The sequence below is a fragment of the Pleurodeles waltl genome, chromosome 7, assembly GCF_031143425.1.
Source record: "Pleurodeles waltl isolate 20211129_DDA chromosome 7, aPleWal1.hap1.20221129, whole genome shotgun sequence".
Classification (NCBI taxonomy): domain Eukaryota; kingdom Metazoa; phylum Chordata; class Amphibia; order Caudata; family Salamandridae; genus Pleurodeles; species Pleurodeles waltl.
The window spans coordinates 27,007,568-27,079,656 of record NC_090446.1 but is presented as its reverse complement, the minus strand read 5'-3'; positions in this window follow the sequence as shown (position 1 = coordinate 27,079,656).

Sequence of the window (72,089 nt, the reverse complement as noted above, 5' to 3'; positions counted from 1 at the left end):
TGCTTCGCTCCGGCTCAGCTATGTGTCGGCCCAGTGGGCTGTACATCAAAGTTCCGGTCACAATGCTGGTGCTGCGTCGATCTCCTCTGGGGGAGCCAGGCTGCATTGTTCCAGTTCGGCATGCAGTGATTTTCTCACTGCAACGCAGGCTGTGCGTTGTTTCTGGCAGGCTGTGAATAGAATTTTCGCTGCACAAGGAGTTCTTTACAGGAGGAAGTCTTTTTGGTCCTGAGACTTCAAGGAACAGCAGCCAAGCTCTATCCAAGCCCTTGGACAGCACTCAGCAGAGCCAGATGGCAGCAAGGCAGCAGGGCAGCAGGCCAACAGCAGGGCAGCAGCCCTTTGCAGAAAAGCAGTCAGGTGAGTCATTTGAGCAGCCAGGCAGTTCCTCTTGGCAGGTTGCAGGGTCTGGTTCAGAGTTTCTTCACCAGTGGTATCTTGTTCAGACGTGTCTCAGTTGGTAGGGTTAGAGACCCTGCTTAAATACTCAAATGTGCATTTGAAGTGGGGGAGACTTCAAAGAGTGACTTAGAAGTGCACAAGGTCCTCTTTCAGTTCCATCCGGTCTGCCAGGGTCCCAGTAGGGGGTTTGGCAGACCATTGTGTGAGGGCAGGCAAATATCCTTTGACATGTAAGTGTCAGGCCCTCCACCCTCCCAGCCCATTCAGTATGCAGATATGTGCAGGTGTGACTGAGCACCCTGTGTTTGGGGTTGTCTGTGTGAAATGCACAAGGGAGCTGTCAAGTAACCCAGACAGAAGTGGATTGTAAGGCACAAAAGGATTTAAGTGCAGAGAAATGCTCACTTTCTAGAAGTGGCATTTCTAAAATAGCACTGTTAAATCCAACTTCACCAGTCAGTAGGATTTTGTGTTACCATTCTGGCCTTACTAAATATGACTTTGTTACTCCTTTCAGATCAGAATCTACCACTCAAACAGTATATGAGGGTAGCCCTAACGTTAGCCTATGAAAGGAGCAGGCCTCACAGCGGTGTAAAATAAGTTAGGAGTTCTACACTACCAGGACATATAAACTACATAGGTATATGTCCTGCCTTTTACCTACATAGCTCCCTGCCCTAGGAGTTACCTATGGCCTACCTCAGGGGTGATTTATATGTAGAAAAAGAGGAGTTTAAGGCTTGGCAAGTACTTTTAAATGCCAAGTCACAGTGGCAGTGAAACTGCGCACACAGGCCTTGCAATGGCAGGCCTGAGGCACGGGTAAGGGGCTACTTATGTGGGTGGCACAATCAATGCTGCAGGCCCACTAGTAGCATTTAATCTACAGGCCATGTAGTGTACTTTACTGGGGACTTACAAGTAGATTAAATAAGCCAATTGGGTATGAACCAATGTTACCATGTTTTAAGGGAGAGAGCATATGCACTTTAGCACTGGTTTGCAGTGGTAAAGTGTGCAGAGTCCTAAAACCAGCAAAAACAGTAGCCAGAAAGTGGAGGAAGGCAGGCAAAAAGTTAGGGGTGACCCCCTTAAGGCTGTCAGGTCAGTGACTAAAAACCCAAATTTACAGTTAAAAAGGCTTTTGTATTCAAATTTCTCAGACATCAATTTTGACTTTTCTACCGGCTCACAATCACATTTTTTCAGTTATTAAATGCAATACGGTAACCCAGTGTTATCCTCTGAGAGAGGTGGACATCACAGTAGTGACAAATTAATTTGCAAGTTGTTCACTACCAAGACATGTAAACTTAAAAGAATATGTCCAACGTTTTAATAACAGTGCACCCTGCAGTGTAGGATGTTTAGGGCATACCTTTTCGGTGACTTAGTTATATGTAACAAAAAGAGAATTTTAGACTTGGCAAGGTCTAGTTGGAACTGATCAGCTGAGGAATTCCTGGAAAGGCATCTTGCAGATTGCTGTGAGCATGCAGCCACACAGGAGGTCAGTCAGTTAGACTTTCAAGTCTACTTCTTTGTCGAAGGTACAAGAGGGAGTTGGTCCAGTTATGGGTGACTCTTCTGAGTCCCAGTTAGTGGGTGCAGTCTCTTCTGATCTTCCAGAGGTCTCAAAAGTGTTCTGAGGAGGGATCTATGGAGATGCAATAGTAATAGTGTGCACTAGTCAGTGGGTGTGGTCAACTTCCTAACACTTCCTAACTAATGAAGAAAATGTTCCAGGGGCAACCACTCCAATTTTGCAGCACGTTCTTTTGCCCACATCGCAGATTTCTAAAGGAAAACCAAGATGACACAAACCCCCGTCTTAAAGAGAAATTTTGTGCCAGTCAGGTGATTTTGGGAAAAGAAACGTATGTTCCCCTGTGTCCACACAAACGGGTTCTGGGATAGCTTCCCATCAACTGGATTTGGAGTCTGCCTCATTAGTGTGGACCTGGGGAACAAAGGCTTTCTCTTTTTCAGATCTACCTATACACTTATCTATTAATGGGTAGACTTCACTGCTTTCCTTGTTCCTGGGCCCACCCCACTGCCTTTCTGGAGCTGATAGGAATCACATGAATCACATGACCCACAATAAGTCCCACATGTCACCAGACCTTAGCCATTGTTCTGTTTTTGGAGGGATTATCACACCTCATTAAGGTCAAGTACTGGTCTGTCAGCTGCTGAAAGGTGAATAAAAATGAGCAATTAGAAGGTTCAGGAAGTTAAAAAATAGCTTTGTAAAAGTTACTTTCCTAAATATTTATTGAAAATCTGAAGTAAACCATTAATTGCACGTTTAGACTTTGAATGACTATTTTAGCCATTTCATATAAAAGATTATCGATTGGAATTTATAATGCATACTTTCACCTTTTCTAAGAAGCAGTAACAGTCCTACCAGTGAAAATAGCTTTTGGGGTCTAGTCACAGGAGGAACATGTCTACTTTATGTTGCACATGCTCCACTTTGAGATATTAGGCACCCTACTTTGTGGGTAAAAAGGTGACTTAGACATAAGTTTTCTAAATGTAAAATGTCAACAAGGGTTATTTGATAGGTTCAACAGCAGAATTTTAGGCTTTTGATGTCAGGCTACACATGGTAGACCTAACGCCAAGATTAACAGGCCAACTTTTTGGATCGCTCAATAGGTGCTGTAGTCTACAGATGGCATTTAACTTACAGGCCAGAGGGCACATTAGAATCTAAGGTCCCATATATGCATGGTAAATATTTAAATAAGGGTTATTCAATATAACCATGTTAAAACGGAAAAGAATACCCACTTAACTTCTGTTTAGAAGGGAGAAAGTGCACAGAGTTTTAATGCTACGAAAAAGAGGCTTTAGAAAATGGCAAAATATCTTTGGTGACGAGGCAGCAGAGGTGGATTTGCTACACTGAAGAACCAGGTGCTCCCAGCAAACCAAGGTAAGCCCAAAAGGCTAACCAAGAGACAGCTAGCACCAAGTATGTCCAGCTGCCAATTCTCCACTGAGAGAGAAAGAAAAAAAAAAGACCATTGCTACCTTTCCAAGCTGGATGAAAAAAAACAGCCAAAGGTTCCCTAGCACGATCACCAGGGCACAAGAGCAGCCTGACATCTTCTACAACACCAGATGTAAGAAACCTCACAGCAGCAACCTACATTCAGCAGAGGACAGGATGTAGGACAGGTCAAGCCAAGGAGCTGTGAACAACACATCAGTAATTCAATGGTGCTCTGTCCAGATCATATGAAAGCAGGGACTTATTCCCCACCCCGAGTATGGGACGAGAGAGAGAACCCACTATTGTAAAGATCTCTCTCTCCCAGAACCAGCAGCCAATCATGAGTCAAAGATAGGAAAGGGCAATCTTCCCAAGAACATAATTCAACTCCAGATGCAATTTTAACGTCCAGCAAGTTCTAGCCCACAGGCAGGAAAACACCTGCAGGGCAGCCTATACCAAGGCTGCAGCATGAAAAACAAAGGCAACAGGGCTGTTGCATACAGTACCATGCTTACTACTGAAAGCAGGCTCTGGAATCATGGGCAACCTCCCCATAAGAAGCACAAATCCACCAGCTCCTGACAAAAGCCCAGAAAGAGCCTACTTCAACGGTCTAAGGAAGAGCCCCTCACCATTCCCCCATGAGTAGGATATCAAGCATGGAAACCAGTAACCATGACCCTATGATGCCTTGGAGGCTGAGCATAGCTGTAGAACAGCCACTGAACATTTGCAAAGGCAAAAGCACAAAACACTACCAAGAGGAGGCCTAGTTTAAACAAATAAAAATGTACCCATTCTCCTGACTTGCCCAAATAGTCTCCCCATGATTCTCCCCAGAATTCTTTTCCAAGATTTTTTCCTGTTCCTGGATCTACTGGTAGACCCACCCCAGGCATGATCAATACCCTCCAATGGGCTTTATACCATTTTATGTGGGTAGATAAACTCCCATGGATGCATCACATGCAGAGCTGTTGATCCCTAAGGGAGGGAGGGCTGATAATCCCAAATCTTAAATTATACTTCCAAATCACACAATTTCGTCACTTAATTTAATAGTCGAGTTTAGAGTCTGAAAAGCTGTGGCTTTTCATGGATAGGGCAATTGCTGGTACTACCTATGGAATGTGCCCTCCCCAGTCATGAAGTCACTGCTCCAAGTGTGGGACGAAGTGGTTGTAATGGCAGGCCTCACTACCCTTTCATCACCCCTAACTCCTATACTCGATAACCCAGACTCTGTGCCTGAGCAAGATCAGACAGCATTCCACTGCTGGCAGGAGAATGGATGTTGCTCTATTAGCCACTTTTTTGGGGGCCTTTTGAATAACTGCGGGAGAACTTTACTCTGCCGGTGTCTGAACGTCTCCGCTACCTGCAAGTCAGGCACTGGGTAACGTATCCCATGATGAAACCAGGAGCCATAGGCTGCTGTCACATTTGAAAAGTGGCTGCTCACAAATCGTACAGATAAAGGCATGAAATCCGACCTCTACTGCCTACTACTCGTGACACTTTCATTCCTGAAAGCTTCAGGACAGTAATGATGGGAGTGAGAAATAGGTAAGGAACTGAGTTCAAAGGACTGGGAGAAGATCTACTACAGAGCTAGAAACACTGCCCGCAATGTAGGGGGCATTGAAACCGCTGTGAAGATAACCACATATTGGTACCACACACCCCATCGCCTGCAAAAATGCTACCCTACACGTTCAGCTGAATGCTGGAGGCAGTGTGGCCAAAAGGGCACCATGCTCCACATACTCTGGGAATGCCCCAAGCTTTTTCACTTTTGGGACCAGGTACTTCTAGACATCTATACACATCTGGAGACACAACTACCTTGTTTCCCAGGCTACACAATACTGGGTCTGCCCATTCCACTCACATTTCTGCTCAAATCCTGCAAGGGTCGCTTCATTGGATTAGCTTTGGGAGCAGCGCATCAAGTGATCCTAGCTCACTAGGGCACAGCCACACTGCCCACCCACTTGGCCTGGCTACACAGACTTTGGCACATTTTATGCAACATGAAACTCTACTTGGTCCTAGCATTGCATAGAGACTCATACTAAGAAATCTGGAAACCATTTATCTTACTCATATCCCAGGAGTTCCAGAAGCTCACATGCCCCAAATATTCAAGGCTACTGTAACTCTTCGAAACAAAACCATTGAATAGAGCCCATCATGCCTAGACTGCATAAACACCATTCCTCTCTCTCAATCATATGCTTCAGTGTCCCTTGGGGTGGGAGAGGGAGGGAGGGTGGTGAGGTTTATTTCTCAATTTCTGTTGCTTTATGGTTTGCCTGCATTCTATTGATGTGGCTGATCTTTTGTTGGAATGTCATCCATTTTCTTCTAATAAAAAGATTGAAAGCTTAAACAAAATGAAATTATGTGTTAAGAAATGCCCTGTCTAAGAGCCTCCTGGCTTCTGACAATTTGAGTCACTGCCCTGGGGAGACCACCATTTCCAGTAATGTCCAACCTCCTGGGAACATGCTCGCAGGTCCTGTCTGAGGCAGTTTGTGTTTCCTTTCTTGCCTATTGCCAGCAAAGTTAATGAGGTCAAACCCCAAGAAAAGATACTGTGGCAGTGCCTACTACTTTCCAATTCTTTACAAATGGTTAAAATTATCATTGAATAATCCTCTTCACTGGCAGTTGGTAGTGCTATTTATGATCGTCTAATTAACCATTTTGAAAATGATGAGTGTGCTCAAACAGTTCTCTGCTGTAGGAGAGTGGATTATTGGTCAGTGGAGGTATTCACCTTCAGCTAATAATAATAGAACAATCATAAATAGGTCCAGTCAAGTCTCAATAAATTAGTCCTTGGTCAACCCTTGGATGCTTGGCAAATGAGCAGTCAGGATTAATTTAAGAGACAGGTATGTGTGAAGCATTTAATATCACCAAAACAGTAAAGAAGGCAAAGACACAACACAATAAAAATGTAACACCTATTTATAAATATAGACAATATTTTTATCTCCAAAACAAACCAAAACAACACAAATCCTATGTAGGGAACTGGCGATAAGTATTTCTTAAATGTTAATTCATGCATTCTAGCACCAAGAAGACTAAAGCTTGCAGTCATTAGAAGCAATTTAGTAATGCTGGACTAGGACAAAGTCAAAGTTTTAGGCCGAACGTGATGGAACAGAGAGTGGATAGTAGAGAGCTAGGTCCCAGTTGCAAAGTTGACAAATAGCCGTCCGCAAAATATAAATCCCATTATATCCTATAGGATTTATATTTCAGCAGACGGGTTATTCGTCACCGTTGTGATAGTGTACCGCTCTGCTGAAATCTAATCAGGCCCTTAGCCTACTGCTTGGAGTTTTTCTCTCGTTGACGGGCTCATTAGTGGGTGCTCAGGTTTGCGGAGCCGTAGTTCAACTCGACGATGGCAGCCTACTACATCAGGATGCCTCAGTGAGACTCTGGAAGTTTTTGCTTTGGTGTCGACGGAAATGAGCTCCAGAGTTTTCAGCATGACAAACCAGCATGGTCAGGCCAATTCGCGATTTGTTCGTGGTGGCTTGACACTTGAGGTTGAGTCGGTCTCCTCCTGGAACATTTCTCAAATCCTTTGTAGAAAGTTCCGAAACTTTGACATCAAGCTGTTTCTGAGTTCCTTCGGGGGAAAATAAGGGTCCAGTAGCTCCAGCCAAGCGTTCGGAGAATCTGGATTGGCACCTGGATTGGCTAAAATGCACCTGCTGATTTCATCCAGCTCTGTTGTATCTGTTGCTGTTCAGATAGTCTTTTTCTTTTCTTTTTGGTGAGGTACACTCATTTGATTGTGAAACCTTGAGAGTGGAGCAGGTACATTCCTTCTGAGTGCAAGCCTTCTATGGTGCAGCTCATGGGTCCAGCAGAGCCTTTTGTTCCAGGAAGTGTTCTGAGGAGCTCCTGCTGCTCTTCTACATTTATTCTCCGCTCAGGACTGGTAAGTAGTAGGGACATTCCAACCAATAGGGGTAGAATTACCTCCATCTTCTATGACCATTTTCTACAAATTGTGGCATATTTTTAACCCAGGCTACATGGTTTTGCCAAAAATCAGAAAGGAGAACATTTTGCCTTTGTGTATGTGTCTATGTATACCAAAGGTGTGGCTCCCATTGGACTACACTCCCCTTCCAGCCCTTTTCCTAATATAATTAGTGAGCTAACATCTGTCTGGGGATCTAGGAAGAGGGGGCTGGCCTGGGTCATGTGACATCTGTTCTCCTGCCTTTGAAGTCTAAATGATCTCCCCAGCCCCTTCCTCTCTCTGGCCTCACCAGGAAGCAAATCTATACCACCAAATGGTTTGACCCCAACCTCTTCACACCTACTCAGTGAGCAACTTAGCTCAAGCTATCAAAGGCTGACCAAACAGAGGTGGCTGGTACAGCGCTGTTTTAGGCCACTCTAGAATAGTAAGTTCTAAAACTATTTTACTGTAATAGGTACATTAAATCCAACTTCAGAAAATTTATGGATTTAAAGTGACCATTAATTTCACACTTTACTTGATATTGCTAGCTAGGTCGAATCAAAAGTTAGACTTTATTAATCACTACAATAGGAAAAACAACTTTGGCTCCTTTTCCTTACCAGGGCATATAAAACATATTTTATACTGTCCTTTCTTGTTATGACAATGCATCCTACCCTTGGGTAAACTAGGGTAGGCCTTAGGGATGACATACGTTTTAAAAAGCTAGTTTGGGGCTTTGGAAGTACTTTTAATTTCAAAGTCAAATTTGAACATGTATTTCCCCGAAATCATCTGCCCTTGCTTTTAAATGCCAGGTTGAGGCAGGGGAGTAAGTGGTGGAGCCATAACCTACATCAGATATCCACTCTAACCCAAATGAAGAAAACATGCTATCCAATGCCTACCACTTTCCTTGTCTTTCTTCCCCTTCTTCGGTGATCCTTCCTCTTTCAAGCAAAGCAGACAAGCATTGCTCTGCACTGACATGCTTTTATAGAGCCCTGTCAGCCTGGAGTGTTTAAGATAGCAATAGTGAGTTTCGTTATCTTTCTTTTTCATAGCAGTGAGTTACCATATTTAGAATTAGATGTAAATGAAACAAGCTTCCTACAGATGACATGCATTACAGAAATAAAACCTTTACATTTATTTTCATGCTTTAAAAGTGTGTACCATATCACATCTAAAATGGCCACTATAAATCAAGGCAATGCTTGTTCATAGATTTTGATACAGTCTAAGATTTACTAAGGTTAGTAAACCTAGGATTGCATCAAAATGGTATGTCTTCCCAACAGGAGCATAATGAGGAGAAATGCCTTCATTTCTCTTTGTTATTTCCTCTTTCTACATGTGCTGCATTCGACAGCACACAGAGAAAGAAAGAAATACCTCAAATGATTGTATTTGTGCTGGACGGGTCCCTTTCTGCTGCACAAAAACAATCCTGCATCTAACACAATCACCCTTGCATCATGGCACATGGGAAACAGGTGGCAACTCTTGTATAGTGCTTAAACAAAAAGAAAAAAGTAGCACCTGCAAAATAAACAGTATAAGGACATTCATGCCCCAACGGAGGGACACATAAAATAAGAGTAAGGAAAGATTATGGAAGTTGATGAATAAGAGGCAAGCAAATGAGAGTGACAAAAAGGCCAGCCAATAGTAAGCAAAGGACCAAAAGAAAGACTAACCTGACATTGTAAACCTTTTTACTAAATCCAGCTGTAACTGAGGATCTTTTCTTTGTCAATCACCCCAACTCCGGGGGTCAGATGTATGAAACACTAGTCACAAACCACTAGTCAAATATTGGGACCAGTTTATTTATGACCAGCGTGGAATTTTTCAAACCTACATCACTCTACATACTAATAGTTTGATTCACAAAATTCCAAATCATAGTGGGTCACAATGCAACTTACATCATCAATATTTATGAGGTAGGTTACAAATTGTGTTTCACTATGATTGGATGCTATCACAGAGATCAAGGTATGTAAAGGTCATGAGTCCACCTTGTCTGTGATCACATTTAAATAACACAACATTTTTTTAATGCAGTCAATGTTCATTGAAGGAAACCTGTCTTTGTTTAGAAGGAACAGTATATTTATTTATTTTTTAACTTTGTTTGAGAGTTTACAGTGATTATAATAGTGACTGTCTAATTCACAATAAATACTTTTTTTAACATTAACAAAGAAAAATTGGTCGCCCTGGGGGACCAATTCTCATTTTGCAAATGGGTTACCACCCCAACTTGGGATAAGAAGCGCTATTGGAAAGAAATTGCTTTTTAGAAAGGATGCCTCAACATGCCCATTCTGAACAGTGAATCCCTATCCATTTCTAAACCCATTTGAGCAGTAGGTAAGAAGTTACAGTCCCATAAAATGGGTGTAACGCATCACTAAAATCAGTATTTTATTGCAAACTCTCCATTCACAAGTGTTCAATCAAAAGAATGCATTTTCCATCTGAACACTAGCCTTGAGAGTGGTGTACATGGAGTCATACAGTTTCTACCCTACCTACCCTACCACCTGGTATTCAATCTTAAATAAAACTAGCATAGATTATGTTTTTTATTTTTTATTCTGATTACCTCAGTATGGTAACCAGAACACTATCTGATCTTGCTCTATCTCCCTTTTCTTAATAATTCCTGTTTGTTTACCTTTGTGGCTTCAGGTGAGGCACAGAACTGTTGCTCTGCTCACTCCAGTGCCAGATAGACATATTGTGACTCATCTACTGCCCCTCCACTGGCTGCCGATAACTAAGTGTGCAATGTTTAATGTCTTCTTTTGCTGGGCAGAGGTTGAATGATGGCCACAGTTTTTTCCATCACCGGTATGTAAAGTGATCCACAAGTCACACTTACTGCTCTTAAGATTCTCATCTGTGATAAACCATAAAGTCAGAAATGATAGAACTGTCTCCCACTGGCTCTCTATTCTGGAAAAAAACGTATTTTCCTGAAAGGATCTTAACTCCAGTTTATTTACGTCACCTGCAATAGGCTAACTGGACAATATTTCTTCTGCTTCTAAATTAGAATATATGATGCAAGCCACCCTGATATCTGGTATCAGCAGCGAGCTATTAAATAATTCATTATCATCATGGTCACCACGAATAGCCTCTCTTTCCAAAAATCAAATGATTCTCAATAAAATGAAGCTGTTGGCCTAGCAGTTAAGAGTTACAGATTTCCACAGGTTCAACATCAGCTCTAAACTGCCGACCACCTCTGCCAGCAATGTTTAAAGCTCCATGTTCATCTAGCTAACATGCTGCACTTTAAATAACTGTGTAACATCTCCAGTTAAATTGTGTTTTCTTATGTCCCTAAAATTCTTTTTTTTTTGCTCTGTTAATTGATTTGTACTGTGCCAACAACATACATCTCTTTAACAAATGGTTGTCAGAAACAAATAAATACAGATGGAATGGGGAATTCAGATGTGTCTAATACTAAATTATAGGGTGCACCATCTATGATAATGAGGATATTTAACAAAATATACCAGTGGACATACAGTTAGCATAAAATGCTGAATTTTGCTGTTAGATCTGTTTCACACTCTTTCTGATCACTGCTCATATATGTGAGCTGCTACACCCCTGCCCTAAATTAAACGTTGCCATACTTTCTATTTTAGTACAATTATAATAGTTTGCGAATGGGAATGCCATTGAACCAATATGAACATAGATTTCCATTCATGTCATCAATTTGTCTCTTTAGGACCTGTTAGAGTGAGGATATTTTTTAACTCTTTGTTTTTCAAACTGTAAATAAAGGGGTTGCAAAAAGGAACCAATGCAATATACAGCAAAGAATATATCTTGTTGTAATTCATAGAATAAGTAGATGTTGGTCGCACGTACATAATACAGATTGCACCATAAAGCAAAAGAACCACAGTGAGGTGAGATGCGCATGTGGAGAAGGTCTTACGTCTACCTTCAGAAGACCTTATTTTAAGTATAGCAGAAATAATGTAGATACATGATGTTAGGGTAAGTACAAACATGTTCATAACTACTGCAGCAGCAATGACATAGGTAAGGGTTTCAGTGCTTTGTGTACTGGAGCAAGAGAGCCTGAGCATGGAAGTGATGTCACAGAAGAAGTGGTTGATATCATTAGACCCACAAAAAGAGAGGTGAGATAATAGCACGGTGTGTGCTCTTGGGTCCAAGAATCCAACTATCCAAGCACCAGCCGACAATTGAAGACAGATAGCTATGTTCATAATGACCATATAGCGTAAGCGATTGCAAACTGCAATGTACCGATCATAAGCCATAGCTGTGAGACGAGTGAATTCAACACATGCCAAAGACATAAAGAAGTATAACTGTACCAGACAGGCAGTGAGAGTTATAGGAGTTTTGACAAGAAAAAAGTGGACTAACATTTGGTGAAATGTGGTTGAGGTATAAGTTATATCTAAAAATGACAGATTCACCAGAAAGAAATACATAGGGGAATGTAAACAAGAGTTGTAGCAGATCGCTGCTAAGATGACAATGTTTCCTATCAGGGATGTCAAGTAAATCAGCAGACATGTAACAAAACGTGGCTTTTGCAGCTGAGGAAAATCAGAAAAACCCACTATCAGGAATGTTATTTCAGACGTCTGGTTGATCATTTTCATTTCTCCTGATGTGTTCTGATGTAACTTCTGGCAAGCTGAAATGAAAAAGACAGTTTAAGGATGGTAATTAGTGAAGAGTCTTCACATTACCTAAAGTCTTGACTTAAAACAAAATGCATGAATTCAAATGTTGAATGATGTGTTATGTTTCAATGTGTCTTGAAATTGAGATCTATTACAGCTTCTTCAGTTTTAGATATCTGATGTGTCTTTTATAGTTGATTTATAATCATGCATTATAAATTCATGATCATAACCACTGGTTTACATTTGAAGGCCAAAAATGGCGTGACATTTGGTTTATTATAATACATGTCCTTCTTCTCTGCATTTACAAACTTCCTGTGATTAAAACCGTAACCCACTTGTGTGGCAGGGCCTATCACCTGCGAGAGGCAATGTGGAGATACCAAAATGTTTTGTCTTGCTAATTGAACCATTGTGGAGATGTGGGTCATGCTTAACTATAATATATAGTTTCCATAACAGTGGCCTTTCCTTGACAAATTGTGGGTTCATGATACATTTATTGCTACAACATTTTTCCTGGCCCAGCAGAGTTGCCATTATCAAAATGACCAAACATCCTCTGCTTCTTTCAACACTGCTGACTAAACTAGCTTGGGTGACTCTAAATCAATTACATGTCCTGGTAAATAAGTGAATTTGCTTAAACACAAACCCATTAATATTGCACATACAGGTTGGTGTCAGCAAATGGATCAGTTGTCCCACATTTACACTTACTATTAACCTTCATTGTTGCAGTATTTTGTAAACAGTGTGAAAAAACAAAAATCCCATAACATGGTGAGGCATAGAACATGCATAGTGAGCATCCTCTTTCACTAGTTCAGTGGCTCCCTAGATCTCACAGAAGCTGAGGTTTGTCCTCTTCTCCATTACGTGATCCACCATGGTGATGTGGGATAGAGTAGTAGTCAAAAAGAGATTCATGACAGTTCCCATTCCTTTACACAGCTTACTGCCTTAAAAAATTGTTACAAGAGTATCACACAGGATAAACACACTATTTCACCTTAGTGTAAGCATTTATTAGACACAGAGGCCACATATAAAACACCAGTTTATACAAGAGGCGAGCTGGAAGAGACAAACACTCTCACAGATAAGGAATGGGACAGAGTTCACAACACTGCTGAACTAAAATATTAAATTCTGACACACTAATACAGAATACCACAAAATATGGCAGAATGAGACAGGACAAAACACAAAGACTGTTGAAATGGGTGAAGGGGAAAAATGGTGGAGGAAGTTTAGTAAAGAATGTGCAGGGGATGGATTAACAAAAGAAAATGTTCACAGGGCAAGAAATCTGCTTTTCCATATTGAGGAGTGAGTCAAGTTTAGTCTAAACAAACTTGTGTGTAGAAATAGGAGGCAATGTATTTCTGTGTTTTGTATGCAGGGAGTTACAAAATAAGGAGGCAGCTCCAGAGAATGATGAGTGAAGACCATATGATGTTTGGAGTTTGGTGACTTCTAGGTAAATGTTGCTCTTGCTTCTAACTTCATTGGAGCCTTTTGATATCTTAAGCAGATTGGTCAAATACAGAGGAATTGTAGAACGTTGTTGATGTTTATTTCCCCGGATCTGGGTGTTATTTTCTAAGGCTTGTCAATTCTGAAAGGGAGATCACACAAACCGATAACAGGTACATGGCCATCAGCAGTACTCAGAGCTGAGTCAACATGGGGCAAATAGACTCCTCCTTACATCTCCAATTGGATTAACAGATTGTGGGACACCATTGTTTCATACATTTGAATTTTAGATTGCATATTGAAAGAATTAGACCAAAAAAGATCATTTAGAATTGTCCAGCTTATACCAGAAAGTTCTTCACAAATCTTATCATGATAAACTAACAATGTGCAATCTGTGTAAAATTAGCTTCTTGGTGTACAGTTACAGGGATTAAAAACTGAAAAAATATATATTGATATTAAATGTTGTCTACTGGGGTATGCATTTGCTTTTGAGCCTCAGCAGCCCTTGGGTGCAAGAAATATATTTATTTTTTATATATTTATGAGTATTGTAATGTGCACAGCTACCCAGCAGGGTTTCTGGGTGCAGGGCAGACAAAGGGTACTGTGTCCAAGTGCATTAGATTAAAGCAGCCAGGTCATCAGATCTTTCCAAAAGGTCAATGATGAATTGCAGCTTCCCAGAGCATCAGGAAGAGTTCCAAAGCTTTAGACCTACAAACACAAAAGAGCGATCTTTCATGTGAGTTAGACGGATCCTCGGAACCATGAACAGAGCTGGATTCAAAGGTCTCAAAGAGTAAATAGGCTAGTAGGGTACCACCATCCCTTGACTGTAGCATGACCTAAGCCCGCTTTGGCTTTAAACATGTAGCACAACGCTTTAAACTCAATACGCTTAGTGATCCTGAGCCAATGCAGTTCCTGTAATGTATAACAAACTGAGGCAGATTTGGTAAGCAGAAGAGCACCCTGGCAGCAGCATTTTGGCCTATCTGTAAACAAATGACCATAGACTTATCGGTGCCCAGGTAATGCACATTGCTATAGTCCAATCTGTATATGACTAGAGCCTGAATTACAGTCCTCTGAGCCACTAAGGGAATTAGGCAAATGATCTTTAAGTGGAAGTTAAGTTAGTCACCTGCAACTTCATAGAGAGTTTTTCTTCGAGAAGGAAGCCCAGGTTTTTCTCCTCAGGAGACAGCATGGGCAGGATCCCTAAGAATTCAGGCCAGTGTCTGGAACCCCAAAGAGAGGCATTCTTACCCAGGACCATGACCTCAGCTTTTTCACCATTAAGATGGAGTGAGTTTTTATTCATCCATAAGGAAATTCTACTCAAGCCCAGGTCCAGAACAGACAGGTCATGGTTCTGTGCCAATGACAGAGAAAGGATGATTTGTGTGTCATCAGCATATGAATAGAGGGTCAGACTGCAACTCTCTATTGAGTCTGCTAGCGGGCAGACATAGATGTCAAATAGCAGGTGGCTCAGGACAGAACCTTGCAGAACTTCTTGGGACTGAGCTTGTGACTTAGATTTTGCATTAACTGAAAAGACCTGAAACAAGCAGTCTTTTAGCAAGGAAACACGGCATCCTACAGCTGGGCCTTTAAGGGTAATGCCTCCAGTCTTTCCAACAGGTTGGAGTGGGACACCATATTGAAAGCCGCACTGAAATCCATCACAAAGAGTACAAAAGTGCCACCCTCATCCAAGTTTTGCCTTAGGTGTTCAGTAACGCCCAAAGGACTCAATGCTGTGTCCAGCCCTAAAGCCCAACTGCGACTGATGGAAGAAATATTAGGCCTCAACAAATGCTATGAGCTGTGCATCAGCATGTTTTCCAAAGACTTTGGAGAACCCAGGTAGCAGGAAAATCGGATGGATGTTCGACAAGTTACAAGGATCCAGATTAACTTTTTAGGTATGAACACTCCCATCAAAGATGAATTGTGGAGCTCCATTAACACTAGTTAGAAAGGTCATGTCCAGTAACTAAGCTTGCCAGATGATTGGGTATCCCGCTGAGATCCCGATTTAATATATTGTAGGATGGCTAGAAAGGTTGAAAAATCCAGAAGAGGCCACTCACTCAATTTGGTGGCACACCCCACTTTTGTTGCTGGGTAATTAACCCCCACTAAGGGCAGATTCAGAGTGTTCTTGACTAAGTTGGAATTTGCATTCGAAAGGTATTTAACCAGCTGTGAGTGAATATTTTCCACCTTATGAATAAAAAAGAGAGCTAACTCATCACCTTGGCTCAGGGAAAGAAGGGGATCAGGAAAAACAATGCTAGTGAGAGATTGTAGCTTATATAATTTATACTAACATGAAGTGTTTATGAATTAATGTGTGATTATGCCGCATAAAAACTGTATTATTAGGTTTTGCTTAAATATGCACTTGAAATGTGACCACGGGGAGTGGCCACCAGTGTATACGTGGACTAATAATAATGACTAAAATGTTTATAAAATGTTACACTGAATAGGTTTTATACTAATTTTTAAAAATGTTGTTATTGACTATTGTGCTGAAATCCTTGTAGGCCTTAAGTTAGCATGAGCCAAAGCTTAGCTACTCGGCTCTCATATTAAATTTATTTTTCCTATCTTGCAGTGTGCTGACTCGCAAAAGGACATGACCCCTTGTTTTCTCCAATCTAGAAGCTGAATGTAACCATAGTAGATATTAGACAAAATGCAACAGTGTTGATTAACGTAATGTAGAAGGTCATTCAAACCGGTGAAGACAATGGAGCTACTGACCAAAAGATGTGCAAAGAATTACAGAAAGATGAAATCATACCGGACGTGCTACCTTTGAAGACATCGAACATAAGAACCAATGGGAAGCTTGTGAAATAATATGGGGTGAAAGATTAATGACCTAATGCATTTTCCACTTGGATAAAGATAGTGGGGTATAACCAACGACCAATGACATTTTAGATGATTGTACAACGGAAAAGGGATGAAAACCCATGACACGGGGAGCCATTTGGTGGGTTAGGGAATGCTATTGATTTTATCCAGAAACTTTGTCACTTTGTTTGGTGACTTATTTGTTTGCTTAGAACCATCCTCGTCCTTAGATATGCCCATTTTATACTTTACCTCCTTATGAGGGAAGTGCCCATTTTGCCCTGGAGCTGAGCTCTGACTGATGGCGATTTGACTGATGTCCTGAAGACTGAACCTGTGCGCTGACCAAAACTTTGGAGGGTAATTATGACAATGAATTTTGTGATTTGTCTGTTTGCTTTTCCTTTCTAGGTACCAACTGCTTATTTTTGACAGAGACCATAGCTAGATATTTTCCAAATTGGTGTTCTAAATTGTTTTGCATGAAGCCCAACAAGCCAATGCTAATCAGTGGTTAGGACAGGCGTTCACTAACTGACGCAAATAGACAAACGACTAGATCTATGCTTTGTTGAACTGACGCTTTTATTGACACTCCGCTAAGTTGATCTATGTTCACACCGTGTTATGTTCTGATGTTTGTGATTCTCGCCTTGATGAAATCTTACCAAAGTTGCCATATCGTGACAATGCTATTATGTTTCTTGGTTTTGAGATTAACGCATCTGCTTTTAGAATTGTAATCAATAGGGAATAAAACTTCATAAAATTCTGCTAAACTGGTGTGGTTATTCATGACTGCAAGGTCATGGTAGAGTCTTGAATTAATTTATGACTTTAACTAAAGTGAAATGTATTGTTATGATAAATATTGATGACATTATTGACGTATTGATTGACATATTGATTAGTTATCTCGTCCTAAGGTGTCTCTCAACTGGGTCAAAAGAGTCATTGGCCTAAAACGAGTCCTGATGTGTAATAACTTAACATAAAGGGACGCGTTATCACTAGCATCCCATAATTCTTTAACCACCTTAAAATGTGTCTTTGGGAAGTTCTGAACATTAGTCATTTTTTATGTGTAATATGTAGCACAAGCAGACTTACAGAGGGTGTGATACCCATTTCATGATTCCCTATACTTGGCCTTGGCCTCTTCAGCATGCAACTTCCTCCAGAGTCTTTCTAACGTTTTCCAGTGTTTCTTTTCTAGTTTAATCGCTACAGTGACGCGGGGAGCTGGAGGGTGATTTCTACCCATGCATTTAGCAGTGGGTTGGAAGAGTAAAATCACTAGCCTCAGTGGTCAAAAACCTAAAAAGCCATTTCTTGTAAAATAGGCCTAGTACTAATCACCTGCTCATTCAGTGCCGGGATGTTGAGTTTGGACCAATTACTATATTCCAAATTAGAGTTAGACCATGCTATGGGAAGATAGGAAGACACCTTGACATTAAAAGGCACATTGAAGGGGTAATCTTCAAAACAGAATAGGAGGATCTATCATCAGATCTTTTTCATTAAAAAAAAATGGGGTCCAGGAGATGCCCAGCAACATAAGTGGGCAAAGAATTACAAAGTGTCAAATTGAGTACACCTAAGTCCTCAATAAAAGAAGCATTCTGGTTGCTTTCAAGTCATCTACATGGAGATGAATATCCCCAAGTAGGGTTTTTTGTGGATCTCAAAATTTGAGGCGCCAATAAGTCAGGAAGGGAGATACACCTTTTCCAGCATACTTAGGAGGAGGATAAATCGATTCTGGTATGCTTGGACTCGAACAATTGTATGTGTATGTGGATAAATAAAAAAAAAAATCAGAAGCAAAAATGTACTTGTTGATTACTCACTACTCTGCACACTTTTGTTTATAATAAAGTATCTATGGAAAAAAGGGCAGCTCCTCTACTAAACAACTGGTCATTATCAGTGGCCCTCAGCAGCAGAGTGAAACTAGTCATGGTGCCAGAAGGAGCAGCTGGGAGCACAGCTGCACGAGCCCCCTAAGCTGGGTAATTTCCTTTTCCTTTGCAATACCATGACTGGTCCTGTCCTACCTCTTGCCCCTGCCACCTAGTACTCACCAAGTCACACCTTGCTCAGCTCCATCTTTCTTTCTGCCATAACCCGCATAGTCCTTGACTCCCTTCCCACATTTAAGAGTGTTAACATGAGGACGCTCGCCTTGTGTTCACCATTTCCTGTTTCACCATGATGTCCAATACAGGGATATCTTTGAGCGACAAATGCAGGAGGGGTTATATATTTTTTTCTATATATCATGTAATTAGCAAACTAGGAAGGCCTTAGCCAACTACCAACACACATTATAAAAAGTGGGTCCACATCTGCTGTAGCAGAGCGATATCACCACATCTCACAACTGTCTTGTTATGATCACCTACAACGTGGGTAGGCGAATTAGTAAAAGGTGAAAGGACTGTATAAGGACATGTGCCTCTCTCAGTGAAAGAAGTGAAAAGTCTACAACAGTGGGACTACAGGCGGTTATTTCACTAGATCTCTCCCTACTTCTCTTTGAGCCAAGATTGTCCTATTTGTGTTTACCTGCCATTGGGACTGGGTGCACCATGCAGGGTTGCAGCTAATGTGAGGGATAGAAAACATATGTTAAGCTGTCAATATAGTGAATCTAGGAAGCATTGTAGTTTATCCGTTTCTGTCAATATAACGAATCTTGGAAGCATTGTACGTTCCCCATTTTACCATTGTAATTAGAATAATATGATGTCAATCAGCTTAAGAGCATTGCTATTCTCTCAAAGATACACCACAACATTCCTAGATGTTCTATCAATCACATTTTAGTGTCCTTCTTTGTGAAAAAGATCATATATGAACTAAATGATGGGGACAGTGGTAAATTCATTGATGGTGAATTTTGGTTTGGAAGCATACTTGAAAAATGCCCCTTGAAATCTCTCATTAATTTTAGGACTTCATTCCAAAATAGCAGACCATGGAAATCATATAAGTCTACTCCTTTCTGCCGTATATGGCTATACATCCTGTGACCACATGTAAAGGTTTTGTTTCAATTAGTCACCATTACAGCACAATAAGCAACTGTGTTATGATCTATTTTTATTCACTAGTAACATGACCTTACCATACCAAAATAGCTCATATGGTAAACATCTGCCACCCTTCATTGAACACATTTACATTGAAGTAGTCTGAGCCAATTGGGTGACAATGTGCCACCAAAAGCTCATTTCCAGCCTAAATGTACATATCATACTTGTCCAGTACATACTGTAGAATAGTGCTATTTTACAAGCCAATAAACAGTGCTAAGACATTATGGCCCAGATTTACAAAGTTGTCATGCAATGCACTCCAGCATCCTAAGGTGGTGCACTGCATTGTGGGAGAGGGAGAGAGCAGCAAGGCACCATATCTACTAAAATATGGCACTATCCTGCTCTCTTTCTAAAGCTGGCGGAAAATCAGACTAGAAAGGTCACATTTAGTGAAAAATACTATGCCTAGACAAACATTTTGCACTTTGGATTAGTACAGTTGCAGCACACAGTGAATGTAAGAAAGGTTTGCAGAAATAGAAACATTTCGCCTTTTTACACCTGTCTCAAAAAGGCATTTCATTTTGGAGCAAAAACAAGTCTGCTAATTTTAGTAGATAAGGTTTTGTATCACAATCCATGGGTGGTTGCATTTGAATGCCCATGTGCCACCCACAGATTGGTCCATTGAGGCACAGTAACAGATAGAGCATGAGATATGTTTGTGCTAGTAAGTTAATCCAAAATAAACACAATAATTATAAGTAATTCTGCATTAATATGCTCACATATGTTCTCTACATTATAGGTGTGGCCTAAAGACAGCTTTAGCTCTCTTGACAGCCTCATATTTTCCAAAAATAAATCATCACAAAATTACATACATGTGTATGTACATGGAAGGACTTTGGTCAGCCCTCCTCATCCACTAGTCTGTTCAAGGGTCATTTACATTTTGCTCTGCCCATGGAATTTACCGCATGTGACAATGAGTCAGCCAACTTAAGATAGTGGTTGTCTTCAATATGGGTGAGGCCATTTAATTATTGCACATGTGCACAACGACCTAAAAAAATTCCACTTTAACGTCAGGGCTCTCAGGGCAATTTCAGCTTTCATTGCAAGATTTTTCTTATTTTTTGCTCTCAAAATGTGTCATTTTTCCCTTACTTTTACAATTGTAATGTTTATTGCAAAGGCTTGCAAATAAAATATATGTTATTAAAATGATGAAACAAATCACAGGTTTGCCAAGGCCTGGTCTATTGGCTCTGTGATGCCTGTTCACACATATCGTTGGTGTTTAGCTTGTCCTCTACTCACTGGTGACTTTGCAAACTGATGGCAGCACCTCTGGTTGTTAGCATCACATACTGATGACCCCTTTTTCAAGCAGCTCATCTGTTTATGCTGGGTCAGTCCATGTAGTGTTGACACAACTGATTGTAGCTCCTGTCCATGCACAGGAGGGGTTCATGCAGGGACCTTGGTCTGCCAGCTCCAGTACATGCAAAAGAGTGGAACAGGAGGTTGTCGGCTTCGTCTGCACACCACCCCGACCATTCAGGTGCTGCAAGAAAAACCTCCCATGCACAAAGGAAGCTGGCGTGAAGCAAAATATGGAATGTGCTAATCCGAGATATCACAACCCTACCTCTGATGATCTATGATACCTTCAAACGTCTAAAAACCTGTATTTCATCAACAATTTTATGGAAAAACAAATAACACAAAGCAGAGGGGTTCTAGCCTCAACATTTATGTTTTCTTCTTATATATATATTCTTTAATGGATATATGTATGGATGCATGTACGTATGTTATTTAAAGCGAAAGTGACCAGAAAGCCATTGTTGTCTTTCAGTTGTACAGTGACACTGTTGAAAATCACACTGCTGCTTTGCAGAAGCCAACAAGAGCCTCAGGGACCCAGGGTTAGCAAGGAAAATGCACCCTCTGTCCACTTGTTGGATAGAAAATATATGTTGACATGGAGCCACTGCACCTGCTGCAAAATAAATACATTATCATTTTTTTTATTTGTGAATTTGAAGGTTTCTTCCAGGAGACAGGTTTGATTTTACAGATTATCATGTATCTCCCCATCTAAATGGATAAAAAAATACTGCAATTCACATTCAAATCATGCTGATAAATTTGTAGCATTTCCTGGCGGGCCTCAGTCTTATTGATGCTGCCAAACCCCAGTCCTACAAACGTTCCTGACCTCATTCTTATGGTCTACCAGTGAGCAGCAGAATTATCTGCCACCAGCTCCTGCATTCTCTTGGGTGAGTGTAGTGTGCAAGTATTGGCCTCTGTTGTGCCCTCCAGGAGTACACAGTACACAACACACCCTCCCGACAAATTAACCTGGCACAAAGTTTTGATCATAGTTCATTTTGGAGGTTCTTTTGGGACTTTGCTTTGAATCCTGCAAGGAACTCAAGCACATAGTAAAACCACAGCTTGGTAATCCCTAGGTTTGCAAGAATAGTGTACACATATCCTGGTTCCTCTCCCCCAGTTCATCCACATTGTTATAAGATGCTTTTTGTACCAGTATCCTAGCTGACAAATCAGGCCCAATAAGATCTAGTGTCACCCAACAGATTGCCTACATCAGGAAGAATTAAAAAATATTTGACTATTTTATATTGCCTTATGTCTCAAACAAATATGTGGGACCCAATTCACCAAGGTATTTTTTAGCCATAAGCATGTTTAACAGTCGTGAAGTCTTTGATTTACTCCTGCACAGAATCCACAAAAGGATTCCTCCAAGGGTAAAGGGTTTTTACTGATGGTTAATTCTGTGTCGCAAGTGCAGAGAATCTGCAGTAGTAAAGTCCACGAAAGCAGTGGGAAGTGGTTATTCCAAGGCGCAGTTTGCCCTGTAAGTTCCGGACATCTCCCCCATTTAAACAATTGAGGGTATTCCCAGATTCCGATCTCACCTCTTCCCACCCTGGACAGGATATGGTCGAAAATGATTTGAAGTTCCAGGACGTAGAGGAGAACAGGTCCCCTAGGTTCGGTTTGGATGATGGGGAAGGTTTTTCTACAGGGAAAAAAATACTTTTGCACATTTACCTGCCCTTCCCTCTGCTCTGGCAAAGGTGGGCACCATTTAAACATGTACCTGGCGCGTGCGGCAGTGAGCGTGCACACCTGTCCGAGGGGCCCTTTCCAAGAGGATCATCACACCTGTTGTCTGATCCGTGAAAAAGCGTTAAAGTTAGTGATCTTCGTAAACGGTTGCTCATCGAGACAGAAAGTACACGTTTGAATAGTCTCACAAAAACATTTTGAAAAAGCTGAGATAGAAATGGCCATAGCAACCCTGAAAGGGAGAAGTCGACCTTATAGACACCGAGATAAGTGTCTCCTTAGAGTCCGAAAGGAAACTGACAGGGGAGGAGTCTGGCTGCCGTCTGAAATGGCCGCCTCAACGTAGAGCTCCGAGGCTCCAGGGGAGAAGGATTACCCAAACAGCTGTCAAAAAGCCTCCTTGGAGTCAGAATGAAAGGAAATATACATGTGATAACAGCGACATAACTTTGAAGTTATTTTTGAAGTAAGGGATGCCAGCTAAAACTGAGTTCTTAATTGAAGCCCTGAAGCCTGGCTACAAATCACCTGAACACGGCCCCTCAGCTGAGCAAAGAACAACACTTTCTGTCAGGACACAGAGTCAGGTGCTGAAGAGATAAGGGGCTTTCTTTGTGTTTAAACTGGGAGGCTGCACCAGGGGAATTAAATTACTGTTGACTTTTGGTTGAACTCTCCGCACAGCACAGGGAAGCCTCTGACAAGTCTCAACTCTGAGGTATTTTCTCTTGATGTAACTGTTCAGACTCCATTACCTGAATGTGTGAGCACAGGATTTTCTTGTCAGCCGAGAAATGCAGTTCGGAAAGTGAGTGTTGTACACCATTTCTGCAGCTGAGAGAGTATGTGAAAGTTACTTATTATGTCAAGAAATACAGCCAGTTTCTTAACAGATAAGTGGAATTCCCTTTCTTGAAAGTTGAAAGGCTGCTGTAGGGCAAACATATGGACTTTCACTTCTGAGGTATTTCTCTTCATTTGACAGTTTAGAGTCTGCTACGCAATTAAGTAAATGCTGGAATTCCTATCAGCAGAGGGTGTAAAGCGAATTTGGATAGGCAGGCAAAACATATGAGCTATTTCTGATGCACTGATTCTCAGGGACACCTGTCTGAAAGCATTCAGTCATTATTTTTTAAAATTATAGAAGTCTGTGGCAAAGACTAATTCTGTCAGGAAACACAGCCAGCTGCTGGTGAGATAAGTGAAAAGGCTGCTGTAAAAGAAGCCTCTGACAACTCTCAACTCTGAGGTATTTCTCTTCACTTAACTGTTCAGGACCCATTACGAGATTATGTAAGAGCAGGAATTTCTTGTCTACAGGTGTGTGGCGTAAATACAGTTTGGCAAGTGAGTGTTGTTCACCATTCCTACAGCTGACAGAGTTTGTGAAAATTACTCATTCTATCAGGAAACACAGACAGTTTCTGAAGAGATATGTGAAATTCCTTTCCTTGAATGTCGAAAGGCAGCTGTATGAGAAGCATATAAACTTTCACTTCTGAGATATTTTTCTAAATTTGACAATTCAGACTCTACTACGAAATTAAATAAACACCGGAATTCCTATCAGCAGAGGGGGTAAAGTGAATTTGGGTACGCAGGCGAAAACTGTACAACATTTCTGATGCACTGTTTCTCAGCGACATAATTTTAAAATCCCAGATGTCTGTCCCCATTTACACTGTTAATATCTACCTACTTTGTGAGTCAATTATCATATTTGATTACTAAGCTGTACTTATTTATTGTTTTCTCTAACATTAAAATATAACAGTATGGCCAGTGGCAAATCTAATAAAAAGTCTTTGTTTACACAAATAGTAGGGAACACTGTACCTCCAGGCACGTCTACTATTGTCCCACAAGACATTGCTTCTATGGACCTTATTTTAAAAGAGATCTCTGCCGTGGGGCAAAGATTGGGATCTATGGATGTAAAAATTTCAGATCTCGCAGCAGAAATGAAGACAATACGGATGGATCGAAACTCTTTTCATACCAAAGTGAAAATTTTAGATCAAAGAACCACTTTTTTGGGAGAGAAATTAGATAATGCAGAGTATTGGGGTCCGGATATCTGGCACCTAAAAAAAAAAGTTATAGATTTGGAAGACAGGACCCGAAGAAATAACATTTGTTTTTATGGAATTCCAGAAAAAATGGAAGTCAGTAATGATGTGAAGAACTTGCTACTAACGTTAATACCGCGGCTACTGAACATATCTTTTGAGCATCCCCTTGAGTTACAGAGAGCTCACAGAATTCGATCAAGAACTTCAACTTCAACTCTTGAATCTAGACCTAGATCAATTATAGCATGCCTCTTACGTCATGAACAGGTCCGCCAAATAATAACAGCTGCTCGTAAACATGGTCCGTATGACTTGGAAGGCCACTGGCATGGGCAGTGCAGGGGTCCCCTTACAGGGCCCAGGGCGGCTTTAGCAGACAGTGAAAAGCGCGACGGGTGCAGCTGCACCCGTCGCACGCCCGCAACACCGCCGGCTCCATTCGGACCCGGCTTCTGTGTTGCAGGCAACCTTTCCGCTGGCCCAGCGGGAAGGTCGGAATGCCGCCAGCGGTCTTTTGACCGTGTGGCGGCTGTTTGGCGGTTCCTGCATGGCGGGCGGCGACCGCCGCCCGCCAGAGTAGGAATGACCACCATATTATTTGATCTGCAGTGTTCTTTTACATTCTAGCACTTAGAACGGTGTACTTACACCATTTAGAGTTTAGTGTTAACAATATTTTATGATTATAGTTCCACATATTGGTTTCAGGTTTACTATACTCCAGAATTTTTTTTTTTTTTTTCCCCTCCAGTAAGTTCTCATTATCACATTACCATATAATTTATCTACTTCCTTTTCCCTTTTTTAGCATTTTGACTCTGTTTCACACAGTACAAATATACTTTAACATTTTTAGTCATCATCATGACAACAAGTCCTATGCAAACTGTCTCTCTCAATGTCAATGGCTTTACTAATTGCATTAAAAGGAAGAAAATTCTTTCCTATTTAGCCTCCAAACATACTGACATTGCTCTCATCCAGGAGACTCATCTACCTGATATAGAATCAGAAAAATTAAAACGAGATTGGGTAGGCCAGATTCTTTACAGCTGCAAATACCCTTCTCACATATCAGGAGATGCTACATCCCCCACTACTACTAGAAAAAGTGGTGTCGCCATTCTAATACGGAAAACACTGCAATGCCAAATACTTCAGTCATGGTCAGATGAGGATGGTAGATTTGTTTTAGCAAAGCTTAAAGTTGGTAACAATATATTAGGAGTGGGTTCCATTTATGCCCCTGTTGGGACTAAAGCCCCCTTTTTCCTTCATCTAAATAGAATTCTAACAGAAATGGGAATTTCCAGAATAGTTTTGGGAGGCGATTGGAATCTTACGCCAGATGTGATCTTAGACAGAACAGGTCCCCTGGACACAACTCATGGTAGAGATAGGGCCATACTGGGAGACATCAGAGAAGATCATGGTTTGATCGATATCTGGCGTTTACTACATCCATCAGATAAGGGGTTTACATATCACTCGACAGTACATGATTCCCATTCTAGAATAGATTACTTCCTTATTTTATTTCACATTCTATTACACCACAAGTACTAGATTGTGATATTTTAGAAATTGCACTGTCAGATCACGCTCCTATCAGTCTCCAGCAGAAAAGTCACAATTACAATTACATTTGACTACTTATATGAAAGATAACAAAGGATCAGTTTCTTCTCCACAAATCTTATGGGCAGCCGCAAAAGTCACTATTAGGGGGCAAATTATGAGGGATTCTGCCATAAGAAATAAACGCAGAATAGACATGGCCATTTTGGAAAATGATATCAAAACACTGACATATACTCATTTTAGTAATCCAACTGAAGCTTCCAGATGCAGATTGGAAAAAGCTAAGATGGAACTTAATACACTATTTACTTCCAAAGCAGAATATATGCTATATAGACTTAAGGCTCGCAATTATGAACAAGGAGAAAAAGCAGGCCGTTTACTAGCGGCACGATTAAAACAGCGAGAAGCTATGACAGCTATACCCTCTATATATAACCCTGAGGGTAAACTAATAACTGAGACTCAAGCATTAGCTAATACGTTTGCAGATTATTATACCAAGTTATATAGTTCAGAAGTTGATGATGACCTCCTCAAAGAACAGGAATTCTTTGATAAAATAACACTCCCTGTCTCAATGAACAGGATCGGCTCATGCTGACTGGCGAAATAACAAAGGATGAAATTGCGCAAGCAATCTCCAGTCTCCCATACAATAAAGCACCAGGAGAAGATGGTTTTCCTGGGGAATTTTACCGTTGGGTAAAACCAGAAGCAATAGATGCCCTTTATGAGGTTTATAAAGAAGCAGAGGAAACTGGTAGTCTCTCCTCACTCTCAAATAAAGCTATCACAACTGTCCTTCCCAAATCTGAGAAAGATCCATTATACTGCAGTAACTATCGTCCGATTTCTCTTCTGAATACAGATTCAAAGCTTTTAGCCACCATTCTTGCCAAAAGACTCAAACAAGTTATCTCTAAACTCATACATAATTTCCAAGTTGGATTCATGCCAGGCAGAAACTCTCGTAGCCATCTCTGCACTTTGGCTCACATACTTTGGTTTTCCAAGGATGCTGGAGAAGACAGAGTAGCATTATCCTTAGATGCCGAGGTGGCCTTTGACTGCATTGAATGGAGCTATATGTTCCGTACTTTGCGTAGGTTGGGATTAGGTGATGATTTTATCTCTAAGGTTAAATGGTTATACAAGACACCATCTGCACAAGTGAATTGTGGGGGTTTCCTTTCAAAAACCTTTTTAGTGCAAAGAGGTACACGCCAGGGTTGCCCTTTATCGCCCCTCTTATTTCTTCTTGCACTTGAACCACTGGCTGCAGCAATAAGACAGTGTTCACAAATAGGCATTCCTACACCAGCAGGCATCTCAAAACTACTTCTATACGCGGATGACATATTACTCACACTTACAGATCTACCTACTTCACTCTCGGCACTCATGTCTACTATTTCTCACTTCTCAAACATTTCTGGATACAAAGTCAATTGGAATAAGAGTGAAGCTCTCCCATTGTCCTGGGGCACAACAAAAGTAGCTATCTTAGGCTACAATTTTCAATGGAAAGCGGATCGCCTGAAGTATCTAGGTATTTATATCAACACTGGTTTAGAACGTATGATTCAAGATAACTTAGATCCACTCATTGCTAAAACGAAGTCAGAATATGAAAAATGGTCCCATCTTAACCTGTCCTTTTGGGGTAGAGTCCAGGCAGTGAAAATGATTATAGTGCCTTATTTCACATATGTTTTAGGTATGTTACCTTTGACAGTTAAAATATCAATACTGCGAGACATTGACAAAGGTATTAAAACCCTTATTTGGGGATCTCTGAGACCTAGACTCAAAGTCTCCAAACTGATTGCTCACAGGCGATCTGGTGGCCTTAGTTTACCATGCATTGAACATTACTATACAGCCCTCCATTTATCTCAATTGGTTTATCTTTGGCCAATACAGGATGACCCCCACTATGGGTTTTTATAGAAAAGCAATCTTTACAGGTATCTTCAGGTTTGCAAATGTTTTATACTCATAAATTCACATGCTTTACAAAGTTCTAACCCTATTATTCAGTCTATGCTTAAGATTTGGATACACTCCCACAAACTGTTTAAGAGTAATCCGAGGCTACATAATAAGGCTCCCATATGGCATAATGCTGATATTAGAATAGGGAAACAGACAATTTCCTGGGATACATGGGAGAGAGCAGGTATTCTAATGCTAGATCATTTATTCACTTTAGAAGGCAAGCTTAAAACCTTTACGATGCTTCAGATAGAATTTCAACTCCCTAGCTCTCAAAAGGGGAAATACTTACAATTGAAACAAGCTCTACTTAGTAGACTAGGACCATTTCCGTGGATACCTGAGGATTCCCCAGTCGTACAATACTTAAAAACTTGGGGGAAATTGAAAGGAGTGGTCTCTGGATTTTATAATCTCATTGTGCATAAACTACATTCATCACCATTACTAGCACAACTCCACGTCAAATGGCAAGGATTACTTAATGTAGCGTATTCCAATGAGGACTGGACGGATGTTGTTATGAACATGGATAAAGGAATCAGAGTGGCAAGAATGAAATTTACTCTTTTCAAAATTCTTCATAATTGGTACTGGTCACCACAAAAACTCAAGGCAGCAGGTTTACTACACCATTCTACCTGTTGGAGGTGTCCTCATGAGGACTGTGATATCCTACACATTTTATTTCGATGTCCAGTTTTGACGGAATACTGGTCTTCTATAACTTCCTCTATACACAGAGCTATACATGTGCCCATTCCTTTAACAGAAAAATTAGTTATATTACATGATGTTACTGATCTCCCAAATCTAACAAACCATACAAGACGATTGATTGCTATTGCACTCACTGTAGTAAAAATTTGTATATTACGACATTGGAGAACACCACAACGTCCTACACATGATGAATGGCTAATTGAAATGTATAACATGGCATCATATGAAAAGCTGATTTACAGATTGCAAGTTAATGTTGGCATTTTCATCCAAATATGGAAACCCTTTCTAGCTAACACATATTCTATTAATATTCACACGTAACGGTTTCTCATTCTTTGTCTCCCATCTTTATTAAGACATTTTTTTTTTTTTTTTGAGTCATGCTGTTATTAAGACAATTGACATCTCACCCATTAACACTGTTATTTTAAGTAAGACTTACTGTTCACCAATTCAACACTGTTGGATTGGCAGGAATAGCTCCATTTGAAATGTTATATATGTGATTTGTATGATATTACTATCTCGACTGTCTTCTAACAACCTATAATATATAGTTTAATACATATTGCATAATTCTTTCTTTCCAGATTTTCTGTTATAGGTCTACTTCTAAGAGTTAATGCACAGTTGGATGCCTTATAAATAATCTCATATATTGCATTTATTGATATATGTATAATGTTTTTTTTTTTGTGTTTAGAAATCTGAGAAGTTAATATTTCATAATATTTTTCATATATGGCCATAATTTGATGTATTGTTTCTCTATTTAACACAGTTTGTATATTGACATGTACTTCTCAATAAACATATACAAAAAAAAAAAAAAAAAGAAAGGAAACTGACAAAACCATAGAAAGTGGCAGGGTATACAACATTCTTATGAGATACGTAACAGGGATGTTTTTTCCCCAGAGCTCCCAGGTTTTTTCAGGGCACAACTGGGAGCTATGATCATATCATTACACACCGCAGGATGTGTCTGTGATTTTAAGCGCATAAATAAAGCTTAATCTCACACTGAAACGGACACAGCATGATCAAGGGAGCTGCAGCAAAGCTAAACATGGAAGTCACAAAGACTGTGTCAGTCCATCCATGCAGATTGCAGCTGGTAACATCTGTTGGTTCTCAAAATCGCCTGTCAGAAAAATCACACATCAGCTTTTCTGAAAACCACAATAAATAATATTTTGTACGCCACTTCCGTATTCATACACGTCATGCCAGTTACACAGCCGTGCACATTTCTTACAGTGGCGCACTTAAGATCGTCATGTTAAACAACTTCATGTTAGAGATTTTCCGATAGTACACAACACAGGTTGTTGCAGCCATATCCCTTTTGCATTAGTCTAGAGTTCATCCATGGCCTTTTCTGTAAAAAGATGGTGCAAAAATATATCTTGAAACATGCAAGCAGCTGCAACCCCGCAAAGTACAACCAAGCAGAACCAAGTTTGCAAAAGGTTAAAAACAAAATGATCCAGCAACTTTCTGTTTGTGTCTAACTTCTTAACTCTTTTCACAACATAAACATTCCCCGTGAGACGCTGCATTAAATAACTTGTCAAAAATAGACCCAAAACATGCCCACTCCTTATAAAACGACTAGGGGCATGTCATTGAGCTAGCAGCTATCACTATGCCAGAGTGCTTTTTTCAGCAGGCTGTCTGGACCATCAAGCAACGATGACGGGGAGGAGCGTGAAGTCAGTAACATGGATAAAAATATACTTTTCATCATAAATGTATTCACTGCACTGAGGTCACAGTTAAAAAAAGAAAGAAACAATTGTAAAACATTGGCAAATATAAAGTGCCATGGCGCTATCAGCTATGCTGTGCCTTAGCTTTTTTTTCTGGATGGCGGGTGGGACGGTCAAGCTACAACTACGGGAGCAGTGCGCTGGCAGCAACAGGGAGAAGGGGCAGTAGGAGGTGGAAAAAAACAACACTTTCCAACCAACACTCGGAAAACAGCACTCCTGAAGAGGGCTTGAAAAGAGGGACAAGACAAGCAAAAAAAAGCAGGAGGGTCAGTAAATATGCAAAAGTATATGAAACTGCAATAACATTTCAACACACAAGTGCTCCTAACGTGTGGTTGACTGTTCACCCATTTTATGAAGAAAAAAGTATTCCTGAAATTGACGATAAATGGCCATTGCGTAAGGTTAAAAAGTAGTTTGGCTGTATGCTCGGGGAGGGCTAAGCATCGTAAGAGGCATGATGTATGCATGCCCTTCACAAATGGGGATGTCAGAAAATAGAGCGACAATGGTGCCAGCAAATGGGGAGGCTGTGGGCAGACTGAAGCCCGCAATGTAGATTACATGAGTCTCGGTTCGAGACGCGCATGCGCGTCCAGAGCCGAGACCTAAAAATGATTATTTTCTACTTGGAGACTAAAATAATAGTAAAACAGAATATCCAGGATTATTTTTAAACTTGGAAACTAAAACAATAGTAAAACAGAATATCCAGGATTATTTTTAGGCAGTATTGAAGATGGCGTGGGGACAGAAAGCTCGTCAGCAGGATTGTAAATTGAAGGACAGTCATAAAAATTTAACTGGGAGACATCAGGAGAGCAGAGAGTGAGCGAGCAGGGCACTACTACACTCCTGTTACACCTCTCCACTTCCCTGCTGTAAACTGAATGACAGTCATAAGAATGTAACTGGGAGACATCAAGGGAGCAGAGAGTGAGCGAGCAGGGCACTACTACACTCCTGTTACACCTTTCCATTTCCCTCTTGTAAACTGAAGGTCAGTCATAAGAATGTAAATGGGAGACATCAAGGAGAGTAGAGAGTGAGCGAGCAGGGCACTACTGTACTCCTATCACACCTCTCCACCTTGCTCTTGTGATCACCTGCTGTGGTATGGCTCTGATAAACTGGAAGGGCCTTTTATCCGCTGAAGGCCTCTCGGGATTGATCCCCTACAGTTTGCTGAGCTTCACTTGGCGGTTATCTACAACATTTCAAAACGTCCTAATTAGAACCATTGCTTTGATTACTGTGCTTTGCCCCTCTAGTTGTGAGATCCCTAAGTGCTGTCAAACAATGTCTAGGTAGTTTTACTAGAAGCAGATGCTACAAGAAAATGAAATCTCCTTAGACTTACGCTTTCTTCATTGGACCAATGTTTTACCTCACACATCACATATTTATTTTTTAGTTTTTTTCATGACTTCCATTGGTTAAATAAGAACAAGTTGGCTGATTTAAATTTAGGCAGATGAGTAATTACCATCTCCATGGCAGAGTACTTTACTTCCGCTATGTGATGGGTACTCCACCCACCATATTAATAGATGACCAGCATAACAGAGCCATTCTTACAATTTTTTTTTATTTTCAAAAATAAAATCCAAAAAACAGATTTTCTTTTTGAGAATCAAAACAAACAATGACCCTCTCGCTTTGGGAGCATTCGTTCAAGGCAGGGGGATCATTCAAAAGTTTTCACTGCCCCTTATCATCACATTTTTAGTGGCAATGATAGGCAGTGACAACTGGCCATGCATCTGCCCAATCTAAATACAGCAGTTGGAAACCTGTCAAAATCTCCGATAGCTCTTACTCCATCAGGCTATCAGAGCTGTGTGTACACAACAGAGATGAAGTAGTCCCCGCTGTCTATATGCGGAAGGACCACCTGACAATAAATGAGGCGGATAGAGTTTCACATTGGCGGGAAGGGTACGCGCTCGGTGCTGCGATGGAGTACCCTTTCCACCAACAATTAAATCAGGCTTGCACTCTATGATGGCTGCCTAAAGGGAGGAGGCTCTTACACATAACCCTCATTCAGTGTCAACAAACTCGGAACATCTGCTTGATCTACATTTCTGCCCCTTCAAGGTTGAACCTTGCCAAGGCATATTTCACACCCCCTTCTCCTTTAGTGCATCATTATCACTTCTTCTTAACACACTGTGCTCCATCCTTTAAAGCAGAAAACATGGGCCTGGACCACTTTTAAAACCTGGCATTGCTGGAGACCCAGATGGCTCAGTTACAGGAACAATGCAGCATTAACTTCTCCACTGTCCTCTGAAGGCTGTGTGACTTACCTGGATGCTGTAGGTCTTGTATCTATTAGCACCTCCTCAAGAGTGAACCTGGATGCTGTAGGTCTTGTATCTATTAGCACCTCCTCAAGAGTGAACCAATTACATTGAGTGTGATTTTATCATCTTAGTGTGGATCTGAGTTGTAAAATCACCAAAAATAGTAATAACTGTTATTTACCAGATGCAAGTGAGAACAAACACTGCTCCAAAAAGAGATATTGCTTGCCACAATATTTCTTCACCAGAAATCTCCAGTTAATTGTTTAGTGACATTAGTAAGTTGAGAACAATCCCCATTTCTGCAATTCCATCAAGTGATCCAGTTGTGAGATATTTAAATTATTTCAGGAAAGAGTAGCCAAAACCAGAAATAATAGTGAGCTCATTGCTCCTGTGATTTTGAAGACACTGTGGACAAAGCTCATAGCCGTTTTTTAGATCAGTTTGCCCCTTGCCAAGGTAGAGTTTAATCTAGAGATTTTAGCAGGCGGTTTGGCAGTACTTCTATTATTGTTCTTCCAATGTTCGATTTTGGGTCTGATGGACCTTTCGCAACTAACCTGGCTTGTGGTAGTGGTGGATGTAACCCAGGTAATTTTCTTCAGTGCATTTCCAGAAAATGATAGCAAAATTACACAGGATCAGGTGGAATTATTTGAAGAGCATAACTCTGCAATTAGTGATATTTTCTTAGTACAAATATCCCCTCATATCCAAAATAAACCAGGGGATGCATTTTGTGCTAACAAATAGCCCTGAATGCAACAGAAGAGGAACAGCAGAGGCCATCAGCCACTCACACTCTGCTTCTTTGCTCTTGGGTAGGTATTTTTGCCACAACTTACTCCACATAATGTGAACAGACATAATTGCATAATGTTCAATACGTTTTACTCCCAAAACAAACATAAAACTACCAAAATTACTCAGGCATATAAAAGTGTATGTCATTGTCCACAAATCAGGCAACATGAAGGTGAAAACTGACTTACAGTCAGTCAGTCAGTCAAAAATCTTTATTCGGCACTATGCCATAAAAGCACAAGTACATTTCGAGATAAAAATGTAAGTAATTAAAATACAATACAGAAAGATTAGAACAATAGTGGCAAAACAACTTCAATGACTAAGTTGCAAAACTGTATACATAACCTTTAACAATCTATCCAGTGACCCATGTATATAACATATGATATTTTACATATACAAAAGTAAAATCCCAGCATCAGAATAAATCATATGTTGCTGATTTATGTTAGCATGTAACTGCTTCGACCAATTCATATCGATTCCTAATGGCCATGGCAGATTTAATAAAACTTAAAACAGGAGAACACATTTGAATTAAAGAAAATCTTTGAATGCTAATCAACGCTTCCTTATAAGAAGTAATTAGCATTTTATGCAAAATTGGCAGTATAAAAACTTGTCTAGGAACAGAGTAGAGCGAACAGAATAAAAAGAAGTGACAGGTGCTTTGCTTAGAAAAGTTATCACAGGGACAGTTCAGTAGCATTTTTTGCCATGTACATTTCTTAGGAAAAGCCACTCTAAAATGTATCAGATTTCATCTGAATAGGACAAGAAGAGAATATGATGAGGAGCTCAGAGACCAAGTTAAATATGGTTCTATCGAAACTGAAATCTGAACATTACAGTCCTATTTAGAGCCTGATAGGCAACCTCCCTGCAATATTTTGAGATATTCGCTGATATGAGCTTGGTTAAAAAAAAATAAAAAAAACGTGCATCTAGTCACAGACACCCTGCTCTGAACTTGTGATGCAGTGGCCTACATAGTGCCAGGTCAATGGGTTCTACTCATGGAGCCAGTTGAGGCTGTGCCAGGGGAAGAACCAAAGGAAGCTTTCTTCTTAATAGGGCAAAGGTAGTGCAGATTTGGCAAGTGTGGAATCTTTTTGGTTGGATGCTCCACATTCACAAAACTCAAAATTACCCTCTTGGTCTCTTTCTCTAAACTAAACAACAAGTTTCATTGAAATAATGGCTATACAATTTGCCTGAAGGTGACCTGGTCTAATGTGTATTGCCTTGTATTGTATAGTACTGTAGTCTGTGATCCATATAGTAAGGTATGACACAAACTATAAATGGAAATCACCACCCTTCCCCTCTGTTTGGTAGCCCTGGATTGGTTAAACATTGTTACTGGCAATGGGAAAAGAGAATAAAGTTATGTGCACATGAATTCCTCTAGAAGTGAGGGTCAATGACTGGTTATCACTAAAGATGAGGATAATACTGCACCTCTGCACTACTTACTGTGAACTTACATTGCGGTCCACCCCCCCAGCCAAGAGCGAGGAAGGCGTAGTACATAACACCCACTGCAAAGTTCATTCAAGTCAATTATGATACTAGATATTGCTGTACATTTTGTTTTGCGTGCCTTTTGCCTAAACACAACTGCAGGGAATATGCATGCTTAAAAGGTAACTACAAAATGTATCATTAACACTCCTCCCTCCATTCCTGCTGTATGGCCCAAACTTTGTCTGTCTTGTCACATTTGGTAGTGTGTTGACCCTCCAGACTCGTAGATTTTTCCTTTGGCCACTGTCAGGGCAACATTACAAAATAGGTTGCAATGTGGTATTTGGTATCCCTCCTAATCCTCAACATCCCCAAGGCCAACCTCCGGATGATATTTTTCCATGTCACCATCAAAATGTTTCAGTCTATTCAATTCCAGAAAGTTTGAAGCTTCAGACAGCTTCCCAACTTGTGAAGCAGTGATCCTAATGGCCCACAACCTCTCAAACATGTATTATTTTCTATTTTACCCATCTTATATAGTCTAGTTCTCATAAAATGGGTCTCATGTAGTAATGTGCCAGAAATAACTCCATTCTGAAGGCCATTTCGTTGGGGATCTACACACTTCTGACCTGTTTTAATTGTCAAACTCTCCTAGGTCTTATACCCAGTGGGTCATCAAATTCTCTAATAGTTCCTGTCAATTTTGTTGCGGAATTATCTATGGTATGCAGTTACATATAGGTGGATAATTCTCATCAAATTATGAAAATAAAACACCCCTCAGGCTTCCAACTAGAATACAGTACCTCAGGATGCCCCTAGTTAATTTTAATTGTTCAGTCTAATAGACCAATTCCAACTGCCTAATTACCAAGTGCGATCAATGCTGGTAGGCTTGTAATTTTCCAAACAAGTAAGCAGTACAATCAAGGGCCCTTTAGGCATTGCAGCTCCCTCTCAACAAGGCGCATGATCCAATGATGAAGCAAGGCACTTCAGTGGGTGAGGATTTGTGCAACCTAAAAAAGATGCTTTCTTTGGCCTGAAGTGTGTTTTGTTTTCGTAATTTGATCAGAATTCTCCACCCCTACAAACTGCACACCTCGTATAACTATTTGTAACTATTTGGCACGGCATGTGTAGGATCAATAATCCTCCAGCAAGACTTCACCTCTCTCTCCAGTATGTCTCAGTTCGGATATTCACAGTACATCTCATTGTCTCATACCCTTCACAGCTCTTAAGTTTGGCAGGAGATCTGCTTCCATAACAGTGTTTCCAGTGGTAACATACCACCCCAAAACATGCATTTTCTTATCACAGTTCCTCTATCTACCCAGAGACATGAACTACAGGTAGTCAAAAGAGTGATTACTATATGAAAAGAATGGGAGAATAAGTAGTTTATTTTTATTTATGATAACTCAACAGATGTGTGTTGTACAGTGCTGTGCATATTAGAATATAAAGCATTAACTAATTCACTGTCATAAAAGTACAGCATGTATATGTCTTTATTCAGAAAAGGTAAATGCTGGTGACTGTCATGGGGGCTATCGTGATGAGCTTTGCTGAAAGATCAGAGCACTTTCAAGGCATTAAATTAATTAATGTACCCCTATACATCTCAGAGTTAGTGCTTTATTTTCAGACAGTGCAGCTCACTGACTCTTTTAGATCAGCTGGTGAACTTGTATTTAAACCAATTTAATATCAAAATTATATATCTCACTGTCACCGGGTATGTCAGTGATGACACGTGAGCAATGAATATGTGTTCAGGTGACTTTTATTATTTATAGTTGATGTGAATTTGTGGACAGGTTACATAGCCTCTATTGTTCAAGTTTCTTCTGATAATGGCTGGTCTTCAGTTCTCTTTTCTTCTCTCTCCTTCTTACAGGGCTCCAGGAGGTGCACGCAAAGAAAGACAAGACAATGTATCAGTAAGTTTCTTTTCCTGTCTCTATGTTTCTTCCCCTTTCTCTGTCTTTCCCTTTCTTCTATCTCTGCCTTCTGATGGCTTTTCAGGGTATTCTTGTCTCTTTATTCTTTTATCTCTTTTCTCTGTTCCTTTTCCTGTTTTGGGTATACCTGTCTGTCTGCATCTCTCACCCTTCGAACCTTCCTAGTATTTCTTTCTTTCTTTGCCTTTGTCTCCTGTGCTTATACGTCTTCTCTATTCCTTTGGGTCCTTTTATCCTTTCCCTCTCTCTTACCTCCTTTAATTCTTCCTGATTCTCGTTGCTCCTCTTCTTTCTTGTCGGGTTCTATTCTGCCCTCTTATTGACCCTGTTCCCTGGTCATTTCTTACTGGGTTATTGTTTTGGTCTTCCCCCCTCCCCTCTCGTCCTTCTTCGTCTCTCTTCCTCTTTCCCTTCCCACTTTCCCCCTCTTGTCCTTCCTGTTTTTTTCCTTCCACCACCCGTATTGTTCCCCCTGTGTCTTACTGGAGACACACCTGGCTTGGCCACGCTCCTCCAGAAGCGTGGCTGGAAGTGTCATGGAATGCCTCCTGTGCCGCTGTTGTATCTGGGGCTTCCTCGCGTGCACTGTCCGCTGGTTCCCAGCGTCCGAGGGGATCCTCTGTCACCTCTGGTCGCCGTAGCAGCCGTTCTTCCTCTGTTTCCGTCTTTCCCGTTTCGTCCGCCCTCTCTCCTCCTCCTGCTGGGTCCTCTTCCTTGACAACGCCCTCTTTGGGCCTACAAACTGGTGTTTTCTGCCGTCTACTCCCCGGAAGTTCAGAGGGATTGGAGAGCACATGATCCCTTTCCGGGATGGAGGCGTCAGCACCTGTCGACTCCTCGGACGGGCCTGACGGCATCGGCCCGTCACAGACACCCCCCCTAGCGAGCTGCTGATAGAGGCGCTCAGGACCTGGGTGCCTAGATAGGTAATCGGCATTTGTCATGTGTGCTCCCGGGGGAATGACGAATCCGGAAGGAAAAAGGCTGGAGTGAGAGAAACCATCGGAGCACCCGAGCATTGGTATCTTTATGTAGGGCAAGCCAGGTTAGTGGTGCATGGTCTGTTACGAGGGTGAAAGTTCATCTGGCCAAATAATATCGTAGGGATTCCACTGCCCACTTTATTGCCAAACATTCTTTTTCCAAGGTGGGGTAGTGTTGTTCCCGGGGAAGTAGCTTGCGCCTAATCTAGACAATGGGGTGTAAAGCCCCATCCTCTTTCTCCTGGGATAATACCGCCCCTAGGCCCACATCCGAGGCATCTGACTGTACCACAAAGGGCTTGGTAAAGTCAGGACAACAGAGCAGCGGCTCAGAAGACAGGCAGCATTTTAACATTTCAAAACTCTTCACTTCAATAGTAGAGAGGGCAGGTAACTTGTTTGGACATGTTTTCTTTAATAAGTCCGTAAGGGGCCCTACTATAGTTGAAAACCGGGGAATAAACCTACGGTAATAGCCTACGAAACCCAGAAAGGCCCAAATGTCCATTTTTGTGCGCGGAATGGGTATTTGAGTAATGGCTTGGATCTTTTCTACCTGGGGCCTTACTTGTCCCTCCCCTAGTATATGGCCCAGATACTTAATTACGGTGTGACCCAACTTATATTTCTCCAGGTTAGCTGTGAGATTGACTTCCCTCAATGCCTGTATTATGTGACTTAGGTGTTCTAGATGGTCCTCCCACGTAGCGCTATAGACCACTATATCATCCAGATATGCTGCAGCATACTGGTGGTATTGTCAGAGTATTTCGTCAAAAAGACGTTGGAAGGTGGCTGGGGCTCCCTGAAGTCCAAACGGAAGGACCGTGAAATGATAAAGGCCAGAGGGAGTAGCAAACGTGTTTTTTTCCCTATGTTCCTGACGTAAAGGAATCTGCCAATATCCTTTTGTTAAGTCCAGGGTGGACATATATCTGGCTTGGCCTAAATGGTCCAGGAGTTCATCTATGCGTGGCATCGGGTATGAGTCAAAATATGATCATGCGTTAACTTGTCTGAAGGCTATACAGAATCTGGTACTTCCATCTGGTTTTGGAACTAGTACCACCGGGGAACACCAAGGGCTGGTAGAGGGCTCAATTATCCCTGCTTTTAACATAGCTTCTACCTCCTGTTTTATTATCTGTTATTTTGCCTCCGGGATACGATATGGGCATTGTCTGGATATGGTATTAGACTTGGTACGTATGGAATGTTGGATCAATGAAGTCCATCCCAGCATTTTCGAAAACACGTCAAGATTGTCCCTGATGAGGGTTTTGAGCGCTGGTTATATTTGGTTTCAGGTACGTCAGTATTTAGCTGTGGGAGGGGATGTTCCAACAAAGAACCAGTCAGAAGGGGGTGGATAGGTATGTCCCCTTCAGGTTCTTTTGTTATGTACAGATTGGAGTGTTCTTCCATCGCCTCACACCATTTTTTAAGGATATTTATATGATAAATCTGGTCGCGACCTGTGCCCAGTGGTATTTCAAGTTTATATGTGGTTGGGTTGATTTGTTCCACTACCTCATATGGTCCTTGCCATCGGGCAAGCAACTTATTGTCATAGGTAGGCAATAAGACCAGCCCCTTATCTCCCACCCTCAGACTACGGAGGGTGCTTTTGGAGTCATGGATTCTCTTTTGCTTATTTTGGGCCTCCCTTAACGCGGTGTGGGCTTTCTCCCATACCGTGTGTAGGTTTTCTTTTAATTCTTTAGTGTAGGTAAGGATGTCCTTGACCTCTTCCTCCGACTCCTCCCACTATTCTGCCAACATTTCTAAAAGGGTGCGGGGTTGTCGCCCAAAAAGCAATTCAAAAGGGCTATGTCCAGTGGACGCTTGGACATGGGTGCATATGGCACAAAGGACAAACAGTAACTTTTTTTCCCAGTCCTTGCCTGCTTCAGAAATAGCTTTTTGGAGTAGAGTTTTAATGGTTTTGTTATACTGTTCTACTAATCCGTCTGTTTGCAGATGATAGACCGAGGTTCGTATCTGTTTGACCCCCAGGGACTGGCAAATTTCAGCCATGAGTCGAGACATAAAAGGGGTTCCCTGGTCTGTAAGTATTTCTTTTGGGAAACCTACACGTGAGAAAAATTTGATCATGGCCTGGGAAATTGTTTTGGTATGCATACTAGAGATAGGTATAGCCTCGGGATACCGGGCTGCATAGTCTACCAGAACTAAAAGATACTGGTGTCCTTTGACAGACGGGGTTAAGGGTCCCACAATATCCAGGCTGACTCGAGAAAAAGGGGTTTCTATAATAGGCAGGGGTTGTAGAGCGGCTGTTCCATGAGGAGATGGGTTAATTAGTTGACACTTTGGGCATTCTTGATAGTGTTTCCTGATGTCACAACATACCCCTGGCCAATAAAATCTCTTCAATACTGCTGCCTCAGTCTTCTCTCTTCCCATATGCCCCTCCCCATTATCCCCCTGAGCTAGGTTCAGAACCTGTTGTCTGTGTGTTTGGGGAACTACTAGTTGAGAGTCTCTTCCCAAATTATTGGGACTAGACCTGTATAACAAATTATTTTCTATTACAAAGGAGGGACCTACTGATCGTTCGTCCGGGTGTAGGGCCTGCTGCCAGGCATTTTTCAGGGTGGGGTCCTCACGTTGGGCTTGTCTAAAACTCCCTGTAGTCGTTAGAACGGTGGCGGCCCTAGGGAAGGGTGTAGGTGTGTTAGAAGTTGGGGTGACATGGTATTCCCTTCATTGTTCCCGTTTTTGTTTTCTGCTGAGTTTCTTTCTCAAAGGTCTTTCTTCTACCTCAACTGTCCCATATGGTGCTTCTTCCCACCAGATGTTGGTTACATCTTCGTGGCAGGCCATTTCTAATAGCGGGCTAAAGTCTGGATAATCAGTGCCGAGGATTAAATGCTCCCCTAGGTCTGGGATTATTCCTATCATGATGGTTTCTTCTGTCCCTCTCCAGTTGAGCATCACCATTGCCACTGGATACAGTCGTTGGTCTCCATGTACACATGTGATCAGGTCTTGAGTGTGAGGGGCCCTTTGTTCAGGTCTTACTAATTCCTGTCTAACAACACTTTGGCTACACCCCGAGTCTACCAGAGCTTTCCTTTCTATGCCATTAAGATAAACCATAAGGGTGTACTTCACTTTCTTATGGCCTGACCATAACTGTCGGCACTTCATCATTCCTATCTCCATGGGCTCTTCTGTCTCTCTTTTTAACTGACAGTTGACCCTTTCCTCTGGTGATTTCTTAGTGGGTTATTGTTTTGGTCTTTCCCCCTCCCCTCTCGTCCTTTTTCATCTCTCTTCCTCTTTCCCTTCCTACTTTCCCCCTCTTGTCCTTCCAATTTTTCCCCTTCCACCACCTGTATTGTTCCCACTGTGTCTTACTGAAGATGCACCTGGCTTGGCCATGCTTCTCCAGAAGCGTGGCTGGAAGTGTCATGGAACGTCTCCCATGCCGCTGTTGTATCTGGGCTTCCTCGCATGCACTGTCCGCTGGTTCCCGATGTCCGAGGGGATCCTCCGTCACCTCCGGTCATAGTAGCACCCGTTCTTCCTATGTTTCCATCTCCCCTGTTTCGTCCGCCCTCTCCCCTCCTCCCGCTGGATCCTCTTCATTGACAACGCCCTCTCCGGGCCCGCGAACTGGTGTTTTCTGCCGTCTTCTCCCTGGAAGTTCGGAGGGATTGGAGAGCACATGATCCCTTTCTGGGTTGGAGGCGGCAGCGGCAGCACCTGTCGCCTCCTCGGACGGTCCTGACGGCATCAACCCGTCACACTCACCAATAACAGAAGAGAATAGATTTGTAGATCAAGCGGATGATAATGACGCACTAATACTAATCAAGTATAAACATTGAAGCTTAACATCAAAGCAGCAGGTTAGAAACATCAATGTGTCTTTGTCCGAAAAAAGACTCTATGCACATGATTCATACAAACATCATATTAATGACCTATAATTGGGATGTGCCTCCATTAAATCTCCCAGAGTGCAGAAGTAAGATAATTATAGTTCAAAAAATGTATTTAACTGCATATGTAGTTATTTGTAATTGTTTAGTTCCTCATAAATTACATTTATATAGCAACATGGGGGAGAGAACACCCTGCCTTGCATGCTAGCACACAATTTGCCCAGATAAATTTTTGTAAAATCGGTGCATTTCAACAATCACTATGTTGACAGTTCTTAGTATACACCATTGTTGGTGCAGCCTCGGCATGGCCCTTGGGTTGGGGGGCATGACTCCTGTCTTAGATGAGACAGGAGCCATGTCCATGGAGTTCTAACGTCAAAAAATGATGCTTGCTTGGGCAGAGGATTTTTTTTTGCCTCTGCCCATACTAGCATCATCCTCTGACGCTAAACCCCCTGTTCGTCCCATGCCTCCCCCACCGACTAGTGTCCTTTTCTATGACGCTAGCCGGGCCTTACTGCTGGCTGACGTCATACCATAAATATGACGCCAGGCCAGCGTCTTGGTATGGCGCTAGCTGGCGGTAAACTTTTTGATGCAGTTCAGCGTCAAAAAGTATGAATATGGGCCTTAGTGCAAAAGCATACACCTTTGACTGCAGTGATTTCTGCACACATGATGAAGTTCTCCACACACAAAAGATAGGAGAGTTAAGCTCCTCCCAGAGGTTTTTTATTTGCATTTTTAGTACAAAAAACAGTACTTATAGAGAACAAAACTTCATACTTCAAAATAGTTTTTTTTTAAATAGGCCATTCATCTATTAAATATTATACTTAAGATCTGCTTACTTTAAGGCATGATAAAACGGATCTTATAACTAACCTCTCTGCCTTGTGGATATTCTTTGATAACCCAAGATGATCATTAGAATTAACAAAACATACAAAGATCACAGAGTTATTGTAACATGTATGACTAGACATTTTGAATTGCAAATTGTTTAATTGCCAATCATAGAAAGTTTGAACACATATTATACAGAATTAATAAAGCAATGAATGCAGACAAATTACCCATAAAAAACACCAGTTTACATACCAACTTGATTATGCAAAGATGTGGGCCTCACTTAAAATAAAATTACACAGCGTGGCACTACAAACCAGAGTGCTGCGCCACACTGCATTCTTTTGAAAGTGTAGTGATGCGTCATATTTACAGAAATACAATGCATCCCTGTACTTTCCTCAGCACTTGCACACAAACTGCTGCATAGTGCCAATGCAGGCACCCTTTCATCACGGGGCAGGGTGCCTGCATTGCAGGGATGATTGTTTATGTGCAGGAAGGGACACCAATGCAGGCACCCTTTCATCATAGTGCAGAGTGCCTGCATTGCAGGGATGATGTTTATGTGCAGGAAGGGACACCAATGCAGGCACCCTTTCATCATAGTGCAGAGTGCCTGCATTGCAGGGATGATGTTTATGTGCAGGAAGGGACACCAATGCAGGCACCCTTTCATCATAGTGCAGAGTGCCTGCATTGCAGGGATGATTGTTTATGTGCAGGAAGGGACACCTTCCTGCACATAAACAATCATTAATGATCTTTTCCTCTTTCTATGCGTGCTGCAGGGTTGTATTTCTCCCTGTTGTGCTACTTTAATGCCACCGCTGAGGTGGAGTAGGAATCTGATGCATTCCTAGCCTTGTAAATCTGGGAATGAGTCTGATTCCCGCAGGTTCCATGGGTGTTGTGTGGGAACACCCACAGCAACACCCATGGAACACCCCATTCATGCAGAGTTATGGTAAAAGGGAACCATGTTTACCAAAAATATTATGCTCCGGTTGCACAGTGTGCTGCTAGGGCCTTGTAAATGAGGCCATCTGTTGGCAAAGCCTATTCAAGTGCTTACAAGTAAATACAAAAAGCACAGTATGTGTGGTGTCCTCCTAATAAGTAAAATAGAAACACAGGTACAGTCTTCTTTGCATGGGTGCACTTACATTTCCATCACATGCTTTGAAAAATGTCTATTTTTGCATTTCTTATAAGTTACAACAGTTTCAACATTAAGGGGGTCATTCCGACCCTGGCGGTCAAAGACCGCCAGGGCCGCAAATGACGGAAGCACCGCCAACAGGCTGGCGGTGCTTCCCTGCAGAAAACCGGGTCCGGCGGTTTCCCGCCGGATTTCCCCTGGCTGGGCGAATCCGCCATGGCCCTTACCGCCAGCCTCTTTCTGGCGGTTGTCACCGCCAGGAAGAGGCTGGCGGTAACAGGTGTCTAGGGGCCCCTGGGGGCCCCTGCACTGCCCATGCCAAGGGCATGGGCAGTGCAGGGGCCCCCTAACAGGGCCCCAGCATGCTTTTCACTGTCTGCCTAGCAGACAGTGAAAAGCGCGACGGGTGCAACTGCACCCGTCGCACGCCTGCAACACCGCTGGCTCCATTCGGAGCCGGCTTCAGTGTTGCAGGCCTCCTTCCCGCTGGGCCGGCGGGCGCTACCTTGGGTAGCGCCCGCCGGCCCAGCGGGAAGGTCAGAATGCCGGCAGCAGTCTTTTGACCGCAGAGCGGGCAAATGGCGGTTCCCGCCAGGCGCGCGGCGACCGCCGCCCGCCGGGGTCAGAATGACCCCCTAATTGTGTTGCATTGCATTTTCCAAAGTAGGTGACTGTAACGCTGACATGGGGTACCATTTTACTTATCATCACATGCAATTAAGTTTTTTCCATCTCAAGTGAAACCTGACAACATTTTTGGCAGGCCTCATATTTTTTTTAATGTTTTTGTTGTATGCATTAATTTAATATCTAATCCTACCTATGTGATGTAATTCCCAAAAAAATGCCCAGCATTGAAGGCATTGTATGCTTTTGTTATATTGGATGAAGTTTTGAAAAACAAGTAGACACCATTTTGCCACTGTGAGAATTTGAAGGTGTACCTTTCTCATTGCGGCTTAGGGTAGTCAAGGCCTTCACAATGTCAATCCTTCTTTTATTTGTTGTTGGTATTTCTTGAAAACTACTTGCATCTGTCTGAAGTATTGCAATTATGCACTCATTATATATGTGTTTTGTCGTCACTCCTTTTGAGGAATAGCAAGATTTGCAGAGCAGACACCACAAGCCAGGAGGAGGTCAACAATAGCGTACAATTTGGTCAAAGTTATCAATCAATCAATCAATCAATGCTTTTAAAGTGCGGCTACTCACCCGTGAGGGTCTCAAAGCTCTGGGGGGAAGGGCCTCATCTGACAAGCCACCAGGGTTCCTGGCACTGAGCACGCTCCAGTCACGGATGGGCGCCATTGGACTTGCCTTTGGCGCACCTTTGGTGTGGCCGCACTGCGGCTGCCATTTGGAAGAGGAGGAGGCAGGGGGATTGGTCAGCTGGAAGGTGGGAGGGCAGGAAAGGTGCTTTGCAGAGTTGACGGGGGCAGAGAACACAGGGGAGGAAGGAAAAAGAGATAGAGAAAAATGAGGGCTGATATAGGAAAAAGGCAGAAAATGCAAGCGTGAAAAGAGCGACAGAGAAAGAAAAGAAAAAATAAATACTTACTGTGATGGCCATTAGACCACCAGGGATGAGGCACAGGGAGGAGGAGGGCCTCGAACTGGGAGTCAGGAGACTTCCAGTTCGTCCCAGCAAAGGCAGACGCAGCAGCAACCGTAGGAGCTGGGGAGGGCAGCAGACACTGACCAGGAGGTCAGTTAAGATCTGTCAGTGGTATCACAGGAGCAGGCGCCATCACCACCTGCCTTGCAGCTACCCCTCTCTTAAATCCACAGGTCTCCATGCCAGCAGGGCCTCCAACTGCCCCTCCAGATCTACCTCTTCCTCCGAATACCCTCCAGGAACATCAGTAGTTGAGGAAGGCATTCGTCCCAGACTCCACTGTGCTCTCATGTGACTGCCTCTCAATATGTATTAATGGCTGCTTTTAAGGAGGATATGAGTCTAATAGCATATGGTCATAGAGTGATCTCTCAAGATTAGATGGTGTTGACTGATAAAATTAGGGCCATCCAAGAGAATCTAGCTGAGAATCGTATGAAATGTTGGCGATGATGTTCATAGGTATTTCGCGGTCACAAAATGATCAGGTTTGTGATGGCAGAATTCCCTTTTTCTATTTACAAAAGTTAACAGTTGACAATTACTTAAAGTGGGTGGTATCTAATTTGCAAAGGGCATGCTATTCTTGTTGGACATTTTCCCCTTCGGAAACCACAAACAGTGGCCTTAGGGAAAAGACAGTTGCCCAGAAGACAATTTTCTTCTGTCCCCGATCTCTTCCAACTGGGAAATGCTTTTCAGCAGCATTATCCCTTTTATGAATATGGGCTGCTTTTTATTAAAAAAAAGGTTTCTCATTTGGATATGCAAATATAGGGTACGGTGGTCTGCTGTCTCTTGTAGGTGTCCAACCCTAGCTTTGTACCCTATCAGAGGGGCTTGAAAACTGCAATTTGTTAATTAATTTGCAATTTTATTACATAAGTCTCATTTGCAAACTGGATTTTGATTTGTAAACTATTTGCTGTGAAAATTGCACATCTCTGATTTGCAAATAGGAATAGTACATATTCCTACCTGCCCTCTTTACTGTGGGCAGTATGCCATGTTTGGCTTCACAATCCTCTCAGCTACTGTTTTTATGTCTTGTGGTCCATGAGTCTAAAATGTTGTCCCCTTTACACCTGTGTAGCAGATTTCTCAAACAGTGTCTCTTCCTGCCACAGAAGCCAGTTGTCGGCATCTGAGGTGGAGCTCAAGGTTGCTGTGGTCAAAGCTGAACCTGATGATGGCCAGGAATGTTTTCCTCCAACAAGGAAACACATTTTGATACTCTAAATTTACATATGATGGCAGTGGTCGAACATTCTAGAACAATGTATAGACTGGGTAATAGTGTATGAGAAATGTATTTGATATTGCCATTTGTATGGAGAACGCCAGGACACTGATTGCACTATGGGTGCCTTCTAGATGTGCACAGAGTATGTAAAAAGCCACACTCATTGAAGACTTATGAAAGATCCAGAACACACCTCTAAGTGAAATTCTTGGCTATGGTACACAGAACTATTAATATATTGGGCTAGGAAGCATATTTAATGAATAATTGAAGTGTACACTCTCAATCAGCTTGCCAAAATCTAATCTGAACCAACAATAGACAACTTCAACAAAGACCATTGGAAACGTGTTGCTGAGATGGTCAGAAGCTGAAGTTTGTGACAATGTGAAGTCAAACACTACTTATCTGTTGATAACAACAGCCAACATGTGTTTCATCTAAGAGGACATTTTCAAGGATCTGGAGTGTACATAAATAATGACATAAAGCATCAAAATAACAGCATCACAATATAAACTGGTGATACATGAGTGGTGCTCATTAGAGCACACAAGACAAATAGAGGAATTTGAAAAAGTCACATTTCATGTAATGTGAAACTGTAAAGACAACTGTGTAGAGAAAAAACACTTTGAAGAAAGACAACCAGTAAGAAAGAGAACTTGTTCGAGACACGTCCCATAGTCCATTATGAGCAGATGCTATTCCCCTAAAGCATGAAAATGTGCTCCCTAGAAAAGATCCGCAAACACTATAAACATTACTAGTGAGAGTATACAAGAGTAAAACTCATTCCAGATGGTACCATGATTGAATTTCCACATCTGCTATTTCAAATGCAGGTTGATATAAGCATATGAAAGTCAGTGCAGCTTTAAATAAAGCATAGGTTAGCACACCAGCTTAAAAGATGCATGGCAAAGTGTACTATTCACTGGTCCCAAAAGTTTGGCCACATTTTATGATCAGTATTTTAGTAAACAGTAATAACTTTTCCAAACCAACATAGCTACCATTACACAAATTCATTAAAAAACGGAATAAAACTAAATTATAATGTGACCTACCTAATTATTTTCATTAGGTAGGTCGACAATTGTGACTGAATCTAAGTGGTCACTATCACAGGAATTATGGCCTGTAAAGATAGACTGGATATCATGCCTGTTATTGATTTTCAATAAACAGAGCTTTTTTTTCATTTCAGCCTGTTTTCTTTTAGGGAAAAGTAACAGCATTTAAAAAGGAAATGTTTCTTTTATTTTAATTTGCTCGAGGGTTGTTAGTTGTCCCATGGACAACTGCCTATTTCTCAACATACTTTTTGAAATATTTTACTAAGTAAGGGAAAGGGGCTTCAAGAAGGAATTTCCTTTTTCTAATGGGATACCAATTCAGCTTGGAGGTCAGTAACTTTCAATAGTTTACAACTGGGTTTTTGGTCCTAAAATATTGACACATATGGATAGGAAAATATATTTTGATGGGACACCTACAACATGTCTTTCCAAAATGCTATTTCTGATCCATTTCTAAATCCATTTTGAGCATCCGAAAACAGTTGCTGAAACTCAAGATGTATTCAGTACAGATCCAAAAGCATTTTTGCTGTCGCAGACTCTGAATTTGAGTTTTTGAGGCCATAAAATTACTTTGTGCACCTGTCTCATATTTAGATCACATAATTCACATTGCTTGTTTCACCTCATATCTGAACCAACAATCATTCTCACTATAACTAAGAAGCCATCCTATGTCCAAAAGTGTCAGCCAGTTTCTGTGTAATGTGTGGTTTCAAGAGTTAAAGAAATAGACCAATGCTTTAGATCTTTTTAGCTTGCCCTGGTGTGGAGCCCTTAAAAGAGCAGAGATAGATGCAATAAAATTGAGTAAAGGCAAGGGAGCTTAGTACAATGTGTATAGTAAAAAAGAAACTAGCTTATCCCTGTCAGAAGAGGAGGATATACAACAATTGTACTGGTGTAGTCCAGCTAGAGAACTGTGATTGTGAAATGTTGATTGTTTTGTTCAATATTCTACAACTACAAGAATCCAGGTAAAATAGAAAGGAAGAGGCATGGGTTAGTTTATTGACTTAACAACTTTACAGAAACAATTGACCATGTATGTTGTTTTTGACCAGGTTCAAAGAAATAGATGGCAGACTCAATTTTTTTTAGTTTTCTTTAGAAAGCAAAAAAAATATTAAACTGAGTTAGTGCTTGCATTTGGCCAGTTGGCACTTACAGCTGGAATCATTTTCACACTCTGACATTCCTTAATTCAACCAATGACTCCAAGAGATGTCCTAAATTGTTCAATACTGAGATAGTAACAATTAACCATTATAAGTGTGATTACATTGTCTCCACCTAATTTTTCTATCTTCCAATTGGTTTTCTGTTTACCTGTGTCAGTTTGTGCCAACAGGAAATAGACCAAAAGAGGTATTGGCCTGATAATCAAGTTTAACAATGGGCTTTAAGGCCAAAATAATACAAAATGATATATATAAAGTATTATTTTGAGCCCAGTCTCTAGATGACACAATTCGCTCAATAGGAACATTCACAACCACAAATTAGGTATTTAATATCTCTTAATTCTATTTTAGGCATCAGTAAACATTTACTTATTCCTAAAATGGGAGTATAAGTGTATAATGATTTGATTTTGGAGGGGTTTGTTGTAGGGGTACCTTCCAAAATGCAGTATGGTATGTATCAATGTTTTGGAACCATAATCTGGTTGTAAAACACTGAAAAATTACTGACTCTGGAGTTGGTTGGTAATATATTTGCAAGCAATTAATAAAAGAAGTTTGGGAGCCCAATGCCAATTCTTATACAAACTTCAAAAAGAGATAAACAGGCTGCATATAGAATAACATTTGCTTATAGAGACACAATCATAGACAGCATGGCCTGCTGAACCTAGCAGCCCACTATCCATCTGAATTCCTTCATTTGGAATGAGTCACAATCGGTGGCATACTTCATTAATAGTATTGTGGTAGATCAAGTACTTCATTAATAGTATTGTGTTAAATCAAGTTGCAAACCACTCGGAATCAATATTTTAAGAATCTACCTGATGCTACCTATGTCATTTTGTGAAATTCTTTACTGGTCACAAAAATACTCACAGTAAATTTCAACCACATTTTCCTGTCAGTTCTTTGTACATCAGGTCCTTACATTTAAAATGTGCTTTCGTTTTGAATAAATAGCTTTCATTATAGACTTGCATGACATTGTGTTTTGACATGTTCTGAATAGGTATGCAACACAATTCGGAGGAGGGGCTGCATTGTTCTTTTATTAATTCATGTTATGTGTACCATATTTACTGAATTAATATTCTTTTTACTATGAACTGCTAATGAAATTAACAAACAATTCAGCAATATAGGGAATAATGCTACACCACATTGTGTTAAATGTTTCCTAAGATTGTCATTGAATGTTACATCTGTTTCTGGTGGCACAACTTCATTTATAAACTGGACTGATGTTTATGAACTACTCACCCACTACATCCAATCCTACTTCACCTAGTCTTTACAAATGAAAGTGATTTCAGTTCAATTAGCAACTGCTATGTTTTTTTGGTTATTCCACAAACTCAGTAGTGAATAAAAATGTAAGATTCATGTTACTAATTTGACCAATTTATGGCCTTTTGCAGAAAAGGCACTTTTTAATGCTTTGATTTTCAAGCTGTAGATAAAAGGATTACAAAAGGGAACTACAGCTATATACACCAAAGAATACACCTTGTTGTACTTCACTGAGTATGTAGAGGTTGGACGTAAATACATAATACAGATTGCACCATAAAATAAAACGACCACAACAAAGTGAGAGGCACATGTAGAGAATGTCTTAAGCCTTCCCTGGGAAGACTTAATTTTCAGGATTGCTGAAATGATGTACACATAAGATGTGAGGGTTCGTATAAAAGTGCCCATAACTACTGTAGCAGCAAGGGCAAGAGTTAAGTTCTCAGTGCTCTAAGTACTGGAGCAAGAAAGCTCTAGAAGTGCGGTAACATCACAGAAAAAATGGTTGATTTCAATAGACCCGCAAAAAGAGAGTCTTGACAATAGAGTAACATGTGCTATTGGATCCAAGAGTCCGAATACCCAAGCAGCAGCTGCTAAAGTAAGATAGGTGACATTGTTCATAACAATAGTGTACCGTAAGGGATTACAAATTGCAACATACTGATCATAGGCCATCACAGTGAGTTGTATGAATTCTGTGCACATCATAGCCATAAAAAAGTATGACTGCAGCAAACAGGCAGTTCAAGAAACAAGGCTTTTCTCATGAAAGAAGTTGGCCAACATTTTGGAGAGTGTGGTGGAGGTATATGATATATCTAATATGGAGAGATTTGCAAGTAAGAAATACATAGGTGTATGTAAATGGAGATTGTAACAAATAGCTACAAGGATGACAATGTTTTCTGACAGAATTATCAAGTAAATTAGCAGAAATGCAATAAAAAGTGTCTTTTTGAGCTGAGCAAAATCAGAAAATCCCCAAATCAGGAATGCTGTTGCTGAACTCCGATTTATAACTTCCATCTCTCAAGATATGATCTTCTCTTGGAAACCAATGGTACACTGCAAAGATAAAAATATTTAATGATTGTTGCTTGTGCAGAGTCATGGCAATATTTGTAGTTTTCAGTTTTTTATTTTCACTTTTTACTTAAAAAGCAAATGAAAATGATTGGAAGCTACTCATTATTTCGCCATTACTAGGATCTGAAATGAATTCAATTAAGGCCTATATAGTTTGGAATGAGATTGGTACCACAAACTGTCAAAACCAATTCAGAAATGATACATTCCCAAAGAAACAGAGCAGGCAAAAGGATAAATGAACAGTGGTTGTCTAAAAAAGTTATACAATGAACAGTATATTCCAGTTTTGAAGTATTCACATAGAAACATTCTGGAGTATTCATTAAGGCATTTTGGAGTACATAAAGTACAATTTTTGAATTGGCTCCAAATCATCTAAAATGGGAATCACATGGGAATATTCAGTAACAACATACGCACATTTAGGGCCAGATTTATACTTTTTCACACAAAACTGGGTTAGCGCAGTTTTGCGTGAAAAAATATAGCACCGGCTAGCACCATTCCAAGATGCCAGCTGAGCACCATATTTATGGAATGGCACTACCCTGCGCTAATGCCCTGTTAGTGTCCTTGCAAACGACGCTAACAGGGCGGGGGAGGCGGTGGGGAAACGGTGGCTTGTGTGCTGAATTATTTCTGGTGCACAATCCCCATGGACATGGCTCCTGTCTTAGTAAAGACAGGAGCCATGCCCACCACCCCGATGGCCATGCCTTGGGGGCCAGTGCCGTGAAGGGGACCCCAAGTCAGAGCCCCAGAGCTGGAAAAAATAAAAAATATATATATACTTACCAGAACTTACCTGTGATGGGTCTCCCATCCTGTGGTGTCCCACTGGTGTGGGTGTGGGTGGGTGGGGGTGTCCCTGGGGCCAGGGAAGGGCTCCTGTGGGCACCTTCCATAGTCTCTGACCATGGAACTATGCCTACAGGTCCCCTTACGCATACCCATATCCAGGCATTAAATAATGGCGCTAAGCAAGCTTTATTTAAGGCCCCCATCCTCCCTGCTGGATTTTAGCACAGGGGATAAATATGGCACAAAGGTCATATTGCCCTTTTCTGGACGTTTGACGCCTACCTTGCATCTCATTGACGCAGGGTAGGTTTTCACGTTCAGAAAACTACGTTAACACCATAACTTTGGCGCTAGACGTGTCTAGCCCCAAAGTATAAATATGCAGTTAGGTTTGCGCTGAATTAGCGTACAAAAAAAGTTAAATGGGCTTGATGCTGACAAGCTGTTCCTCATTTTGCTTTTCTATAGAATCCTCATCTCTCAGAGAGGACTTACATCCATTAAATCAGAATAACTTTTCTCATGTGATTATAAGTTCTGCGGTCTGACTGCTGGACTGTGAATATGGCGGTAATACAGAGTGGTCTCCCCACTGCTGTATTATGTACTCCCCATCGGGCCAGCCATCGAACACAGGGATGCAGCAATGGCTCCAGCTCTCAGGGAGAGCAGAGACAAATGCCACCGCACTGTCTTACCTGACAGCACACTTGGAATGCACACTGTATGCCATGACAGACAGTGTACATTCCAAGTGTGCTGACATGGGGGCCCCTGCAGAGCCCATGTTCTGGGTATGGGTAGTGCTGGGGCACCCCTGTGTCCCCGTCTCTGCCTTTCCGCTAAACTTTCATGGCAGGGTCCCCACCATGGAAACGTTGGCAGAAAGGCAAATCATAGTTAGCACGATAGTGCTGAGCTTGGCACTGCCATGCTTGATCACGGCTTGTAGTGCCAGCATCCCTTCAAGATTCATGATACCCGCGGTGGTAGCAGTTTTGTGGCGTTTCGACCACCAGCATCATAATCTGACAGTGGGACGATCTATGATGTTGTGGTCGGACCGCCACCGCCGGTGCGGTGGTCAAATAAGTAATCATACCCTTAATCTCTTGGAGATAATAGATGGTTAGCCATGTTTGACCATTAGCCAAACTTTAGTACGGAAAATAGTATTGAGGAAGTACTATTCCCTTTGCTATTTCATCTATGTTCGGGATCAATAAAACCATTAACATTTTGTTTACCTCTGTTAGAAAATAAGTCCATAGCTCAATATGATAGTCATCTCTCATTACTTGACAGACAGCACCGTTCTGATTATCATCAGGGCAAATAACTAAAACTTGGGTTTGGTCATACAAACAAATGCAATGGTGCAGTACTAAAACGTTGTGCTCTGTATCTGTTCACTAGGATAACTGGCTAAAATGCAACTAAAACATTTTAATGACACCTTAATAATTTAGATACAAAGGACTTACATCACTATGAGATCTTTACATGTAAATAATAATCTCAAGAGCAATGGTCCATCTTTATGAGGGTAAAAATCTTTTTGGCATTCAAAAATCGGGGAATAATTTGTGATTTTCAAATAGTTGAAAACCTATTTTTAAGATTAAACCCTGAGAGGTTGGCTCTTAAAACCAGAGGTTATTGTGCCCCCTGGTGGTTTCCAAACTTACATGTGTCAACAAAACTTAGCTGGGTTATGTCTAGAATCTCTATCAGTCAATGTATTTCTGGCAAAATCCTGAAAAAACTTTGAAAATTCCTTTTTCACATTTGAAATCACAAGTATATTTTATTCTCTGGCAAAACCAGAGCAATTGTTAACTTTGTCCTTGTTGTTTCTCTATAATGTGAATATTCTTCTCTCCATTTTAGAGGCAGCAAAGAATATGATAACTAACTGTTTTAAAAAAAAAAGCTAAATTAATTTTGGATTAGTGTCTGATAGTTCATGGGATAAATCGCCAATGGGATTAATAATCACCTTCATAAACTATTGTTGGATACTGAAGGAATGTTTGAATTTGAAGTTATAATTGAACTACCACCCACAGACCTTTGATGATATTACTAACACAGAATTAATATAGAGAAGACCAGTATTTAAAATAACTACATCTTTATGGTTTGTTCTGGTTTGAAAATTATTAGCTTGACATTGCAATGCATGGCATCACTGATTCCAAATTCTAATTTGCAAGTTCACAGTATTGATGAAAAACTGTTGAAACACAGACACTGGCTAGTCAGCATCCCTTTTTGTATAATGCGTGAACAGTACATATATTAGTGGACTGCCTGATATATATCAAAATAAATCATATTAAAAGTTAGAAATGCTATCAGTGAGGTTATAAATATAGCTACATTGTAAACAGGGACTATAGAGTTTTATTATTCATGCGCATTGTGTGTAAAATGAGTATTAATGGCCTGTCTTTTAAGCGTAACACAAATTGTAAATTTGACATGTTTGTCTTTTTGAAACTGCTGATAATAGGCTATGTCTTTTAATTTAACAGCAGATCCCAGTGCATATCAGAATATTATTAACTCCAATGGGATAATATTGCTGTAAAGGATGTTCAGGAGATGAATACTAACTTTGTTCCAGTTCCACAAAAACTGTACCATGGATTTTACGACAAGATACTGTTTGTGAATGAAGGGAAAGCTATTCTCAGCTCCTGTAAAAACAAAGGGTCTGCAGAAAGTTACTGCAGCAATTTATCTGACTTAAACTCACTGATCTCCACCTTTCAATAGTCTCACACATTTTGAGGATACTAGCCCAAACCAGTATGTGGGCATGTCACTTATGACTACATAAGTAAAACTTGTGGTGTATTTTTACACTGCAGTAAGGTGTTCAACAAGTGCTGGCCAAACATTCTATCCTCTATCATTAGTGTATTATCTTCTGGACATTCCCATCCAGAATTGCTGACTACCTGCTCATGTTCACATACATCATCTCTGGTGATCTTTATATACTGCCGGAGGTGACACTAATGATGGTGCCATATTTTGCCACACAATGGAGATCCTTAGTCTAGTGACTGATAAATGTATGCAGAGCGTGGCACCTCTTTGAGGTTAAGTAGATGGAGCAGTGTCATTGGGTACTCTGAATGACCACATTCCAGTTGGAAAAACTGAAGTTGCAGCTTCCAGGCTCCAATGACAGCACATATAATAAAATGATTGAAAAATACATGCATTTTCATGCTTAGCAATATGTGTTAATATTACTCTGCTTATCTGAGCCCATTCTATCAATACTGTAGAAAAGGAACACAGGGTAACCTACCGGGGTCAATCTCATTGGTTGAAAAGCGATAGGGGGTGCTGAGTGCAGGGAGTCAACCAGCATATAACAATACACTTATTGATGTAACACAGAACATGACTTGACAGTACGTTGTGTGTGTGGGACATGTAGACCCTGACATAGCAATGCATTATGGTATAGAAATTGTCAATACTTGAGGAATATCAACATTGGAATGATTGAAATAATAATTACTTCGAATATCACTGTGGTTGGTCTGGGACAGAGCAATTTATGGCACCATATACATTTATTATTTAAATGGTTGCATATGTAATTGAATATCAGTTTGTGTGTATTGTTTTAACTAAGTTGCTAATGGGTGGCTATATTACCTGCAGTGAATTCCATCTTTATATAATCAAACCATAATCAATGTACTTGCAACTACATGTTACTTTGTTTGTACAAGCAACTGCATGTTTCTTTGTTCAACACTGGGAACCTTGAAAGCCTACCTGCTCCCACAGAACATTGTCTTTTGATTTTACCATTTAGAGGGAGTTGGTGGGAAGAAACTTCCACAATCTTTTTTTGTGCATTATTTGTGTGTTTCTTAAAATAGTTCAGCAGACCCTGTCCTCACTTCGCTAAGAAAATATTTGCTCAGCTCACAGCAGATTTTCCATGCCCGAGCTGTTGAGCTTTCTGTATGGACCTCTGTGCCTATGCCACTGAATCTTAACTTGGTTCATCTAATGATTAACCCTTTTTTCTTCTAACTTCCCCTTGACACTTTTAAAGCGTTATTTAGATTACAGAAGATCATTTATGGGACCCATCTCTATCTCTGTGCTTTGTGCCATGCTAAATTGTGCATTTGTATTAAAACATGGGTCTCTAGTTGGCAAAGGTATGCACCCTGTGTAAGTAGGGACCAGACTCCTATTCAGGGTAGGTTAGATATGCATTCTAAACTAACCTACGCTTACCTTCTAGTAACTTAGCACAGAGCAGGCAGGCTAAACTTAAGAGGCAATGCATTAAGTATTTGGGCAATACACAGTGACACAAGGAAAACACCAGAAAAATACTCCACACAGGTTTAGAAAAATAGAAAATATTGATCTGAGTAAAACAAGATTGAAATGAGATAAATCCAATAAGTAGAAGTTGATATAAGAATTTTTAAACAATAAATTAAAATAGTTGCTGTCACTAATGGTCAAAAGGTTACTTGAGGTCGCAAGCGACCAGTGCAAATCCAATGTTCAGGCAGACCTAGCTGGAGGGTAGACCGGTTACAGAACCCATGCAGGGTCTGCTGAAAAAGTACATTAGATAGAGCAAAATGTTGATGCCAAGGACATAACGCATCAATCATAACCACTTATTTGGGTCAGTCATCGGGCTCCAATGAAATACAGGCAAGGCGTCAATGACTAACCAGGGTATGTTTAGGAGACTGCTTAATCTGTTTCTGTGATTTAAATTGTGTTTACAAACTGTCTGCATCACCTGTTTTTGCCTTGAAAAGCCATACTTTTGACTTCACAACAAGCAGTATTTCAGTGTTTTTTACAATCTCTCCCTTACCTGGAAAGTAGACTCTGCTAGCTTGGAAGTATGAATTCAGCCTATCTGTATCCAAGGGGATTCTGAATAGAGCAGCAGCTCCCTCCTCCCTTCTCACAGGGGTTGGGGCTTCAGTTGACCTGGCCCTTATATATGTTTCTATTGGTTGTTACATATGGTGTTGTGATAGGTTGTTGGGGTTGGTCTTTCTATTGGCTTAGGGATTAGGGTTGGGTTTGTGATTGTTAACAGGGTTGAAATTCCTATTGGTTCCTGGTTTATTAGGGTTGTGGTTGTGATTGGTTCTAGGGTTGAGATTCATATTGGTTCCTGGTTTTTTAGGGTTGGGATTCCTATTGGTTCCTGTTTTTTTAGGGTTAGGGTTGTAATTGGTACTAGGGTTGATAATCCTATTGGTTCCTGTTTTTTTAGGGTTGTGGTTGTGATTGGTACTAGGGTTGAGATTCCTCTTGGTTCCTGGTTTTAGGGTTGGGGTTGTAATTGGTACTAGGGTTGAGATTCCTATTGGCTCCTGGTTTTAGGGTTGGGGTTGTGATTGGTTATCAGGATTAGGGGTATGATTGGTGAATAGGGTTGGGTCTCCCATTGGATTACAAATCTGATTAGTTAGGGTTAGGACTAGGCTCCTATTGGCCAGTAGGGCTATTTAAGCCTAGGGCTCAGGGCGTCTCCGCCCGGGCATTGAGGGGAAGGGCAGAGAGGACAAGAGCAATTTCCTGTTTGGACCTGTTTGGGACTGGTACGGCCTAGGGTCAGAAATGCTGCCCATTTTCGTAATAACCAGAAAGGACCTTACTCTCCACACATCAATCAACATGCAAAACACATTATCAGCGAAGACATCCACATCTTGGATCGGACCTCATACAGATTGCAATGTCTCATCAACCAACACCAAAACCCATAACCCACACCTATATTCATATCCACAACAACTACAACAGTGACACACCTTCATTCTCACAGAAAACACTACAGACCACACACATCAGCACATCAAAATAACGCAAACTTTTATTATATTTTCTGTGACATCTACTCCCACCCTCATGACTACACAAAGAATAGAAATCCTAACCAATCTTTACCCCTACATTTTCACTCTCCACAAACTTGTGCGACAAGCATCCCAACACAGCAACATTCATATACCTGCCTCTCTTGCACAATTTAGAGCCATACATTATGATCCACAGTCTCCTCCACCACCCCTAACCCATACACCTTCCACACTAAACAGACGCAAACAAAATAAACAGCATTCCACTCTTAACAACTTCACATCCCCTTGTCTATTACATAATGAGGCTACCCTACAAATAAAAGTACACTTCATGTCTCCCTCAACCACGAAGTCCACCACCGACACACACAGACCCAACAAAATGCCTCCTAAGGCTGTTGGAAGAGGAACACTATATTGAAAAACAGGACTATTGTGACTCTCACACAGTTATCACAACTAACAACACACCCGCTACAAGCGCAAAATATACTGTTCACCCTTCTCTTAAACAAAACAACACCACTACTAACTTTTTTTTAATTTGCCAGCTCACAAATGATGATCACTCTACAAAAACAAGCACTGCATATATGACCTGCTCACAGACACACAACCTGACCGACTATTCATAACAGAATCATGGTTTGGAGATGACATGGTCCCAGTGTTGCATGACGCCGTCTCTCTGGCCTATCCAACCATCACACAAAACCGTATAGGCAAGAGAGGAGGTGGACTAGCTATTATATTCAAACAAGCAATAAACCTCAGTAAAACAGAAAACATTTCCATTCAAGGTTGTGAACCCTCATCACCAGATGCCACCCTACTCCAAAGTCATCTAATAACTTTCTCCTCCTTTACAGACCTCCACCTAACAATTTAGTATTCCCAGACACTTTTCTAGATACAGTCTCAAACCTTATTATATTATACCGAAACCTATGCATTTTTGGGGGCCTAAATATTTGGTTTGACAAACTCAATATGGCCCATCCAAAAGCTATCACCACTGGCCTAGTCACATTGAGCTTACATAGGATTGTACACAATCAAACACATATCGCCAGACACATCCCAGATGTCATTTGTCCCAAGCCTGAACTAGTTACCGTTCATAGCATCACGCCAATCACCTGGTCAGACCACCATTTGATAACTTTCCAACAAAAAACACCACAAATCAACACATCCCTACTTACATACATGCACCTATCGACCATGGAGCAAACTCAATTTTGATGACTTGGAAACACAATTAACAGCCAACACAGATCTAGATACAATTAATTATTTTCCAAAACTTTATGAGTGGCTACAGGAATCTTTTTTATATCCTAATACCACTCAGAAAAACTAAACAGAACAAAAGAAAACCAACACCTTAGAGAAACACAGAACTTAAAAAGATAAAACAACAAATCAGAAGGTTGCAGTGGACTTGGCTCAAAACAAACAACTTTCAAGACAAACTGTAGCTACAAAAACTTTACAGAATATACAAATCATCATTCAAAAAAGCTAAAACAAAGGTAGCACTCAGACAGAATTCAAAATGTTAACTATGTAACCAAAGAATTTTATAAAATCCTCAATGAATTTAGAAAACCTAAATGCATGGAAGGAAGTCATCCCACTGCTCAAGATTTCACAAACAAACTGGCAACTCATTACACAACCAAGGCAGACACATTGGACTCCTGTTTAAAACAGAAGAAAACCATCAGCACCAACACCTTTCATAAAATCCCCTCTAGGAATAAACCAACCCAACCTCTACAGTCCTTCAAACAAATATCACAAGGTGTATTTATGGATTTGGTCAAAGCAAGCAGGCCTTCCAGTTGCCCTTCTGACCCTTGTCCACCACACATCTTCAAGAACATTCTTTTATCTACTTCTGCTGCCACACCTGTAAGAATAATCAATAGCAACTCTTTAACTACAAGAGCCTTTCCTGAAGACCTTAAAAATGCATACATATGACCGTTATTAAGGAAAACAAACCTAGACCCACAGGACCCCAACAACTGCAGACCAATCATAAATGGACCTTTCCTGAGCACACTGATAGAAAGAGCAGCATTCACCCAAATGTCAATATTCATTAAAGACAACTCCATACTTTCAGACTACCAAACTGGATTCTGCCCAGAAAGAGGCACTGAATCGGCACTCATAGCAATCTGGGATGATCATAAAAACACAGTTGACCGCAATGGAGTTGCTGCACTACTTCTCTTAGACCTCTCGGCTGCCTTTGATATTGTTGACCATGACACTCTAATTCAAAGACTCCACAAAGCCGGCATAGAAGGGACTGCTCTAGACTGGATTACATCCTACCTTCTAAACATAACTAATATTATCTATTCTCCCCCCTTCTTGTCCAAACTGTACCTCAAAAAGCAGGGGTCCCCCAAGGATCAATCATCTCATCTACATGTTATCATTACCAGAACTAATCAATGATTTTCAACTCACATGCTGCAACTATGCAGATGATACACAAATGCTACTTAAATTGGAATACCAAAAAGGCATTGAAAACTCACAAATCTTCAGTTGCTTCAGAGCTGTTGATCAGTGGATGACTTGGAGCCATTTGAAACTAAATGACTCCAAAACGGAAAAACTCATATGTGGTGACTAGAAAATATATGACCCACTGTGTACCTGGCCTGATGATCCCGGACTACCTCCTCAATTATCCGAAGAAGCTAAAACCCTTGGAATTACCATGAACTCCAAGTTAACAATGAATGCCCAAGTGGACAAATTAGCACAAACAAGCTTCATCACCTTGAAAACTCTGTGACGCATCTTCCCCCACCTCGGATTTCCACACAAGGTGCAGGCTACTAACTCTCTTGTACTATCCAAACTGGATTATGCCAATGGCCTCTGCCATGGACCATCTCTATCTATTATGAACTCATCTGCCAGACTACTATTACATGTAAAGCCACAAGCCCACATCTCCCCTGCCTTGAGAGCACTACACTGGTTACCCGTAGCCAGAAGATCCACCTTCAAGCTGCTTTGTATCACCCACAAAGCTATACATGGAACAGGACCGCTTTTTATCAGAAACAAAATAACCAAAAACATTCCACAAAGAAACCTCCGATCAAGCTTGGCACCCCGCCTTAGTACACCACCAAACAAGAAAAAGACTATAGGTGGTACATCCTTTTCCCTTCAAACAGCCAAACTATGGAATTCATTACTCCTAAATAGAAGATCCACAGATAACTATCTTGCCTTCAGAAGACTACTCAAGAGTTTGCTTCTTCATTCATAACCACCATATTCAAACAGTAATGGACTGCATATGACTGTGTTGATAAATATTTTTAATCTGAATATATGTATACTCTAGATATGTATAGTTCTTAAGGAAATATATATTGCTACTATGTCATAACAATAAATTACACACATAGGGGGTCATTCTGACCTCAGAGGTAAAAGGCGCTTACCGCCGGTCAGAAGACCGCCATTACACCGCCGCGGCCACGGTAAACCGACACGGTCATTCTGACCCGCTACCTGAAAACCTCCAAAAACCCGACAACCACAAAAGTCCGCCACAGCAAAGGTCAGCGAAAAAATGGCGATGACCAAACCTCCAACGCCACGCCAACAGAAATACGCCCATGCCATTACGACCCACGAATCCACGCGGCGGTCTTACAACTGCGGTATTCCATTGGCGGTACACACCGCCGCGCTCAAAATACACATACCCGTACAAAACACAACCATATTGGACAATTTGAAATACACTCACCTGATACACATACACACACCACTCCCACACACCCAATACAATATAAAACACACACCCACATCACCCACAAACCCCTACGACCACAATTGCGAATCAAGGACAGAGAGAGACAGCACTGCTTAGAGTAGACCATCACACAGAGGCAAATCACAACATCACCCACACAATTACCACGCACAAAACACCATTCACCACCACACACAGTACACTCCACAACACATACAACTTCCCTCACCTCATCCACACCACCCCATGGCACCCCAAAGACACCCCAGGTTCTCTGACGCAGAACTCAGGGTCATGGTGGAGGAAATAGTACGTGTAGAGCCCCAGCTCTTCGGGCACAGGTGCAGCACACCACAATTGCTAGGAAGATGGAGCTATGGCAAAGGATAGTCGACAGGGTCAACGCGGTGGGACAGCATCCACGCAATCGGGAGGACATCAGGAAGCGCTGGAACGACCTACGGGGGAAGGTGCGTTCCATGGTATCAAGGCACAACATTGCGGTGCAGAAGACTGGCGGCGGACCCCAACCTACTCCCCCAGAATTCACAGCATGGGAGAAGGAAGTCTTGCACATCCTGCATCCTGAGGGCCTCGCAGCAGTACGCGGAGGAATGGACTCTGGTAAGTCAATTCCAACTACTACTTCCCACCCTCACCCCACCTGCATGCCAGCACATACCCCCACCCTCACCCCCACCCCCATCACACCAACTCCTAGCAAATGTCCCACCATCACAACCCACCCATGCCAACACCTAGACCTGCATGCGACCACAAAGCATGGACACCCATCACCAAAGCATGCCCAACGCACACACACATCACCCCCACAAGCCACCCTCACAAAAGCCCCCACAAGGGAATGCCTGCACTTGGGTACACGGACACCCACCCATGACACGAAATGCCACACACAGAAGCTATAACCATACCCTTATACCCCTGCAGGACCCGAACGCCACCACACCGCCACGGAGGGTACAGAGATGTCCATCCCACCCCCAGAAGAGGCCCCCAGCGATGACAGCAGCTCTGTCTCCCTGGACCCAGATGACCAGCCCGGACCATCGGGGACCTCTGGACAGTCGGTTCCCCACACACAGCCACAGGCCACAGCAGACCTAACCCCCTCTGGGAATACCAGCACAGCTCCCACCCAGCGGGCCCATGCCTCTGTCTCCAGGACACATCAATCAGCGGTGTGTCCGCCACTACAAGGCACCCAGGTTGACCCACCACCCCAACAACAACAGGGACCTGGGGGCAGTGGTAGTGGGCACACCGTCCAGGGGACAGAGGCCCAGGGAAACAGGGCAACTGGGAGGGCTGCTGCGCGACAGGGGGGGACAGGCCACGGGAACCCACTCTCCAAGAGGCCCTCACCACCATCATGGGAGCATACCACCACTCCCAGGAGACGATGGCGACAGTACTGGCCAGGTTCCAGGAGATCCAGGCACAGCAGGAGGAACGGTATATGGGGTTCAGAGAGGAACTGAGGAACATCGGTTCCGCAATGGGGACCATAGTCCTGGCCCTTAACCAGATAGTCACCACATTGCGGGACCATGTGGCACCCCAAAGGGCCCCTGTCACTAGCCTGGACCACGAACAGCCTACCACCTCCGCCGGCGCTAGTGGACAGGAGGCCCCCACACAACGACAGGCCACCAGAGCCCCACCTCCTGCTGAAGAACAACCACCCCGCAAGCGGAACCTGAGATCACACAAGAAGACAGAGTAGGATTGCAGGACCCCCACCAGCATAAGATACCCCCTGATGTCATCCCACTGTCCCACATTGTCACCCTGTCCAACCTTAAACTGCCCCTGCTCCATCCTTCCACAGCATATGGACAATGCACCCGTGAAACTGAGAACTGGACTCTGCCATGGACATTACTCCACCCCCACCCATCACCGTTTTACTATCATGTACCTATGTTTAGCACTTAAAATAAATCACTTATTGCACTAACAATAACAGGAGTCTGCTTGTATGTACAAATATGTATTACACATAATGGTGCAATTATGTTCTGTTACATTGTGATGACAACATACCAATGACAATAAGCTGTAGTCCATGGGCAAACAAAGCTGAAGTCACGCAGTTGGTCATACAGCTCTGAAAAGGGAAGGGAAAGTCACAATTCAGTGAAAAGGAAATGGGGGGACACACAGAAAGTAGAGACGCAGGAGGCCTGAAGTAAATGCGAAATGGCGTGGGTGATTCTTACCTGTGTGCTACTGAAAATATTGTTGTATGACTGTATCCCTGTTGTCCGTGTCGTCCCCGTCGTCTTCCTCCTCTTCACTCTCCACAGGCTCCACAGCTGCTACAACACCACCATCTGGACCATCCTCCTGCAGAAAAGGCACCTGGCGTCGCAAAGCAAGATTGTGAAGCATACAGCAGGCCACGATGATATGACACACCTTCTTTGGTGAGTACATTAGGGATCCACCTGTCATATGCAGGCACCTAAACCTGGCCTTCAGGAGGCCGAAGGTCCTTTCTATGATCCTCCTAGTTCGCCCATGGGCCTCATTGTACCGTTCCTCTGCCCTGGTCCGGGGATTCCTCACTGGGGTCAGTAGCCAGGACAGGTTGGGGTACCCAGAGTCACCTAATAACCACACACGGTGTCTCTGTAGCTGTTCCATCACATAAGGGATGCTGCAATTTCGCATGATATACGCGTCATGCACTGACCCAGGGAACTTGGCATTTACATGGGAGATGTACTGGTCAGCCAAACAGACCTCCTGGACATTCATCGAATGATAACTTTTTCTGTTTCTGTACACCTGCTCACTGTCTTTGGGGGGAACCAAAGCCACATGGGTCCCATCAATGGCACCAATGATGTTGAGGATATGTCCAAGGGCATAGAAATCACCCTTCACTGTAGCCAAATCATCCTCCTCAGGAAAAACAATGTAGCTCCGCATGTATTTCATCAGGGCAGACAACACTCTGGACAAAACCTTAGAAAACATAGGCTGAGACATCCCTGATGACATGGCCACTGTTGTCTGAAAAGACCCACTTGCTAAAAAATGGAGTACTGACAGAACCTGTACCAGAGGGGGAATCCCTGTGGGTTGGCGGATGGGGGACATCAGGTCTGGCTCCAGCTGGGCACACAGTTCATGGATAGTGGCTCTGTCAAGTCTGTATCGAAGTATAATATGTCGTTCTTCCATTGTCGACAGGTCCACCAGCGGTCGGTACACGGGAGGATTCATCCTTCTCCTCGCAAGTCCCAGCGAACGGTGCCTAGGAAGGACAACATGGAGTACAGAGTCAATCAACCCACAGGTACGTTCCCACAGCTTGCACAGTAAATGAATCGCAATGCAGTGAAAGGCGTGTATGAGTGGCAATGCACGGTCTAGGCCTGTGTGACGCAGTAGAAATTAAGCCATGTGGGCCTTTGAAATGGCGGCTGCCTGACCTGTGAAGTGTGACAATGGGATGTGAGGTCAATGCGCTGGCGTGGCACACCGTGGCGGTAGGCGGTCGAAGACTGCGGTGCGAAGCCGCATTGGTTAACATTGCACCCTATGGGTTTCAGGAGCCAATGACGATGTGCGCCGGCGGTCGCGGTACGCACCGCCGCGGGCGTGACCGCCATTCTCTATCAGCTTAATCACTCGAGACCTGATCATCCACAGGAGAGGACCTATACTGCAAGTGCTGTTGTGACCTCGGTCTGGGAGATACTATGGCTGCTGCGACTGGGGAAAGGGCCCCTGCCTTCACTTCAGAAGAGTTGGAGAAACTTGTTGATGGGGTCCTCCCCCAGTATGCGCTACTCTACGGTCCTCCAGACCAACAGGTAAGTACACTGGGTGCACGTTGAATGGGCTATGCCTGTGTTGAGTGGTGTGGATGTAAGATGGTGGGGAGGGGAGCGAATGAGGAGTGCAACGCACGACAGATGAGAACATGTGCCACATGGCAAGGTTGGGGAGGGGGGCCACTCACATCTGCCATGCAGAAAAGTGATGATATTTTCTTTCCCACCCTGTACATGTCAAATAGGTCAGCGCCCATCAGAAGGTCGACATTTGGCGTGCCATCGCCAAGGACGTCAGGGCCCTGGGGGTCCACAACAGACGGGGCACCCACTGCCGAAAGAGGTGGGAGGACATCCGCCGCGGGACCAGGAAGACCGCCGAGTCACTGCTGGGGATGGCTTCCCAACGTAGGAGGGGTGCCAGTCGTACCTTGACCCCCCTGATGTCCCGGACCCTGGCGGTGGCCTACCCCGATTTGGATGGGCACGTGAGGACATCACAGCAGACACAAGGGGGTGAGTATCAGCACATTCTGCTATCTTTGCGCGCAGTGGAGGTGTCTGGGTTGGGGAGGACGGCTGTGGGTAACTCTAGGCCAGGGTGCTTTCTGTAGGCTAGTCCCCTCCGTTAGGCATGGCCCTGTGCCCCCGCCCCCCTCCTCTGTAGGGTGCCAAGTACAGCTATCCATGGTCCTGCATCACCCATGTGTGCATGTGTTGTCCATAGGCCTGTAGGCCTAGTCACAAGTACTGAGTAGTGTACCCCGATTGCACGGCGTAGTGCAGGGGGCTTCTGTATCTGTCCTCTCCAAAAACGGTGTTGCCAATGCATGCACTCAACCTGTCTTTATTTCTCCCCCCACCAATTTTCTTTTTCTTCCTGTGCATGTGTGCATTAGCATCATCAGGCGGAGGAGAATTGGCATCGGAGCACGAGGGAGCTGCAACTCACATGGCCCCGGAGGGCCATGCTACAGACACCGAGTACACCAGTGATACGGAGGGCGAGGGGAGATCCACCACGGGGACCCGTGGAGACGTCAGCGACACCGACACGTCCTCGGAAGGGATTAAATTCCAGTGAAGAATGATATATTCATTTGAACTAAGTGGGTTCCTTATTCAGTATATTTTTTCATTTAGGCCTTTTTAGTCATACGTTCAGTATGTTGATACACACATTTTTTTCTGCATGAGACATATGGTACCATTTCACAAAAATTAAAAATTAAAATTAAAAATTAATAATATTTTTTTACTGTCGTGAAAATAATGGTACCATAATATTCCATAGGTTTAAGTACATAGTCATTGCTATTGTGTTATATCATGGTCGTTGTAGTATTTATATGTGTTTCTAACATGTTTAATGATTCTTCTTAGATTTTTCCATGGTTACATAGTACAGTATAGCTTTGTTTTTGTTGTTGGCAAATCGTTGATTCAGGTACGCAATTAATCTTTGAATTATGCGTAGTTAATAACTAGTATGAGAGTTTCAATTCAATTTCTTTTTGTTATCTTTGCCTACATATTTGCTTCTATTTATTACTTAGATTAGATTCGTTTTTGGATAAGAACAAGGTTTTTATAGTATAATAGGAGGTAAAATTCATAGGCATTTATTTATATATGCATTTATACATGTTTCTGTAATCAGGCGTAATGATGGATGTTGTAAATATTATATGTTTAACTATCAGTATTTTTGTTACTTTGTTGCTTTAAGAAATGCACTTGTATTTAAATGGGGCAAAAATGGCGGCCCACACAGGTTGAGAAAGGCGGAGACGCCGAAACGCGTTCCTGTTTGTTTGTATTAAACCTTAGATCTGCACATTCACGGAGTGCCGGTTGCCTTATTTAAAAATAAGGTTGTGTTTATATATATATATATATATATATATATATATATACAATCATAAATAAATAAAAGTACTATAGATTTACACTCTTGTAAGTTTTTACTTTGTTTACCCATCACCATATATCACGTCTCAATCAATCTATCCTCCATCCCCACTCTGACTCATCCCAAACCCATTCTACTACTTTCATCTCCAAAATAACCCTGCCTAAGCTCTTCTCTCCTCTTCTACATCAAGCTCACCCAAACCTCAGTTTACTACCATGATCTCCCAAACAACCCTACTAAATTCTCCCTCATTTATCTCACCTTTGACTCATCCAAAACCCCTCCTGCTACTATGATCTCCCTAACCCTTTCCAAAGACTCTTGAATCCTCCATCTCTACTTTATTCATCCCAAGCCTCATCCTATCACTATAAACTCCCAATTAACACTTCTAGATTCATCCCTTCTCTATCCCGCCATTACTCTAGTCGATCCAACTAACAAACTCACATATCCTCTGCTCAAATTAACTCATACTAATACTAAAACTGTACTCTCTATATCTCCCAATACTAATCCGCCACTAATTCTTCTTGGGTTCTGGAGTAGCGTTCTGCTTGCCGAAAAGCACTTCAACACCTCTTCAGGGGTAGTAAGTGCTATATAAATACTGTTACAATACAGTACAATACAATACAATACCTTAGGGGTGACTTATGTGTAATGAAAGGGGAGTTTGAAGCTTTCAGTTTTCAATGGCAAGAAAATTAAGTGGCATATTTATGGATTTTGATGCAAAACTGCGCTAACACATTTTGCGTCAAAATCCTTAGCGCCTGCTAGCGCCATTCCATAGCGCCAGGCGAGTCCCATATTAATGGAATGGGGCACGCTTGCACATAGGAATGGCTAGCGTTTAAGAAAAAGTCGCTAGCCGTTGGGGAGATGGTTGTAGGGAAAAAGGTGATAGTGGACTAATATGATGCCAGGCTGGTTAGTGGCAATAAATACGCTGCTAACCAGCCTAGCGTCATTTCCTGGCGCACTACCACCCATAAATGACTCCTGACTTAGTAAAGACAGGAATCATGTCCACCACCTCAATGGCCAGCCCAGGGGACCAGTGTCCCATGGGCAAGGCCATAAGACCCAGGGCCAGGGGATGTTTGGTGGAACAACGCATGCACCAACCACGCAAGCCTCAACAATGCAGTTGGAACAACAAACGCATTGTTTCCACGAATACCTTTACCACGCATGCCTTTACAATTATTTTTCATTGTAGAAGTATGCCTTGTAAATGCAAGTGTGGAACAGCATTGTGGTTTTTGCATACCAACCCCCAACCTGCCCTATAAACACAACGACCCCAATCCCCCACCCGCGCTTAAAACACAACTATCTCAACCCCCTACCCAAAAAATAGGACTACCCCGAGCCCCTTCACCTGCTCCTAAAATAAAACTACTCCAACACCCCTACCCACTCCAAAAACTACACAGATACCACCACCAACCCTGAGCCCTAAAACCTACCCCAACCCCCACTCGACCTAAAAACAACTGACTCCCACCCGTCCTAAGAACAACTAACCCCCACCCCCAAAAATAAAGCTACCCTGCCCCTAAAAACTAAATTACCCCAACTCCCCACCCCGCCCCTAAAAACCCGACCTCCCCACCTATCTTCAATACAAAATTACCCTGAACTAACCCACTGTGCCCCTAAATAAACGCCCCACCCACCCTAAATACAAAATTATCCCCACCCCACCCTAAAAACAAAACTACCCTAACCCCCATCCCTTAAAAAGTAACCCAACCACCCACCCCTTAAAACTACCCAATCCTCCCCAGCCCCACCTACCTGATTGCGTCCTACCCCCACCCTGCCACCTAAAAACAAAATTATCCCGACCCCCACCCCTAAAAACCCGACCCCCCCACCAGCCCTAAATACAAAATTACCCCGACCCCCCACCCCACCCCTTAAAACCCGACCCTCCACTCACCTTAAATACAAAATTACCCCAACCCCTGCCCCTAAAATCCCCAAAATACAAAATTGCCCAGGATCCCCTCTCGACCTCTAAAAACAAAATTACACTGGCCCCCCACCCCTAAAAACCCACCTGCCCTAAATACAAAATTACCCTGACCCCCCTACTCCTGCCCCAAAAACAAAACTACCTGAAAAACTACCCCCAAACCACACTTACCTGAATGCATCCTCTCCCGATGCTGACTGCCTTTTTCTCTCTCGTAAACCATGCATGTGCGTTGATCAGCACATGAGTGGTTAAGGCAGAGAAATAGGAAGTCGTTGTTCCAGTAAGTGTGGTGACGGCATTGTGGTAAATGCATCTCGTTGCATTCACTGATTTGTAAGTGAAGTTTCAAGTGCCAGGCAGGGTGTTCCATGTAAGGAACCCCCAGTGGCACAGGAAAAATACTTATCTGTACTTACCCAGTTTGGGGTCCCCATCCTATGGCGTCCCTCTGGTGTGTGTGGGGGTGTTCCTGGGGCTTGGGGTGGGCATCTGTGGGCCCATTCCATGGTGTTTTGCTGTGAAAATGGGTCCACAGGTCCCCTGGCGCCTGGTCAGACCCATGCGTTAAATAATGGTGCTAAGCAGGCTTAGAGTCTTTATTTGGTCTGTCTACTCTGTGTACGTCATTTGTGCACTAGAGTATAAATATAGCAGTAGGGGGTTAGTGTCATCTTGTGGATGTCAGAGTCACCAGATCCTCGGGGTCTGCGCACATTCCCAACACGTCCAACAAAAGACAGCTCCAATACTCTGATTAGAATGTTACAGAGTCTAAGAGAGTCCAAGTGGGGAAAAGGGGATTAGGTAGGGAACAGCTGGGAAGGAGACCTGTATGAAGCAAAAAGGTTAAAACACACAATATCAAGATTATATCATATTAATCATTACTAAACTATGATTCTAAGCATTGTCATACTGAAAACATGGATAACTTAAGCATGGACTAAATGACTAGGCCTCAAGATGTCTGGTTACCTGTGAAGCAATCAAGAAGGATTAATACAACTTTCCAATGAAGCTCTCAATGAAATGTTACACATGGATTAGAAACATAAGAACCTTCTAGAATTATGTTTTCAAAATCAAGTATTGTTTTTTGCATGAGGACAAGGAAATAATCTGAATGTTTTCTGTAACACCATAGGAGTTGTATTTAAGGGACTTATTATGCACATACAATGTAACATCTAGAATTCTAGCACTTTAGTTTTTAAAAATGCAGAAACATGAATTGCGCACATTGCGGACTTCCACAAGAGTATGCAAATGCCATGAAATGGTAGTGCACAATAAATAACATGAATTAAGCACAAGAAATGAATTGCTCGTCTTGCGATTCAAATGCTATCTGGTAAAGGCCATGAAATGCTAGCGCACAATGAATAAAATGAATTAAGCACAAGAAATGAATCGCGCGTCTTGCGATCCGAATGCTACCTGGTAAAGGCCATGAAATGGTAGCAAACAATTAATAGCATGGATTAAGCACAAGAAATGAATCGCATGTCTTGCCGATTCGAATGCTACCTTGTAAATGCCATGAAATGGTAGCGAACAATGAATAGCATGGATTAAGATCAACATTTTTTAGGCTAAAATGACACAAGCAGAGTATAAATATGCCCCTAAATATGCAGTTGTGTATACACCAATGTTACCATGTTTTGGGAAGAAGCACCTGCAATTTAGCACTGGTTAGCAGTGGGACGTGCTCAGAGCCCTAAGAGCATCAAAGTGATATCGCTAAAATGTGAGGCAGACAGGCAAAAGGTTTGGGGAAAGGCCACCCAAAGACTGGCAGGTCTAACAATCTTCTTCTTTTAAAATAAATTTTTAGATTGCATAATTATATTGATTCATGGGCTCCTGAATACATTTACTTGAAATGATTCATTTGTAACTTTCCTAAATTTGTCTTATAAAAGTAAATGGTGTTGATGTCATCCTCTCTATCAGTTTTGTTGAACTGAATTGGTTTAAATGTAATTGGAATATTTTGCAAATGTTTTTCTGATACAAGCTACTTTTCTGCACTTCAAGTCGACATTCAAAGGTCCATATAACCAGTGGAGGAGGAGTCTGCACAATGCTTACAATAAAATATTC